The 72,089-nt window shown below is 37.8% G+C and overlaps 1 long non-coding RNA gene across 1 annotated transcript; it reads left to right on the forward strand.

Annotated features, from left to right (window-relative positions):
* Window positions 1–3,367: 3,367 nt before the first annotated feature.
* Window positions 3,368–30,897, forward strand: LOC116793636. The gene is made up of 3 exons (XR_004359545.1): window positions 3,368–3,522; window positions 13,320–13,374; window positions 30,791–30,897. It is a non-coding gene; the product is annotated as an uncharacterized LOC116793636 (long non-coding RNA).
* The last annotated feature ends 41,192 nt before the right edge of the window (window positions 30,898–72,089 follow it).

Below are 72,089 nucleotides of genomic sequence, written 5' to 3' on the forward strand. Positions count from 1 at the left end.
ACTCATACTAATTATATATTTAAATAAGCCTATCTGTAGCATGATGTAGCAAAGCAAAACTAATGACAAAGCATAAAATAATTCAAGTTAAGCAGGCACAGTCTGTCGGCTGAGCTTGCTCGCTCATCTCCAGTAATGGAAGCTCCCAGTGCCATGGATATTGTGGAACATCCTGCAAATATGTCCTGAAACACCTTTTATAATGTGTGTAAGAAGTCCTTCACTTATAATGGGGTGGATAACAATAATCCTACAGCACTGTGTGTATGTTTTACCACCAGGTTTCAGCCATAGCAACACTGACACAACATAATGTAATGGAAGACCTTGAATATATCTATGCACGAGTGGGGAGTGGGGGTGGGGGGTGTGTGTGGATGCAGGTGGTAAACAGAAAGCTTACTCTGGAAATTATGAGATTGCTAAAAAAGTGTCCCATTTCAATTTCAATATTTTAGAAGTTTGCTAACTCACATCGTCTATTGTAAGGCTTTGATCTTGTAAGTACTGGCACTGTGCACAGCAGGAGCATTTGATTTAGGGTAAGTGCATACGGTGACTGCCACAAAACTCGAGTGAAATTAAACAAGCAGCTGAGGGCTTTGTGTTATTAGAATTCTTGAGCTTCTTGTCTACCTCTCTTTCTCGGCAATATTAGGTAGGAAATGAATATGGAGTGTGAACAAGGAAAGGGCTAAATAATTATGTAAGCTCAGCCTTGCTGACAAAGGAGATGCCTACTTGTGTACTCTCTGTTTGCAGTGTAGCCACCCCACAGTCCTTTCCTAAACGATGCAGTGCATTTCTTACCTTATCTGCTTTTTTCATCACCTTTAACGTAACTGTACATCCCACTATCTATTCCTGCATGGGATATGAGTGATTTCTAGCTTGTAATTTTCAACTGCCTCCCTCCTCCCTTTCTGAACATTTGGCTTTCTTGGTTATACCACTTACTATGCCCCAGCATTTACAAAAGCAAAGCAATTAATTCAAAGACCCAAGCACATGCTATACACTAGTAAAGCTGCTATTATTTGCAATTACTTCATTTGCTGAAACTAGAAATTCAAATCTCTACAAAGCTCTACCGCAAATAGTATTCACAGACCTTTATGCTGAGCTTATACTGTCATTTTAAATGATATATCTGCATTCAGTGGACAAACTACCTCTTTTGTGAATTCAGCAGCAGTACTTTGTCATCCTAAAGAAAATTACTCAAAGGACTACAGTATGATAGTCATTTATCAGCTGTGCTACTGTATAGGATTGTGGACTGTCTTCTATCTTCTTACCACAGAAGTGTCTGCTTTGCTTTCTCATTATTTTATCCCTTTGCTTATAGGCATGGTAGGAAATTAGGATTTTTACTTATAGCTGGTGATGATTGTTATTTTTATTCATGAAAGGCAAGGACTGGGAAGTTATTAAACTTATTCTCTTGAGTGAAAAAGATAATCATCACTTCATCATTTTTCGTGACTAAGATTCTCCATTTGCTTCACAGAATTACTGTAAAGGAGGACTGTGTTTTGAGGCTTAAATTAGCATGACAATTAAGGAGATTCAGATCAATGGCTGCTGATATAGATATGATATGTTTAGTACTATTTTATTTTCATGGAAATGAGTTATTTTTCTGTATAGTGCTCACATATAAGATAAACATAATTCCTTACTGACATATGAATAGCTGTTCATTGCTATAGTGTTCTAAGGAAAATACTTTGTCTCTTTGCAGTGCCATATGGCTGGAGTTTTAGGATTCAAAAGTACAGCTCTTGAATAGCTTGTACTAAATGAGCTTTTTCAGCTGTTATTTGCAGTATTGAGAATAATCTTGTAGAATGAATGGAAGTACCACTGTGCCATAGTTATCATTAGCTAATGCTTTTCACATATTAACATTTACATAACAAAATTACATAAACATCCTTGGCTTAGTCACTCCATTAACTAACTTGATTCTAGTTGTCATTCTGTGTAGTTTGGCTTTCACTCAATCCCATTTACAAAAATGAAAATGGAGGGTAATTTGAATGCCAGTCTGGTTTAGCAGGTCACATGAAGTACCTGCTAAAGTATCACTGCCAGTGTTATTTAAATCATGAGTAACCTTGTACATCAGATCCTCCCAAAGGCATAGTGCATTTGACCATATGCTGCTTGAAATTTTAAACTAACTTCTTAATGATTTATATTCTCAAAATTGGTAACTGCCAACAAAACATGTACAATAAAAAGTATCCCCTCACAACCTTTACCTGTTCAGAAATCCTTCCCAGGTTATGCAATATCTTTTTTTTTGTTAAACTTTACAGTAAAATGCTTTTATTTTTGTTTTTCTCTCATTTATATTTCTTGTAGGTTATTAAATTTTTCAGTGTTAAAGTACTATTGCTTCTCTTCCTGTGTTCTGTTCACACATTTTTGACTCTCCAGTGCATCACCTGATATGAGCAAGTTTGTTTTCCTTTGCTTCTTTTGCTGTTTTAAGGCTTTCTTTTACTCTGGCACAACAAAAAAATTAGGAAAAAGTAATACTATGTTGGAAATGAAATCACCATTCAAATAGAAATTTGGAGAATAAGTCAAGTTGTGGCACTTTACTACAAACTACAGAGATCTACATGCAGGTATTTACACATTTAGGGTCCAGATAATCAAGGTCATTCAAATAAACCAGGGGGATTACTCCTGTGATTAAATCCTTATCAACATGGATGAAGGATCAAAATGAATAAGGCATAACTGGACCACAAATTTGTTATGGTTGAAGTATTTTATGGAATGCACTCACAACTGATGTTAAAATGAAAAAATGAGTGACCACAGAGACCATTCTCCTGAAAAAGGAAAGGCAGTGGGGTTTTCTGAAGCATCATACAAGTTTAGAGTAGGTTTCTGCTTTGGAGTCCTGGAAAAATAAAACAGCATAGAAGTAACAAGGAAGACAAGGTACTCCCAGACCACAGGATTTTATAAGGAATGGATTGGAAATCATACTTGGTGTGTTTACAAATTTAGGAAATCATGGCAAATTACTTCTTCTCAGGGATGATAAAGAAATATCCCTGATTTCTCTGCTGTCATGAAACTTCTGTCTTGGTAAGATTTTGACTTGACCCATTGCCATAGTATCTGTTGTTTGGATAATGTATTCCAGATGAATGCTCTGAGTTTCTAATGATACTTTGCTTGTGTCAAACTTTTGCAAATTAAGAGCTTGATTTCTTTTAGGGCAGAAAAAAAACACCCATAAATCTTTATGTAACAATGGTTGGCTCAGAGACCACATCCTTCCTTTGTCACACGAACTACTGGCTAGTCAAAGAATTCTGGTGTTCCAGTGGTCCATGACCATGGTTAAGTGGTATTTACACTTTAAGATGAAAATGATTGGGTAAAGGGTCCGAGAAAAACTTCATCTTAGTCTAAACAAGCAACGTGTCAATGCTCTCTGTTCTACTTAGAATCTTTGTTGACCAGATCTGTAAATATTACACATATTATCTGAGTGTAAGTATCAAACATACGGGGCTTAGTTTCTTCAAGAACTTTTAGAGGCTCATTCAGCAACTTTTCTAGTGTTTTTCCTTGTTTGTTTTGTTTTTTTCCTTCTATATAGAAAAGGCAAAAAATATTACTGGTTAGAATTCAATTTCTGAGAGCCTTGCTTATTTGACAAAGTATCGGCACCATTGAGAGCCACAGATTTACTTTTTTTCCCCTATACTGGTATGAAATTTAAGAATACTGAGTGCCTGCACTCTGTACATGCAGGCATTACTAGGTGGGGATGTTCCATCAGATTAGTTTGCTAATGTTTTATCCAGCAGCGTTTGGTAGAAAGCATATTGACAGCACTTTGCTAAGTTTGCTTATGTGCTTTGTACCTGAGGTTTTCAGATGACACCAGTGTACACTGTGGGATGTCACTTGTACCTGGAGGGAACTGTGGTCCAGCTTAACAAACTCTTATGATTCCTTCCAACACCTGGTAACTCTCTGAAGCAGTTTGTTGGCACGTGGAACCTGCTGAGAGCATGAACAGGATGGTGCACCTGCAGCTGGAGTGAAACAGTCAAACTGGTTTACCTTGGTAGCTTTATCTGTCTTTGCAGAGATGCATCTACAAATATAGGAGATTTTGTTCAAGTTCTTGGAGTATCTATAGAGCAGTATTTTGAAACTTGACTCACCTGAAAGAATGATAGTGGGGGACTAAGTATCAGAAAACCAGGATGAAGAAGGCTGCTTTTCTGTGCTTGCTCTTAGGCCCAGAGGTGCTTTCCCAGTACACTAAAAACATTGTTGAGGGGTGGGAATTTTTTTTTAATTCTTGCAAGACACAGTTGATCAAGCTGAAAGATTAGTCATTATCTAGTCCTGAAAGAGCAGAATGTCACATTTTGTAGGAACTCCAATGTTGTCAGGAGGAAGGAAGATTTTGTTCCACTATTGTTGCACATTGTCACTCTCATAGAGTCAACTTATCCTCTTGCTGTTTGAAGTCTTTCAGTGGATGTTTGGACAAGAGACAAGGGCTGTTTAATTGTACCATAAGTGGTGCAGAATGAAGGCAGAATGTTTATTTAGAAGACTAAAGTGTAAATGGTAGTGCTTTGTGACAAGTCTGAGTGTTTCTCAACAAATGGAGTTCCTCTTTCTCAGGAAGAGTTATGTGCTACATGTGATAGCTTTCACTTTAAGACAATGTTGTGTGTGGAAACACATTGCAGAGTGGAAAAATTGCTATTATAATATAATACCTCTAATTACAAAATGCTTCAAATTTCACTGTGACACTGAAATTTAATTTGGAACTTTAAAGATCTACAAGCATAGTAGCAACAGTTTTAATTGTTACTGATTTCCATTGTTAGCAATGGAAACTTCAGTTTCTCTGGTTTTGAACTATCTGTTTTTATGATGCTGAGCTTATGCCATTTCATTTTCCTTTTAAAAACTCTTAGGAGAAGTAATCCAAATATATTTTTCAAAGCGTGTAAATTTCTGTGTTTGTTTGGTTTGCTCTTCCTCTCATGCAAATTATATAAATGTGATTCCAATGATGTTTTAAAATAAAGCTGTTAGTCTAGTGAGGAAAGGTCAGAGACAGCATGTTATGTTGCTTGTTGATTTATAATACTGTGTGGTTTTCAAAAAGACAAAATGATAATTTCAGGCAAACAAGATACCAATGACTAACTCTGCCTGCTCTAAGGCTGATGCAGTTTATGCTTTTCTGCCTGGTTCATTTTGTCTTCATCACGAAATAGTATAAACAGTTCTAGCCAGGGGTATAAACTGTGTAGAGTTTAACTGTTGTGCACAGCAGAGTTTTAGGTTCCAAGCCTTAAACAGTAAAGCAGATTTCAATTCCTAAGGGTCGTACCATATTTTTAGTTAGGACTAAAATATAACAGTTGCCCGAGGAAGAAGTTTTAGTCAGAAAAATATTTGGGGTAGGCAAAAGCCTTATTTAAAATTTTACTAGAAAATGAGAATTCTGTGCCAGTTGTCAGAAAACATAACATGCTGAGCCACAGGAAATCTGTCTAAGCAGTGTTACTAGGTGGGCCTCTGAAAGTATTTACTAGAGCTTCTGATACCTACCAGTCAGAGTGTATGACTGGAAATTCTTCTGGCACACAATGCAGCAGGGTGAATTTTTTGCTGCTACTCGTCTGGGACTCTAAGAGGAAAGGTGAATAAAATGTTCTCTAACCTGTTCTAGTGAAGCTCTAGCAAAGAATAAATATTTTCTGAGTTTAACTGCACAGCTGTTGTGATCCATACACTTGTCCACCAATGTGGGCAGCTGAGAAGTTCACTTTGTTTATTCTTAGACAGCTGTGAGACTCCTTCCAGTCCTTCAACAACCATTGCAAATTCTAATCTAAATGAACAACCAGCGTTGAAGTTGATGAATGTGGGCTAATGGATGGGGAAAGCTCTGCATTTACAAGACCTTTGCTGGCTCTGTCACTGTTCCCTTGTCTAAGCCATACTTGCTTCTACCAGCAAGAAAGTCTAAAAAAGTGATATCTGTTCAGAGAGACACTGCAACTGTTCAGGTAAATGTTGGAGCAGGTGATTTCTTGAGGTTTCTTCCAGCCTGGGCTGTTGAGAGGCAGGTGAAGAGCAAGGTTTGTGTGTAGATATTGAGAGACAGGGAGCTACTCTTGCTTGGTGTCCAATGGAGGGAGACCTGTTGCACTGGCTAGTGTGCTTATGCTGCTGAATCAGAAGGGTGCCATGCAGTTAATTGATTCTGTGCTTAAGGTGATGTTACTGCTTTCCAGATAAAAGGAAGTTTTATACTATATGCAGTCTAATTATATTTTAAATAAGGAGTTCTCAGGTTTTAGTTTTTCTGTGACCATTGTGAGGGATGGACATAGAATATTTTATAATGGATGAATAACTGCCTGCTTCAAGAAGCAGGGAAAATAGAAGCCAAATGTAAGCATGAGTAACAGCATTTATACACATTGTGATTCAAGGGATAGAGTCACGGAACAACTTCAAAGATTCCTGCTACTCGACAGGACATTTGGAACAGACTGAGATGAGAAAAAAGCATTCCCTCTGCATTACAAAACTCTGGCATTCTCTTTCAAACTGCTAATTAGGAAAAATAGGTAGCACCCAGAGATGAAAGCACTGTATGTGTCAGTCTTAAAAATAAAGACATGATTATGGAGTTCTTGGTACCCAGCATCTGGATGTTGGTCCTCCATAATCCTGTTTGTGTATCCGAGACAGAATTTAGAAGAGTAAAAGACTAACTTCTCTAAATCATAGTGATGAGTGCACTTTTGTTTTTCCCAGATCTGAATTGCTTTCTATTTAAAAAATTGATTTCCCCAAGCATTTTTGTGGGGTGTTCTACCTTAGTACTTATGAAAGTAGACTTTTTTTTACAATCAAATGATTTGCAGGTCCAAGTATCATAATATGTTTGATTGCAAGTGTTCTTTAAGTATACTTACTAAAATTTAAACACATCAACTCTTGCTAAACCGAAACAGAGAAAGGCATGTGTTTAGTAGGTACAAAGATTTCCACAGTCCTAAAATGAAGCTTGACCAAAAATTAAGTGCAGAACAATGACACTTATTTTGATTTTATTATATTTTGAAAATAGATGACTTGCAAAAATACCCTGCAAGGGTAGTGATACTTAAAATTTGAGCACCCTGTCCTGATTTCCAAGATATTTCTCTGTGGCTTGTGAAGGATAGCTGAACCATACCAGATTGCTGTTGGACTGTTTGATTTAGGAAAGAATAACATGGCTACATGTGTGGAAAAAGTGCCTTCTGATGACCTGTAATAGCCACAAGAATTTGTTGGCATGTGGAAATGTAATTAGGAACATGTGGATCCCAAGAGTGCAGGAGAGTTTGTGGCACAGGGGCTAAGCTCAGAAGCTTAATGTGCTGAAGTTGTGAGTAGAACGACCAGTGACAATGGTGTTAATTGCAGGTGTTGGTAGCATATAAAAGTATGCCTGCCACATTGCTGCTTTTTATGGTTGTTGCAGGAAAAATGTACTGGGATGAAAGTATGCAATGAAAGTTGTGACCAGAGTGAATTTAGACTTTGATAACTTCTAGTATCTAAGTATCTAGTATCTAAGTTCATAAATTCTGTTTGAGCTGTACATATCTTTGCATGTGGCTGCAAACTCCAGTTTGATAGTAAGGCTGAGATTCTGTCCTTGTGTTTTCATCTTGGACTGAAATATTTAATGCGGTACTGAGGCCTTTTGGAAAAGTTTAAGGGAAAACAAATCACAAAGCAGTTTACTGAGATCCAGTTGAGCTCTGCGTGTGCAATCCAGAGGTAACGGGATCTAAGGCAGATGTTACTGCTTGACCAGGTGACAGGAGTTCTCCCAAAGATATGTGGAGTCAGCTTGATAATATAAGGGTCAGATCAAGCAACTACAAAAGGACTGCTTTTCTGCTGGGAGATTCTAGAATACCAGTCTAGCAAAGTGAATGTAGTGTGGGATGAGATCACACAATAGAGAAAGCAGGAGACCACTTTTTTTCCCCACACAATTTGTACTCGGTGGGGGCTCACACCTGAGCAGCAGCAGCTTTGTCAGAAACACTGACATACAGCTGGTGAATTACTGAATATTTTTATTGCACTGCATTTGCTCTCCTTTTCCAGGACCCCTGCCCTGTCCACTCATCACAGTGTGTATCAATCAGCCACTTTATATCATATTAATACATGATGATTTGTATCAGCAAAAGTTGTTTCTGCATCTGTGGGGTGAGTGAATAGTGCAATATGATGTATTCTAAAGTGTTTCCTTGTAATTTAATCACTATGCATGAAAGGAATAAGGAAGTCACCTTTTAATAAAAATTTCTGTTACAAAATTTATTGGGCCCATCAAAGCTACTAACCAAGGCAGATTTTTATGGAGATGATCTCTTTTAATTCCCTGCTCAGCAAAGTCTCAAGTGAACTACCCATATAGGAAATGAGCTGCTTAGAAGATGTTTTGCTCCATACATTTTGTTACAGGCAGATGAATGGAAGCCTGCATCAAAGAGCTTCATTTTTTTTCATGGTTCAGTGTTCAGGTGGAATATGAGTGCAACCAAAGCAAATGCTGACAGCCTTACATTCATCTCAGGAACCTTTTCTCCCCTCCCTTGAGAGAAAGTGAGCTAAGAAAAAGGAATCTATAGAGTTGCATCTAAAATTCCCTAATTATATCACATGATATTTCTGCGGGGAATTAAAAAGTAAGGCTAAAATGAGGCAGATTTTTTTTGTTCTCTTTTTGTTGCTTGTATGTGACTGTTTGAAGGTGACTGCGAGACAATACGAACACAGAATTTTGTAGAGAAGAATTATCTCATTTTTAAGCTATAATAACACTTTCAGTGGTCAATATTTCAAAGTTTGAATTATGTTATAATACTGGAGCCATATTTGTTTTATTTTTTAATTGGACACATCAATTAGATATCTGCACTGACATCTCTTGGCAGCTTAAGTTAGGTGAAGACTCAGTTAAACACTGACTTCATGCCTGCTCAGCTTTGTACATGGATATTGCTGTATGTGATTCTGCTGATTGAAAGTTGCATGATTTAAGTTCATCTAAGACTTGCTCTAGTAATAAATTAATTTTCTAGTGCATCTACATTTGTGAATAGTGAGATGGTGAGCCCCTTAAAAAACTCCCCAAACCCAGATTTCACTCTGACAAGTGAGGTTGTGACTGGGTAGCTGTAGGAAATGCAGGTGCTAATTGGAGAGATTTTGCAGGTGACTGAGCAGTGTAAGTGGCATATGCTTTTGTGATATTTCAGAAAAAGAAAATATATAAAGATGGTCCTCTTCATTAGTTGTTTCTCTTAAACCACATTTTCCTGCAGATACATCACTAAGTATTCTGCCATATATTGTTGACCTAAAATTCTTACCAATATTCACATAAACTTAGAATGCTAATAAACTATTTTTTCAAAGCAGCCTGCTTAGAGAAAATTGTGATCACTCTTGCAGCACTATCTCATACAGTTGCTGTTGCTGTGATGTGGTTCTTTTGAGGTACTAATTTGTGATCTGACATCAAAACTATGATAGCACAAACTGCAATTTATGAGGAAGTAGAGCTGCAAATGTACCTGTTAATGTGGTATGTCATTTAATGGAGGTATGTAGTAGGAATGGGCTCATCTGTATAGACCAGACACCTGGCTGGGTTTTCACCACAGACATATGTTATTGTGTCTTTCACTAGAAGACAGATTTTGGTGAAGAACTCCATCGAGTACCAGACCTCTTCTTCCTTGTCTGGTCTTTCCTGGGTCTACCCTGGTCTGATTCCAAGCCATGGGCCTTTTATTACTCTGAGAAACAATACTTTTTATGAGATAGAAACACGGTGAATTAAATATGGGTATAAGAGAGATTGCAAGGCAAGGAGAACAGAAGCAGACAATGTCACCACTCATGCAAGTGGATCTTTTTAGGGGTGGACAAGTACAACCAGCATGGAAAGTCTGAATGGTGGAAGGCAGTAAGAGAAGAGGACATAACCTACTGGCAAGAGTAGGTTATGGTTTTGTGTAACAGATTAAGAACATTAGTAGCAAAGAAATGATTAAATGTAATGCCTTTGGTTCTTTCTGGAATGCACCTGTTCGTTCCTTTGTTTATAACCCTGGCCTTGTGTAGTTAATCCTACAGTCTGTCATCAGTCTAAAACTCTTGAACAGTTCTGCCTAGAGAAGGGTGATGTAATTGGGTTGATGTCAATTTATACAAATAATACAAACCTGCAGCTGAGTGGATGTTACTGTGTGATGTTTCCCAATGAAAGTTGTAACTGCATGTAACATTCCCTTGGATCTCAAAGGACTAGAAGACTAAATCACAGCTTTATCCTTACAAGTAAAACCCATCCCTATTTTCTTTTAGTTGTGAAATCAAGAATTTGTGGTGGTGGAGTGGGACGTTTCTATATAAGGAGAGTAAGTTCTTGGTTGAGACACTGTTTCTATTTTACAGCATGGATCAATGCATTACTATACCTCTTTAGAATGCTAGTTGCTCAATCAGAAAGGTCCATCAGTCCAAGACATTTTATATGGGAATTACATTTATAATTTCTTGTATTGATTAAAAAAAGAATCTCCCTTACTTGAGTCCTCAAATAAAGAATTTTAATTTAAATGAGTTGTTGCCAGCCTAGGATCTGGCCTTTATCCTCATTCCTTAACATTAGCCTGAAGGTTTAATTCAAGTTGTATTTAGTGGAATACTTTTGTAGTCCTTCATTTACATGTATGCCAACAAGCTTAAATGCACTGCAACCTTGGAAGACTTTCAAAGGAAGTAATAATTCCTCTGAAATAGGTCTTTTGAAAGCTTTATCTTGTTCTTTCTCTTTTTGTTAATCTTGGAGCCCCTTAGCATGTCAAAGCAATTTTTCTAATGTCACATCTTCTAGACATTAGCATGAAAGAGCTTTAAAAGATGATTTGAGAAAGAATAAATGTTGAATGAGCATTTATTATAGAGCCGTTTATGCTACATTTGCATTTTGACTATATTTTTGACGTGAAATGTTTGAAAAGCAGGCTAATTCGAAAGTCAATAGTCTCTAAACAATGTATACTACAAGTCTGTTTACCCTGAACTGTTTCCTTTGTGCATTAATTTACAAAAATAAGATTTCATTAGGCTTAAGCTGATTTGTTTATAGGGATGAGATTAAACTAGTCTCATTAGTCTTAACATTGAAATGGTATTCCCTTTAGAAATTTGGTAGTGATCAAAAGTTCTGTTCAAGTTATAATGAAGGGAATAGGAAAAAAAACCTCATCAGTCAATTGATATTGATCTTTTTTTGAGTTTTGATTCCTTCCAATTCAATGGTTACAGAAAATAAGTACTGAGAATACCCAGGTCTGGAAGAAGAATAATAATGTTTATTTATTGGAGTACGACAAAGGAATTTGAACAATTTTTAAAATTTATTTTCAAAACATGACAGTCTAGAATTTTCTGTATTTGCAGTAGTTAACACAGTGAAGTTCTGCATAATTTGGATTTTTTTTTTTATCTTTGTGTGTGGAGAGTGGCCAAATAGCATTTGGAATATTGATACCAGTAGTTGTATGCTACCAGGGTAAGACATCATGTGTCATCCACCTGGGTATGTTATTCAAGACATTCTGGAGAAAGTGCATAAAAGAAATTTGGGTTTCAGGCACTGCAGTACTCTGTATAAGTAATTTTTAAAAGTCCACGCTATTATGGGGTTTCTGTACTTTGCAAACAGTTTGCTAATTACCAAAATTTAAAGGAAAGTAAAAAAAAGAGGCTCTCCCTTCCATTTTTACATTTCCAGTGAAATCTCAACTTACAGAGAAGGACTGAAGTATTAACAAAGAGGAAAAGAATACACAAGATTGGCATCTGTAATGGTCAGGAAAAAGATAAAAGCTAAAAACGGGAAGGTGTGAGCAGGCAGCAGGGAGTAAAAGAAAGCTGGACGAGCTTTACCTTCAGACAGCTGTCCTACATGGTAGGCAGGGCTCCTTTTATAGCCCCCCAGACCTGTCATGCGATAACAACTTGGAGAGCTATTGATCTTTTAACTCCAGAAGATATGTCTAAGGAGATCCAATAGTCATATTAGTTGTCACAAATACTGTCTCCTAAAACTTGTTGTGTATTCACACATATTACTGATTTGGAAGGCTGTGTATTCACACATGTTACTGATTTGGAAGGTTGGGTTTTTTTAATGCAGAAGGTTTTATCATAATTATGTAATTATTATTATTATTATTATTTCCTGGATGACATTTGTGTTCTAATTTTTGACATGCTTCTGTCACTGAGTCCTTAGTACAGGAAAGATTCAGATTCTATATTGGTACCATAGGGAAGGATTGGAGTGAGAATTTAACCATTACATAAATCCCATAAGCAACAGTCTTGATTTAAGTAACGCAGAAGCGAACCTAGTTTTCCTCATCTTTGCTATAATTCAACTCTTTTTGCCATCCAGAGAGGAATTACAATTTCCCCAGCATAGAAGCCTTAAAATACTGCTAATAACCCATCATTCTGATGTCAAGAAAGCCATAATCATTCTAAGTATGGTTAATGTGCAATTACACAGAGTTGCCCTCCTTAAACAATCCTTTTTAAGTTCTCACAACTTACAGAGGGCAAATCTTGTGGCGCCAAATTGTAGAGATCAAAGAGCCCCGGTAGTAGCAAGGATTCTAAAATGCCAATGCTATCAGAAAAAGGGGAATCCAAAAAAAATTAGCAACTTCTCCATGGGTGTTCTTGGAAGTATATTTGTCACTCATCTTGAGGCTCTGTTGAAATATATATTCCCAGAGCAACAATTCACTGAAGAAGATTCAGTAGACAACTAAATAAAATGTGGTTTTCTGTAAGTATATACATCTTCAGATACAGAAAAGATATCTGGACTATTTGATTAGGTGTTTATATGTATTTACATTTATATGTACATATACACACACAAGTGTGATATATCACAGATGTGTGTGTATGTGTTGTATGTTTAAACATACATATAGAGCTGCCAGCACTGTCTGAGGATCTTACAACTATTAGTCTAATACCTGAAGTGAGAATCTAATTGAGAGGGGATGTCAGGGAATGTTTAAATCTGAAACATAACAGACCTTAAATGGACTCCCCTTGACTCTTCAGATGATATTTGTTGTAAAGGAGTACATAAAGAACAAGTGAAAAATTTACACTCTTATTGTTATTCTCAGACACACAGAGGCATACATAGAGGGAAAGAAACTATTTGTGAACTTTGTGAATAAGGTAAGTGTTCTCATAAAAGTGGGATTTTTTTAAAAGGGAATTGCTGAAAATGGCCTAAGAATAAAACTTTTGAACACTGTCTCCTTTTTTTCCTTGGTATGAACAAAAGCTCTAAACGCTGTAGCCTTTAACCTTTCCAGGTCTTTCTGTTCATTTTCTGAAGAGATTTACATGAGAGATGTTCTTTTTTGTTTGAGCTGTTTGATATAGGTGATGATCATGTAACTGCAAGGGCCTATCTTTCTCAGGATCTTAGACCCCAGCACTGAGCTAAAAGCTTGCTCTCAGCAGTGGATAGCAGATGAAAATACCTCTGTCCTCCTTCAAATATTATTCCCCTGGAAGTTTTAGCATTTCAGGGCTAATGCTTTACTACTTGGGTGCTTCCAAACCCTAGCCTTGAGACAAAACTGTAAGAGGTTGTACAGTACCCTAGACAATCCTAAGAGGACATCTATGAGTATGAAGTAGTTGCCTGGGTGCTGAACTTCATCAGTCATGATATCTGTAGTAGTCTGTGTCCCTTCTCTCTTTCTATATATGTGACTTTAGCCCATGCATTTAGAGATGAGAACAGAAGCATCCTTTAGCTGAGAGACTTCTAGGGAAAGAAAAATTCTGAAGTGAACAGTCCTATTGTCTGAGTGAATTCTTGCCCTGTGCATGCCTTTTGGAAACTCACTCATTACTAAAGCATAGCAATTCAGGGAGAAAAATGCTTGTAGTTGGGCTTTAATGTGAAGTCCCTATAATTTCCATATATTAGAGATTTTATATTTTCTTTTATGTGAATAAATAACAGCATACTAGGCAAATGTTGGCATTTCTGAAGTTGGCTTACAAAAAAAACCCTAAAGAAAAAGCCCAAACAAACCAAACTATTCCATTTACTAAATCTAGGACTTAATTTATTGACCATAATGGATTTGGTTTTTTCAGATTCCAGCTAAATTAGTTTTCTGCCTTGCTGCGTACTTATCTTGCAGCTCGACCATTTCTTTCTTTGTCGCTCAAGACTTGCTTTCTAAAATTTATTCCATGTTATTTCCTCTTCAACAGGAAGAATTATTGAACTATCAGAAAGAGTAGTTCAGCAATTTCATCATATTTCACAGTGTGTTGCATAATGACTGCCTTATATTGTATTCTCTTCTTTCCTCCCCATCTCTCACTTGATATATCTGTTTTGTTTGTGCTGCTATCTGGGATAGTATCAGCACTGACCACTGATCCAACAACACCTGCTACTATATTTTCTCAAGCTTGCTTTGAATACTGTGATAAGAACAAGTAATTTCTGAACCTGCTGGTGACAGGTGAGTAAAAAAAGGCCTGTTCCCCCCCCCCCCCCCCGGTTATGATAATCTGCTCTAATAAAAAACCTCTTCTAAATAAATCTTGTTTCAGTAGAAATGTAGGGATTAGAAAGCACAGAGAATCTAATTTTCAGGAAGACAGAAACTGGAGACTGCAACAGCCACCTCTTCTGACAATTGCCTGGTGCTCTCTCCTGGGCAAACCCTGGCCATACAACCAGGGTCAAAGCTCAGTGTTCAGCAGAGCCTTGAATTGCATTCACATATTTAGATACGAGCCACAGTATGCCATTTTATAAGCTAATTTCTGCACATTTGGGTCACTTCCACACTTTTTAATTTATTACTTTTTACTTTTCTATTCTGAATAAGCCCTAGTGTTGGAAGTTGGTTTAATTCAGTTCATCTACACAATAGCTTTATTCTTTAGTAGTGTGCTCTCTCAGTCTCTCTTGACCTTCTCCCCATTATTGTTTTCCTCATGTAATCCTGCTTTACTGATTTTAATTTCATAAGTTCATTTGCTTTCCTTTGAAAGATACCTTTTATTACATATGTTTTTTTCAATAGTCAAATTTACATTTGCGTTCCATAAATAACTTTCTCTCTTTTGTGCAACTGCTTAATCTTGTGGTGGTGGTGTTGTATTTTTTGTGATATATTTGTGCAAAGCTTAATACACAAAATATGAATAAATAGCAATAAACACTGACATTCTTTCTCACTAGCATTAAAAGAAATAGAATAAAACAAATTCTGCTCCTCTGAGGTAGATACTTTAGTGTTCTGAATGCATCCTTGGAAAAATGTAACAGTCATGTGAAAGTATTAATTCTACATTTTATATGTTGTATTTTTTGAGTTGTCACTCTTACAGCTTCTTTGCTGAAAAGAAATTCAGCTTTTGGATAATAAAACAACTCTGTGTAGGACATATATTATTATATTACAGTGCCCCCTTCTATTTTAATGTAGTAGATTCAGAACAGTGCAAGTAGTCTAGAAGTTACCTCTGCTAGTTAGCTCTTCTGCAGGCAGAAGTTGGTAGTTGAAGCTGTAGTTTGTAGCTTAAACTTCTGACTAGTTGTGTTTTTGAAAAGTGAGGGAATGTTAAGTATAATGTAGCAAAGGCTGGCCCTTGGTAACTGTGCTCTTACCTAAAACACATTAAAAAAAAAATGACCAAGAGATGCTTTTTCCACTTCTCTGAAAATAGAAAAGAAGGAACGAAAGAGAGAAGTGCCCAAGAGATTTTGAACACATGATTACCTTTTGAGGTACAGGTTAGGAGCTAAAAAAAAAAAAAAAAAAAAAAGGCAGAAGCCAGACTTCAGAATCTGTGAATCCCCTTGAAAGTTAAACATCTCCCTGATTTCTCAGACTGGTTTCTCATTGCTTCTGGCTCCCTGTAGGAGTCCAGTAACCATAGAACCAGGGCTGATCTACTCCTGTTTCAACAACGTCCTGTTTCTATGTTCTTTAACATATTAACTATTCTGATGGAAACAGTATCTGAGCTTGAGTTGTTGATCAGCAATTGAACAGAATATAAACTTGGTTTTTTTTACTAAAATGTTCATTCACAATGCAGTTTTAGAGTGACATCAAATGGGATGTGCTACACAAAATTATATTCTAGTAACTCTCCCTACTGACTGCAATCTTTTATTAACATCTCATCTTTTTTCATATCCCTGGGTCCTGGTTAGTCAACTGTTACTTTGATACTTTTGCTTGTATAAACAAAACTTTTGTGTGGAGTGGCAGCTAGTGTGCTTCCATGGAGGAATATACACAATGCTGACGTATGTATCTCCCACATAGTCCCATAAATAGGCATTAAGCCCTATTTATGCCTATTCATCCCTGTTCATTGACACAGAATATAAGAATGTGCTGGTTCTGCTATTTTTTGTGTGTTATAACTACAGTGAACAACTCCAAGTTTCAACATAGTGTGATGAAACTTGTATGTGAAATGGAGCTCCATGGATGCTGTTTTGTTGAGCATGTGACACTGGCCTTTGGAATGCTGAGGCTGGATGCAGATGGGTTTCTCTGCAGCAGGGCCGGTTTACCCTGGCTTCATATCTGGCTGCTGTTTTCCTTTGGGTTCAGTTTGGTATTCTGTGATTGAGCAAAACTCCAACTGACTTCAATTAAGAGGTTGGCTGGGGTAGGCACTAGTGTAGTAAGTCTTTTTAAGGTGTTAATGTCACAAGTTTCGTATGCGTGTGGAGGTAAAACCAGTTTTCATATAGGACACTGCAACAAATTGACAAACTATTCCCAGGCTACTGGGGTCAAAGGTCCCCTGTAGCTCCCTACCACCCAAGATGAGTATTGTCTGGGTCCTGGAGGAGCAGGATTCTGCAAGTACCAATGACTGGGACTTGTCTGTCCCATTAATAATCAGAAAAAAATGCAAATACAAAGGGGAACTCGTAGTGATCCTGCTATTAAAGCATTAAATGTTTTGTAGCATAAGAGCACCAAGTCAGACTTCTCTAAAGCATTTGAAATTAGGACCCTTTAAAAAAAATACATCAGTTGGAAGGAAAAAAAAAGCTTCAAAGCTGCTTTTTCTCCCCCTTGGAAACCTGCTGGTGTTAGGATAAAATGAATAGAGAAAAGAGAAAGGTTTGCCTTCTAATAAAGCATCTGTTGCCCACTTTGAACATTTCTTACTTCTTTGTGAGTGTGCCTCTTCAGTTATGGGGACTACTGACAATGAAGAACAGAGGTATAGAAAAAGACAATACCTGTTATATAGCCAATATTTCTGATTTCATGTCACTTTGAACAGAATCTTCATTTGACCACATGCTGTGTCCAAAAGGAATTTCTTTGTTGGCTGATCCAAAGATGCTGTAAGATGCTCAAAAAAGTAAACTGCAGGAATCTGTTCAATAAGAAAGATAAAAACAAACCTTACAATTCATTCAGTGCACTGCTATCACTTTTAACTTCAGCCTGTTTTGGCATGCTGCATAAAAACTGAATTCAAATGACTTGCGCTTTTTTTCTCTCCTTTCTAAAATATTATTAATTCTGTACATGGATTATAGAATTCCTTCATCTTGGAAATAAAAGGTAATAAAATAAACAACTTCATACAGACTCAAAATGTGAGAAGGAATAAGAGGTGCACGTGCATCCCTGGATTGTTTAGAAACCTGTGGATGGTTATTATTGCCACTGAATTTCAGGTGCTGTAACCACACTTTGTGAGGGCTCCCCTCCACAAAAGATTTGCAGCCTTTTACAGCAGGAGGGTCTCACATCTGGCTGAGGAACTCACCTGAGTGATTCAGCAAAATTTTGTCCAGACCTTAGACACTTTATTTTTCTTTCTTCTGTGAAAGCCTAAAATTCAAGGCCAAAATGAGAGGAGATTGTATTCTAAGGGCTTCCTTCATCTCTTCCCAGTCAGCTCTTGTCCTGCTTGCAGTGGATAAAGTCAGCTCGTGACTGGCCATTGAAGCGCTAAGCAAAGGCAAAATAATGAAATATGATGTTAAAGTTTGACCTAATTCAATTGAGTTTAATGAAAAAAGAGGCTGCTTTCATTTTAAATGGATATGGGAAAGAATGAAATTTTGAATAGGCAAACATTTTGATCTTTGAATGATTTAGTGTAGATAAAATTGCAGAGATGACTTCCTTTGCAGTGCTTTATTTTGGTACTCTTAAGCTCCCTAAAATTTCCTCTCAGATTCTTTCCTATTTTAGCCTCAAGTCTATTTTAGAATTTAAAGAAGAGCATTTGTAGGTTGTGGTTGTAGGGTTTTTTGTGCTTAAAAATACATATGTTTTTTCTTATGGATCACACCACTCATGAATGGAAGGAGGGCACCTGTGGGCTGGGGTATAACTCATTTAAGAGTAGTGAGGCCCTCTACTCAACAAGGATGTTCTTAATTACTCAGATTTAGTTAATGACACAGATTTCCTACATGCCTGAATTATAAAGATGCTCTGAGATGCTCACATAGTACAATAGTGAGAGCCTTTAGCACAGGGATGTAATGATTGCAGTTGAATTTTATTGTGACTATAGTCTAGTACAATTACTCGTGAACTATTATATTGGACTGTTAAATATACAGGCTAATTTTAATTTCTCAGTTGCAATGTCTACAACGTAAGAAATGCAGCATGTTTTTGGAAGGAGTTAAGGTACATTATAAGAAATTACATCTATCAGACACTTTATGGTATTTGTGTGAAATCTTGTGATGATAAAGAGAAAATATAACATGCATAGGTCTTTCAAATATTACAAACGATTGATATTATATAGACATAGATATAACTGAGGTCGATTTCAACAGCATTGTGGTTCATATCAGGGTACAAAAATTGGCATATGAAATCAAATATGCCATCAATCAAATTTAGTGTCAGAGACATTACAGGATTTTGCAAGAAATAATCTTGTGACATGATCCTACTCTTTGAACTCAATAGGAAAGCTCATTGAAGTTAATGGAGCAGGGCTGAGTCCTTGCAGAATAACCTGTTCCTACTGAGAAAGTGTCTCTGTAACCCTTTCTTAAACAGTGGTTGGACATAAACAGGCTGGTGAGGACTTGGATACTTTTTAGTAATAACTTTACCTACTTATTTTATAAGGATGTTCTTGTAAATATCTAATTTCTTTTTCAATATCATTCATATCTCTGACTCAAATTTTTCATTTTGCAGTGAGTTCCACAGATTTAATAATTTTTCTGTTGAGTGTTTCTTTCATTGTTTTTATATTTATACCTTTCCTTTTTAATTTGCTTTACCTTCCTATATATTTTAAAAGAGAGCAAAAAAGAAAATCTGATCTCTTATCCATATCCTTCATTACTGCCAAGTTTCTAGAATATTTTCTCTCCGTTCTCTAATATTCTTAAATTCATTTGTTTGTTTTCACTGAAAAGTGAAAATATTAATTACCTGAGCCCTGATGTCCTGAAGGAGCAATGCATCCACTACATGTAGGTGTTTGAGAAAAGTCTGGAATATTGTGGCCCTTTGAAAAAAGGCGACACAAACCTTGGAAACATGGGTTTGTGCATGACATACAGGGTGAATAAACTCTGCCCTTGGATAAGTTTCTCTGGGTCGGTTCTTTAGTCTGGTACAGCTGAAACAATCGGGTTCTGCTGTGAGGCTGACCAGGCTTGCTCTGGGAAGGGTGGCAAGATTTGTGCTGACAGATCATATTTCTAACCAGATTTGAGCAACAGTCGTTTCCTTTCACTGTCTTCCATTTCAAATGAAGCCACAGCAGATACTCCCATTTAATCATTAGCAACTTACCTCTAAGCTGGGCACCCTCTGTCTCATTTGAATTCCTCGGTCCGCAGCCACTGCTGGCTTTCCCAAGGGTTTTACTCTTTGAATTATGCATTCCTTCTGTCAAGTCATCAATAAGTACTCAGAGCAGATGTATTTCTGTAATTGATTAATTATCTCTTCATGGCAAATAGTAGAGTTTGTGATCGAGTGAGCAGGTTCATAGATTCTCTTGATCAAAGCATCAGAATCTGATTATACTTCCTATAAAGAACATCCTTTGAAGTGGATCAGCACTCAAGTAATTCAATTACCTTCTTTCTGGAAAATTCATCTTGAAAGGAGGTCATTTGCTCAGGTACAAAGAGGTGAAAGATACTGTTTCCATTATGACCCATATGGTGACTTTATGTCAGCCTCAGAAAAAAAGGAGTATGTAAAGATTATTTACTCTACTGTAGAGGTAAAGGTGTGACTTTTTTAATTCTGTAGATTAAATAGATATATTTTCTTTAAAATGGATCCCATATATGTTCATTTGTGTCTGACCTTTCCTACAGTTTCAGAAAAAATGAACAGTTATCAAGTTTAAACTTAAAGGTTTGCTTGTCAGTCTATTTAATAGCTCTTATTCTCCTCATAAGTCTAGATTAAAGCCCCTTTTTCAAACCAGGCATCACTCTTTTTTCTCTCCTTTTACATAGGGCTGAAAGTTTCTAAGGGATAACCATTAATCCAGGAATTATTTTTCCACACTCTTTCTTTCCCAGAAGTGTGTCAACGTTGCTAATTTCATTATTAAAATAGATCAATTGTTTTTATTAGGTAACAAAAGAACTTTAATACAAAGAGATGAAAACTACTGTTGAATATTTCTTTAAAGCTGAGAACTTAAAGAAAAATAATGGAAAAAAGTAAAAGGCGTTTTTAATTTGAGCACTTTTAAACATGAGAATTATGTTATTGATTTCCTTCTTTAAAATCTTAGTTTTATTTATACTGTAGATAGGAAGTTTGCAACAGTTTTACATTGCTTCAGACAAGGCCTATATAAATCCTGTTAGTACTAAAATTTTTCCCCTGTTGTCAGTTAAGGAGATAGGATGGGGCATAATTGCTCTGTAACATGATAATTTTTATCCTGACACCATCAGGAAGACTTCAAATGAATGGAAGAGATTTTTTTCCTCATATGTGGAGATAGTATCAAAATGTGCTAAACTAAAATTTGTTCTTTTTTTTCTTCTACTCAACAACACCTTTGCTATAATTTTTCCTTTCTTCTCAATAAGTAGATCAGATACTAGAAGGACCTTTTTTCCCTGTAAAGAGGATCTGCTGGCTGTAAGAGCTGACAAACATTGTGTGGTTAAAAGCTAACATGAAAGCTGAATGAATGAAAAGAAGCAGGTTAAGAAAATGGAAAAGTCAGCCTTTTAAAACAACTATAAAAGTAACCATCTCATTCTGTGGCATGTGGAATATTTGAATGGAGATTAAAAAAAATTAGGGAATCTTGTATTCTTTTCTGCCTTCATTCTCTTTTGGGTGTGAAGGTATCATAACATTTTTAAAAGTTCTCTTGTACATTCTTTGTTATCACTGGACATAAGGGAACGTGTGACAATGATACTTCCTAGAGGGGTGATACACATGGTAGATCTTTATAGTTAGCTTGAATTCTGTGACATTTTACTTTAGATCTTGTACTGGTGGATATTCAGTGTCCCTCAGTAAATCTGTTCATAGTAGAGGACAATTAATTAGTAGTTTGCATTTTACCAACACAACTGAATGAAATGCTTTTCTCTAGAAGTAGTTAGATAATGTGAGGACTGCAGAATGAGACTTCATTTGTTTTGGCTGTATGTAATGCATGCTAAATGCAGGTCAAACTCTGTTAGGACTGTTAGGGCTGTTGAGTCAATAACTCATCCTCCATTACAAACATCTCCTATGAAGTAATAATGTGTTGCTTTGGCACAGTTGACTTAATTATGACTATTCTATTCAGCTGAATGTCATGAAAGTATTTTTCTCAAAATGCCCGTACTGTGAAAGTTCCAGATTCTTTGCTAAAGCAAAAGTCCATGAACTTGATTATTTTAAGTTCATGGCTATATGTGAATTGGATCAATATAAATTACTTTGAAGCAGAAAACTGTAATCAAAATGAAAAAAAAACATAAAAAATTACTTAACTGCTTCTTTTTTACTGGTGCTGAAGGATTAAAGTCCACTTAGCATAATGAAGATAGAATTATGTGTGTGACCATGGAGTTATTCCATTGAAAGCCACGGAACACTGATAAAATGTAGACGTGAATGCTGGAGCAGTAGCCAAGCAATGAGGATGTTAAGTGGATGAGAATGTTGGAATGGAAATGGAAATCATTAAATGTAGGTGTCAGGGTTTTGACATGTGACTATGACTTTAGGCAATTTTGCAACTGATACTGGAAAGAGGAAAAAAAGAAACATCCTATTGAAAGAAAAAGTTTTCAAACTTTGCAGACCAGAAATACAAGCTGTTCAAACAGATCAGCGAAAACACTACTACATTTCCACATGTTATACTATTTTAATAGCTGCAGTTTGTAGTGGCTTATCAATGGAGTGGCAATGGAACATCTGGAGTGAGCTTTTGGGGGTGCCTGGAGCCCAGCTGGAGTAACACTGCTCCCCATTGTCAACGGGGCATGAGCCTGGGTGCTCAGGAGCCCTGTCTGATGGGTGAGTGAAATGGAGGCTTAATTCTTTCTTCTCCTATTCTCTCTCTCTCTCTGTATGTGCCTCTCTGTATCTTACACAAACTTTGAGTCATTAGTGGACTGCCTGCTGTAGAGATCTCCGGGCTTTACACAATCTGGCAGTCTGTCACTGGAAAGGAGATCTAAATCAAATCACAGCAGAGGAGAAGAAAAATTTCTCTTGTGAGAGCTGTCACCTTGCTTTTAAAGATGGCAAGGATTTGAAGGGGAAAAAAAAAAGTATTCAGAAAGAATGTATTTCCATAATCCAGCAAACTTTTTCTGGTTTGAAATATTTTATAATTGCACAGGGAGTTTTCATTTGTCTCCTCGGTCTTTGTGACCTCATTTGCATCTTTGGTCCCTCACATCCCAGTGTTCACACTAATCTTTATCCATCTCATCCATGGGAGACTGATAGCTCCTGTGAACAGCTCCTGAAATTAAATAATGTTATGTTGATATAAATTATAAATGTTAGAAATATGCATCTGTTTCCAGTTAAATACTGAGTCCTGAGTTTTCTGGAATATATGGAGCTGTGGTAAATATCTGTTCTATATTCCCTTTAAAAATAATTAATAAAAAAGAATTTTTAATTCTCTTGAACTTGACACTGCAGATTTAAATTATATCTCTACTGTAGTGAAATATGTTTGGTTCTCAGTAAGCAATTTTGCCAATATCATGTCTACACTTGTTCGTTGTGAATGTATGATTTTTCTTGTGACTTCTTTTCATCACACTGGAGTGACTGTAATTTCTTTTTCCTTTGTCTCTCTCCCTGTGAAGGGAGAAAAAAAGGACAAAGGCTGCAGTACCAGGCTGTACTACCAGCAGCACCACTGGCACCAAACAGAGTGAGCACCTAACTCAGTTTCTTGCACTTTTAGCAAATCAGATTAGTATTAACTTCTGTATTTTTCTTGATCTGAAAATGCTTTATCAGCTTGATTTGGACTTTGTCTTTCATGGTGCTGTGTTTATGTCACTGTCAAGTGACATCTGAAATAAGTTCACAATTTCTTCTTCCTCTTGTGAATCTTTTCTAGGTAATACATGCTTGACTTCTGCAAACTTCAGTGGCTTTCTCAAATTGCAAGCTACAGGACATTTCCAATCTGAGGTGCTTAATTTCAAAATTAAGTTGTCTGATAATTAATGAAGCATCTCTTGTGTTCTTTTGAAAAAGTCAGGCTCTGAAAGGTGGAGGAAATGAAAACTCTGGCATGACAGCAGTTCCACCCAAGCCTTATGATTAACGTGCTGGGATGGATTCTCAGCTGTGCTGAGTTTGGCCTTCCTGAAGCTGAGCGGAGCCAGAGGGAGTGGTGGCACGGAGCCACCTTTGCAGTCCTTTGATCCTGGGCCAGCCAGGGGCAGGACTGGCTGTCTGTGCACTTGAAAGCAACCTAAGAGGTGTTTTACACTGTGCAGCTATAATGGTGAGGTAGGGGCTGTGAACCCCACAGCTGCCCCAGCCCCCCTTCAGTGCTACCCTGGGCATCGCTCCATTCTTCTCCCCACCCTGACTTATGACACTATCACTTGTCACCAGGAATCACCTGCACCTTTACAGGTGCTGCTTTTAGAAGTAAAATAATAGTCAAAGTCCAAGAGAAAAATATTACCTGTTACATTTACACATAGAAGAAAATCCCTCTTTAACCAATATGTCCATTTCATTTTGAAACAAACTCATTTTTAATTATTTGTCACGATTTCAATATCTAAATCCATTCTATTGTGTTACTATTAATCTTGAATAAATATTTTATTTTTAGGAATTCTATTTACCACTAAATGTTTTTCATTAAAGATATTCAAGGATATCAACTGTGCATTTTTGAAAACATTTGCATATTGGAAAAACATACATTTCCTGGAATAAGGTGAAAGACTTCTATTCTGGAGGGAAAATGTTTCACTTGTTTCTTAAATCTATAAAGTGCTACTTCCCCATCAGGGCTTTATTTTGTGGTAGTAAAGTAGTAATCTTAATTCTGAGAAAATATTCTTTCCTCATTAATCATGTTCATAGATTACATACTCGTGAACTGTTTGAGATTAGTGTGTTTATCACAGAAATATCCTGTAGACTTTTCTGTTGGTGTGATCTGATTTTGAGGATTTGAAATTTTTAAACTATTCCATTAAAATTTTTCTTTTCAAATATGAGAGCTATTTAAAATAGAAGGCTTGCTATTTGCTGCTACTGGCATGTTCTTTGAACTAGGTTGTCTAGATTTTTTTCCCTTTGGATGAGACCTTTATGGAAGAAGGGACAGATGATCTTGTGTATCTGCCCAGTGTGTGGTTTCTGAAACATCTGGTGCTGGCTCTGTTGGAGACAGAGGAGTAGGGGACAAGGAAGAGGGGGAGGAAGCATTCTTTTGGAAAAACTGCTTTTTCTCTTGTTTATTTTAAAATCTTATCCTGAACATCTTCAGATTGCTCTAGTTTTGAAAGTTCTGGCTTTGTCTCCAGTTGATATTAGTGAGTTATTCTGTCCTCATATATGTTCAGTGTATAAACAATAAAAAAAATGAGAGCCCTATGGTACACTGTTCCTGAAATACTGTTGTTCAGTGATCAAGCTAGCAAAGTCTGCATCCTAGTACAAATCCATGCTTAACTTCTGCATTTACAAATTGTGACTGCATTACTTTACTTGCAGCTTTAATGTTCCATTATCCTGTTTGTCCTCTGTGTGTGTGAATGTACTATCTCACGTGCTGCCTGGGAGGGGGTGCATTGTGCTACTCCCACCCCAGGCTGTATTCCTTCTCTTGTCTGAAAGCACTAGGAAGCAGTGAGCGTAGTTCAGATCTTTGAAATCTCTGTATCTTATTTCATCTGGAAAAAGCAATGTGTTTCCTGAATCCTTTTAAATCTCTAGGTCTTAAAGGAAGAAGTTAATAAAAAAAAAAAAGAAAAAGGCAATTAAAAAAAAAAAGCTAAAAAACCCCCAAAAGTCTGAAAACATATGAAAAGTTGCATGATACAGAGGTGTTAGGACTCTGTTGCTAACAAAGATCCATTCAGGTAATGCTTTATTATTAACTGCTGGAAAAATATTTATAAATCAAATTCTCATCTGTTTCTCCCTAAATGGTGTGGTTTTAGGGGACAGTTTTGCAACCAGATTTGGACATTTGGAAAGGAAAGGCAGCACAGCTATAGAGAAGTTGGATAGAAGTGAATAGAAGTTGGGCTGGGTAGGAAGTTGACTGGGACAGGGAACTACATAGAAGGCTGAGGCCCAGGGAGCAGCATTTTGGAGGGAGAAGATGGACTTCAAAGGGAGAGCACAGGCTGGGGACAGGCAAGAGAGACTTTTAAGTGGACTTTGACTTCTCTAACTAATGACACAGAAGCTCTGTGCTCACCAGTCCTGACCCAACTTTAGCTTGAGCCTTTTCCTGTTCTCCCCCTTAGAGAAAATAGCTTTTGTTCATTGTTAAGAAGAAAACGTCAGAGTGTGTTCACAAGGGAGCAGCATCCATTGCATGATTGGAAGCCCTTTCATGCTTTTCCTTCTCTATTTCCATCACTGTTTTAGGAATATCTTCTCCTTTGTGACTCTTTACAATTGATGGCCGTGGACCAAAATTGTTCCTCTGATTTTTTTTTATTTTTTTTTTTTTGTGAGCTTCCAGTGGGAAACCATAAAGGGTCTAATTCTGAGATCACGATTTGAGGATACTTGGTACTTAAAAGAATCAAGACCTTAGAAAAATTACTTCTCATAATAGTGGTAAAGCTGACCTAGAATATTTCCAAAGGAAAGTCTTTTCTGTGAAATATTAAGTTAACAAGATGTGTTAAACTCATGTGTCACACTTTGAAAGCTTGAGAGTTTAGAAGTGGGAAGCTCTCTAAATTCACAAGAAAGATGAAAAAGGCGAGAAACAGAGGAACAAGAGGGGAAGGACAATGTAAGGCACTTTTTCTTAGCCCTCTGTGACCAAGACAGGTTCAGAAAGTTACAGCCTGTCAGACTCATAGAAACAGTTGGCAGTTATTTTACTCAAGTGAGTAAGATTTCAAAAATGGGAAAGACAAGGGCTGCACATTAAAGGTTTCTGAAGCGTTCCAAGAGCTCCTCTTTTACCAATTACATTCTTGTACATAAACCAAAATGCCTTATAGACTCTTGAAAGTTTTCTTTAACACATCTTTCTAGAAATCTCTAACTCCAAAGTGGAAATCTATAAGTATCTTTACAATATAAAATTGATCTATGAGCAAGTGGCTGTGTACTATTGACAATTTTCTAGTTGGAAATTTTCATGTGTTATAAAAAAGTAATTAATTGATCTTGGAGCAAATTCCAAAACCATGTGAATCCTGGACAGCGGCACTAATGTTGCTTGTGTTCTACTATTCTATTTGTTGATTATTATATATGTAATCTTTTGGGTGAGTCCCTTAAATAATAGGAACAATAGGTATCCTACAGTGGGAAATAAATGAAGACTTTTCACGTACAGAGTGGCACTACTCTTTGCTGCTCCAGCATGGTACTTTTTGGACACAGCAGGTTAGCAGAGAGCAGTGCAGACCAGGAGAGCAGCAGCAAAGCTGTGCAGTTCCAGGCCACAAGCTCCTCAGCAGTGTCCTTGCTCTGAGCATCCTCCTTAACACAGGAAGATGCTCCTCCCATGACCCAACATGCAGCTGTCTGTCCATTATAGACACCAGGCTCACACTGAGATGAGAGGATCAGCCACACAGTATTGTCATCCCTAAGTACTGAAAATTAATGATATTTTAAATAAATAAAATTAGAACTTTATTTTCTGGTTTGTGGGCTTGTAGGGTATGTTTGAGTGACTTTTCTCAGAAACCGCAAAGGCTGGAAACTTTCCTTCTTTTGTGATTCTCATGTTATTAACTGGCTCCAGATGTTGTAACTGTACAAACATAAGTAGTGGGAGAGTTGTAACTATATCATTCATGTATCAGCATTGGGAAGAGAAATCTGAAGAGGCTGATAGTAATTTCTTCTCCAAGAGGAAACATTCAAGGCAATTAGGTGTAGCTGAGCAGTAAATAGTTGAGAAGTAAAATGTTGCCATGGTGGATAATAAAAGATAGTTTGAGGTTTCTCTGGGACCACTAAATACAGAAGGGTCATAAGATTAAAAGAGAGCAAAAAGAAAGTAGGCACCTCACTTATTTTTCTGCTTCAGTACCGTGCAGAGAGGTGCTTTAAGGGATGCAGGTGTGCTCACAAAATGCATCTTTGAGAGACCAAAGTTTACTGTAAAAAGGAGAAAATTGTTTCTAGAATAATTTGCACATACATAAAATAGATTCAATCTTTGTATACTCCTTACACTAAATCTGAGGTGTTATATCTGTGCAAAACTCCATACTGGTGGTCTAGCATTGACTAATAAAGGCTCTACTAATTCCTGAGAATAGACATACTTGTAGTGAAATGCTTAAAACACAGAGGCTAAAAAAGATGTCATTAGAGTGATGGATTCTGCAGTAAATGTTCCCTTTGAGAAAATGTGTCATAGTATATATTCTCCTCTATAAATTGTACTAGTTTGTGGTTTAGAAAAACTGAAGGGAAATTGGATATTGGAATTGGGTTTGCTTCCTTGACTGTGATAAATCCTGGCTAAAAAGCAAAATTTAAGACAGTGTGTGAAAAATATGGAGAAACCAACATATCAGGTCATGGTAGATGTGCTGTATTTATGCATTTAATACTTCCTTTTGGAGTATCTTATCAATACAGCTGGGTTTTATCTGATTACCAGTCTGATGCTCAAGAACATGCACAGACTAACACACATTGAACTCTTGTAAATGCATTTGGAAAAAATAGCAGGGTATCAATTATTCCATGCAAACTGCTGAAGTAAACTGTACTTCAAATGCAAATCCCTCCCAATGCTGAGGATGGCATTTGCCCTCACTAGCATGCAGGTGTAGCTATACTTGGAGACTGATATGAGAACCAACAGCCTTACAGTGAATTAAAGCATTGTTAGCAGATTGGACTGGGGCTTAGATTCTTTTTTTTAATTTGTAAGGAAAGCAAAACTTCATTTATTGCCAGTCAGTCTAGAACTCACCCCAAGCCTGGCTCAGATTCCCAAGTGCTGTCGCCTCCTCTGTGTGCAAGGTGTGCAGACGGGGTGAGGTGGCTCTGCAGGGGCTGCAAGGGGAGCACAGGGCAAACCCTGCCTGGAACAGCAGCACCGGGACCTGCACTCCCACCGTCACCCCTGCCCCTGCTTGGCACACTGGCTGCCACCTGCACTGCCCATGAATTCTGCACTGCTCACGTGCCGTGAAAAACCACTCCCAGGTCAGATCGCGCTTACACCACCTCACTCACACGGAATCTGGGGCACATTATACACAGGCCTCTGAGATGAAAGGCCAGCCCTGAACAAGCCATTCTCCCATGGAATCCTCTCAGTCAGTCAGTCTCTAATGAGAAACACTAAGGAACGTGTTTCCAGCTCTTCTCTGGGTTTGGCCAGCTTCTAAAACCTGGCTAATTGTCTGCATGTGTATTGTTCAGTTGAAACTCTGTCAGAAAACAGCCTATCTGGTTGGATTTAAAAGTTAACTCTCCTCCTGTCAACCATGTTACTCTAGTTTAAACTGGAGGGTAAATGCCATCGATAATTTAGGTGCATATTCTACTACAATGCACAAAGGAAAACTAAGCCGTTTCTTTCAGTTCAAGACCCCACTGGGTTAATGAAATGTTCTTAAAATAAACAGCTCACCTGTGCATTTGCTAGCTGAGTAATCAACATAAGGATATTGCTTTGAGAATATAGCCTGCAAATAAGGGGCAAAGTTGACAATTAATACTAATATTTCTGTAGGTAAAACTATATCTGCCTAATCGTAAACTTTTAAAGAAAAATTAAAATGCTCTTTATTGCATTTGAAAGAGGTGAGGTGTGTTTTGTTAACAGCAATTTTTAAACTTTTCCCATAACATGTGTTATGCTGTATTACAAGTCAGTTTTCCTTTAGGAACAGGAAGGAAGTTCTTAGAATGAATACAAGTTCACCTTATTCATTGTCACAAATTAAAATGATGACTTGTTCTACCTACAGTAGCTTGTAGATTGCTATCATATTTCTAGAGATAGGTTTTAACTTAAAAATAATTTCTGGAGGCTTTTTGCTTTTGATCAATTATGTTGCGTTGTCCAAAATGAATAAGTGTAATAGAAATTTATTTAACTGCAATTCAAGTTGGCTGCTAGCCAGTCTGGTTTTATTTGTTGGATAGCTTAAGTGACAAAAGCAAAAAAAGCTTTTGTGCTTTTTTGTTGCCCTTCTTTTTCACACACACTAAGACTCTTTTTTGCCTACTGGGACTAAAGTTTTGGATAGGAATAAAACAGTCTATTCCTTGCTATTTACTTTAAAGAAGAAAGCTGCGTGGAGGCTCTGATATTTTTGGTAGGCACATGTGGAACAAACATGTGTAATTGTAGGACTGATCCAGCAGGAAGTTTAGCTGTATATCATGGTATGTCATTTAGGGGAATAATCTGAAGTATGAAACAAACTTAAGTGTGTGTGAAAGTGCCGTGGAGCAGAGGAAGTTTTATGTATGAAAATGCCCTGCTAACATAACCTGTGTGCAATTATGTAGACTATTGCATGCATCTCTGTGACATGCAAATTTTGCTTTTAATGTCCATTCTGTTATATCCATGAAAACAAAGAGACAAAAAGTATATTAGTCATTTGCCAGATGTCTTAGGATGCTGAAGTGGCTGATATAGTCCAAGTAGATGGAACATCAGGACTAGTTTGCGATGTGATGTATTGAGTGTCTAGTGGCCTTCAGTTATTCTCATTTTCCTTAAGAGCTGGAAATTCTTGAGATAAATTAAATACCCAAAAGGTGTTTGGCCTACATGCAGCATTTATTTTTTTTTTTTTACCTTTTTTATCTTTTGAAAATGAATTCATCAGTCTCACAAGGTAAAACTACTTGTTGAAGATGCTGCAAGAATGTGCCTTGCACTTGTGTAACCAGTTCTGTTTGTTTACTTTTTTCAGACAGTGCATCAGTACCTCAGGCGGCTTCTTTGTCTCTCAGAGTACCTCAAATCTCATTGCACCTTAAAGCACCCTTCCAGTGTGGTGACACACAGCATCAGGGGCCACCAGGAAACAGAAGCATTACAAAGCAGCAGCAACCATCTGTTGTGTTTCTGACATTAGTGAACTGCAACAAGAAAAGGTAAGAGGAAACTAAACTGTGGGACAGAGAGCTTAAGCAGCAAGTTCCTGGGTTTGTTTCTGTGCTGTGGAAATAGTTGGAAAGTGTGGCAGAGGTACCCTATGTCTGCTATGATGTATTAAATAAATATAAAGGTGACATTAATGCTGTGAAGTAATGTCAGTAAATTAATTCTTAATGTCACATCAGTCACACTATTACATTAACTCCAGTGGAGGTTGGTTAATGAGACACTATTGCTGTAGAGATGGGTACGTGAAACGATGTTTGCCTTCTGCAGAGTGCTACCTTAGCAGCTTTTTTAAGGAGTGATGTGTTTGCTGGTGTCATGTCATGTGAGGTGCTGGTTACATAGAAGTTCTCTGTTGTCCCTCCTTTCTCCTGAAATGTTCCATAACAGTGCAATACTGTGATGTCCATAAATACTGGAAAATTGTGATTAACGAGACTGGGGAAGGCTTGCTACAGTTTTATAAAGGAGGCAGCTGAAGCACAACCTGAAGTAGTTTAGTGGCATTGCTAGGAAGAGGAATGATGAGTCTTGACTGCGTTCATTTCAACAAATTGAAATACTGTACAACCCTTTCCCTTATACAATTTGACAACAACATAGATATTGCTGTAAAGACTTGTCTAATCTATATAGATTTGCAAAAACAATTTGAAACTCCAATTAGCGAGTCAAGGAAATAAATAGAGTTTCTTACAATGATTGAAGAAGACATAATACAGTCAAAAATGGTCCTCACATTTGAGGACTACCTATTAAGTTCTTAATGCTATCTAATGTAGAAGAGGGCAAAGAAGCAGTTCTTCTATACATTTATTGGATGTAATGTATATCAATTTGCTAGTTTTGTAATTCACGTTATAAATAGCAAGCAAAAAATCTGGAAAAGAAATACTTAGAAAAATTTAACAAACTAATGCTTATTTGCTTAAGCCTTGAGAGCCTGATTCTGCAAAGCCAAGCCTTCCTCAAGGGTAGCAAGGAATCTCACCTTTGTGGCTGCTAGGAAAGCTGAAAGTACTCAGCAATGCTTCTCTTGATTGGAATTTAAGTCACCAAAATCATCTGATAGATTACAAGATCCAATGAATTGGAAGGAAAGAGCAGATCTTAGACAAAGTGTGGACTGTTTGGAGAAATTCTGTTATAGCTTTCAAGTTGATGATATATTCAGTTTCGTTATTTTTCCCTTCTGGCCATAGTGTGATGAATTGTTTAAATTAGGAGAGTTGTTTTATTCCCCGAATAATAATTTAAAGAAGTATTCTGACTTGTCAGGAAAAAAAATGGTGAAATAGCCAACAATTTAGGTGTTGTTTCTAGTGTCTGCATGTTCTCACCAGGTGAGTAAAATATTCAGAAAAGTGAATTATGATTGATATGATACGTGTGAATTCAGTCATACCTGTAGAGGATTAACGGAAATTTTGAAATTAAGTCTTCCCTGAGATACTCGGTATATCTACAAGTATCCTAATTGTTTGTTCCTTCCATTACCCTTATGTGTGGGCCCTAGGGGCATGAAATAGTTATATGATAAATATTTGAGCACTTATGCATTGTTATAAGAACAAAGAGATGTGTCAGTTTTGGTGGAAAATGTTCCTTTCTGAGGTAAAAGCAGGTTTTTCTGTGGAAAAGGGTGTCATCAGATAACAGCTTAACCAAACTAAATTAATCCTCTAAAGAAATACAGGAAATATTTGCAGCTAAGTGTCCATTTACAAAATGTTCTGATCTCTTTCCTTTGAAAATAAAGTTTAAAGAAAAAGTTCCCTATTTTTGGGATGAGTAGTATCTGTTAGTGGGGATGAGTGGGAATAACCATGAATACAAATTTGTTTGCATTGTTCAGCGTAAAGCCATCTGCTTTTTGCTGTAATGTGAGAGATGTACAACTAGAGCCAACAGAGACACCACCATCACTACCCTAACAAAGGTCTGTGATTTCCAAAGGGTATGGATTTCTTTCTCATACTTCAAAGAAACCAACCTACCTTCTCAGTCCAACTTTAGGGTTGAGACTTCTGAGCTTTTCTTTTAGGGCCATGTTATGAACTGCTGAAACATAGGGGTTTATCACAGAACCCCCAATGCAAGCTGAGCTCTGGCTGTAGTACAATTTAAATTATTTATGCACAGTGCTGTGTTCAGACCATGTGCACATTTGTCCTTGTCAGTCAACAAGTGTTCTATTAATCAAACAGGAACCCTGGTGCGTTCATTACAAAAGTAAGAGCGTTGAATTTGGGATGGTATTTTTAGTGCTTTTGACAGACAGGGATTATTAAGCTGTCACTCCCTCTTTTCTGCCAACTCCCCTGTCTTCCTCCCCTTCTTCTTCAATGCATTGTCATTTTATTATTAAGAGCACACTAATAGTTAAACGACAGGAACCCTAAACCCCTGACTAGTTCACTGACATGACAGGTTATTTTTTCCCTCTATTCCCTGTCCAAGAACCCCTGCTGATCTTCCCAGCATGCAGTGCTGTGTGACCCTTAACATCTGGCAGTGATTAATTGTCTTAGTGTCATAGCGATCGCCTTCCTCCCTCTGATCCTCACTTACTTTGTTCTCTCTTTTAAAGCCAGTGTGCTGGAACCTTTTCTTCCCACTTTTGAATCTATCCAGTATCCAGGATACTGTGTGTGTCTACTGCGATACAACTTGAAAGAAACCGAAACAGTCAGTTATTTGGCCCTGAAAGTCTGGTCATGGATTCAGAGGGCTTTCTGTTCACTTAAGGGGTGTGCTTGAAAAACAGCACTAACTAGAATGACACAGATCTTGTTGAACTTGATCCGGATCTCAGGTCCCTTCTGAGCAAACAATGCAATTATGGGCGATGCCATTTTCAGTGGACACATGCGGTATTGTGTCGAAGGCTGTTGGCTGCAGCTTACATGTTACATAGATTAAGGGCCTGACACCTCCTGACAGTAGCTGCTCCTTTGTGCTCAGCTCACCCTGCTGTACCACACTGCTACAGAGGTCTGAGCCCTGTCTGGGCTGGGGCTCTCCTCAACTCCCACTGAGTTAGGCAGGTTCCTGCGGCTGCACCGAGGTCTCGTGTGTTGGCTCCAGCGTGGGATTGCCTGGGCTGAGAGATAACACAGAGATGGAGTGTGCAAATGAATTTTGTTGGCTGAGCAATATCGAGTGCTCATACCTGCTTTAGATGCTTGTATAATAAGAATACTGGTGGAAGAGAAGATAACTCTTCCACTAAGATGTTCTCCTCTCAAAACACAGTAGACTTCCCACATGATTTTCAAGAATAGTTTTAATCTCTGTCTCAGTTTCTCATGTTGGAAAATAAAGACAGTGAATTCTTTGAGCTACAGGAGACTTCGAGTTTTCAGAGACCTTTATTCTTCCTGTATGAATATTAACTATTGCTAGGTGATTATTCATATCTGTCTATTTAAGACCAGCTGCCAGGCATTGGGGGGAGCTCTGGAAGAGGGAGGAAGGAGGCATTTTATACTGAAGTTCCTTGGGTTTTTTTGTTTGTTTGTTTGTTTTCTTTTTTATATTGCTTACATTCAGGATGCCTGTGATGTATTCAGAGTTTGGCAACTTGCATGGGTAAATTACCAACTGCTCTAAACTTCTACTTCCTTGCATGCAAATGCAGGATGAGCTCATAGTTGTCTTTGCAAAAAACTTACCCTCTTACAATTTGAAGATGAAAGGTAAAAATAAACAATTGTTTTAAATCCTGGTTGAATAGCACAATACATACACTGAACTTAAACTACTGTTACATTTACATTTTAAGGCAAAATATCTGAAAGGCAGTTTCTCCTTCACTTACCTATTGAATGTTGAGTTCAGAGTCTCTCTGTCTCCCATGACACACACTCCTCACAAATAGATTTCTCCAGAGCAGTATTATGTTCTAGCTCTCCATGTATTTCAAACAACTATAAGGCCATTTATTTTCTATTTCAAACCAAAATAGTAAAATGGAGTGCATGGCCTTTTCTAGTTGCTAAGCAACCCTTTGTAACATGCATCCTGCATTTTGCTGTGCCATTTGGCAATTCACACAAGATCTTGTTTGTTCATTTCCAGTCTAGTAAAATTGGTTGCTATATTTCAAGTGCCAGTATAGATCAAAGTATTTCCTAGAAGGATAAACATGTTAACTGGCACAGAGCGAATGATTAACATCAAGCACAAGCCTTTTAGTATAAAGGACTTGGCATGTCATCCACTGGCAAAGCTACTCAAATGAATGCCATCTATACCTAACAGATGTGCCACTGAGGAGTTATCCTCTTCTTCCCAAAGTACTGCTTGCTGTGCTGGTGTGACTGAATAAGGATGATAGCCACTGCTGAGCTTTGTAAGCAACTGAGCCAAATGCTTTTGTCAGCTATGGCAGTGTATCTGGAGATCTCTGCTGACTTTGCTTGAGCTTCTTCAGTTTTGCATCCATATAACTAATAGTAGAATTATATTAAACTGTAGTTTCTCTTCCCCTGCCCTTTGTGAACACTTACACACAAAAGAGAGTCTAATGTCTGGCTGTTTAATTTTACTTGTCTCCTATACACTCTAAGTGCATGACTAATGAAAGTTATCTTTAAGTAAGGAATACTCATTCCTCATAAACAAGGCAGGGCATACCTGGGTTTTGCATTTCTGATTAAAAACTATAGATGATCTGGATCCCTGTGCTAGTATTCAGTTTGGAGGGGAGGGTTGAAAGAGGGCTGGTCAAGGAATGTTTTTAAAAATAGGTATGGAAAACAATTTTAAAAGCTGCATACGCACGTCTGTGTCTATTTTGTCATTGCTAGCTGCTCGTGCATTTGTGTGACATCTGTAATTTGCAATCTGTGTCAGGATCTCAGTGGTACACTGGGACAAAATATACAAGTATACAATGGACCAAATGTCACATACTGAGTAACATTGCCATTAAAATACTCTAAGTTAGGAATGGTGTGGTGCAGGGCTAAGTTTGACATGAGTGGCAACAATTTTGACGCAGTTCTAAACAATTTTCACTCAATATTCTAAATCCTATGGCAAAGCTGATGGGAATTTTAAGAAAAAGCTGTATTGCCATTGCAGAATGCTAAAGGATAGTTCCAAGAAGAGAACATTTCCCATTACAGCCACTGAAAATTAGCAGATTATCTAAATAATTCTTATAAAGCCCTATTGGCTTAGTCAGTTGTGTGTCATTGGGAGTATATTTTATAAAGTATATTTATAAAGCATATTTTACCTGCCAGCACTACTGGTGGCATTTTAGTTGCTAGAAGTGATTTGTTAATTGGAGAAGCGAGGACAGTGCTCCCTTGTTCGTGCAGTTATATTAATACCTGGACCTGATAGTATGGCCAAGGTCAGCCAGGGGATAAATTTGTTCAAACCTTTTTTCATTGATCATATACCTTATCTCAGACATGTAAAGAAGAGGATAAAGAGAGGGGTAAGGCAAATTTTCCTTGTGAGATCAGAGAGCAAAGGTGAGGCAGATTCTTTACACTACCAGAAGTGTGTACAGCTGGGGAGAATCAGCTCTCTCATTTCATGGCAGATAACCAGCTTCATATTTTCTGTGGCAGCCATTAATACACTGCAGCCTTAGCTCTAGGCCTGTAGGTAAAGCTGTTTGCTGTGACTGCTTTTCTGTTTGTCCCCTGAGAGCTGAGGATTCTCCAGTAAGTCCGTGGTGAGCAGAGAGATGTCCTGTTCTGTCTGTGATACAGCAGTCAGAGCAGACTTGGGCTCATTATCTTGCAGCTGTATTGGTAGATGCTTCTAACTGATCTGGAAATACATGAAAGCAGCTCTTTCTCACATACACGCAGCAGGAATGCACATAAGCCAAAAGATGGTATTTCAAAATTGACATGTACTATCTCTAAATCATATTCCCTGTTGTTCATTTTTCTTAATGTTGGAATCATTATACTGATTTCTACTGAACTGACTACACCCTTTAGCCAAGCTGTGATGCTGAAGTAGTATGAAATAAGAACAGCTCCTCAATAATACTCTAAATGTCTCTTCTTAAATAAGTTTTAATTTCTAAACTGCTTAAATGTTGATTTGGGAGCCTGTCATATGCTTCCCAGAGTGCATATGATTCTTGTAGACTAAGACTATAATAATTGTAGTTAAAAATAAAATTAAATTCCATGGTAAAAAAATATTCTAGCAATATTTAAAGTGTTTGCAATGATGCTAACAAACCTAATTTGTGTACCCTTGACCCAGATGTATGCAACTTTCTAACACCAATTATCAGCTAAATGCCCATAACGTAGTGTCAGATTTTCAATTCAGCATTCCTTTTTTAAAGTAGCCACTTCTGCAGTGTAAACACTGCAAGGGTTAGAAAGAACAGGGGGTAGGGAGGCAAACTGCTCCTTTAGATGTTGTGCTGCCTTGGACCTCAAGTTTAGGTGCTCTGCACTGCCTTTCTGTATGTACCACTCTCTTCTCTGAGTAGCAAATTTATGCTTCTAATGTTTGCCAGTGTGACCCGTGCCTGGGCTGTAGGCCTAAACCAGCCTTGCAGAGATGATGTGTTGACAAGATGACATCTTTTTAGTATCAAATGCTGGTTTCCCATGGCAGAGACACCAGTGAGGACGCACCAAGCTGTACAACACTCTCAGCACTGCTTATGCCAGGGGATGTGACTGGCAGGGAGAGCAGGGTCCTTGCAGAACAGGTCCCCCCATGGTGTGCAGAGACCCCCTGGCCACGAGCAGCCCCAAGCAGCTGAAACAGCCCAGCACTTCCTCTGCAGTGCCGTGCATGCCCCCACAAAAGGCTCTCTGAGGCTGCCCCTGGTAACACCTGAGCAAAGCAAATCAGGGAGATTTTCCTACAGAGAGACAAAGGCTAAAAACAAACCCAGCTGGAGATTCGTGTATCTGAGCCTCACTCAGGCACTCAGAAAGTGTCTGCCCTTTGGCCAGAGCCGTGCTGACTGTGGTCATGCCGTGCCTGTCCTGCCCCTGCCCTGCGTGGGTGTCCCCTTGGCAGGCAGGAGGTGACATGTTTGGAGCAGCTGCTGCTGCTGTCTGTGGGTGTGACTGCAAAGGCACTTGGACATAGTTGTCTTGGAGGGCAGGGCTTGGGACAGCATCAGCTGCAAGGCTGCAGGCAGTAATGCTAAGCTCTGCTTGTCATTTTAACTGAGTATTATGTAAATCAAATAGAGTAGTTGTTAAATTAAAGCGTGAGAAGGTAATGCCTTCAGGTAATGCCCTCTGCAGCCAAGCCACTGGATTTTAAAGAAGTATAGAATTTGTCATTTTCTTATTTCTTTCCGTGGGAGATGGAAGTAGAGGCTCAGAAAAAAACCTACCCTAATTATTGATTTTCCCAAGAAGCCACACTGACAGCTCCTCACACAAAGAATTTAGCAGGTGAGCCAGAGCTAGTGGCTGCAGAAATGAACAGCTTATCACAGATCCTTTCTCAAGGAAAACTAGACTCATTTTTACATCCCATGGGAAATAGGTAACTTTTGCAAGAGGGCTTGCAATAAAGAAGAATATTTTTGTAATGCAAAACCTAAAAACCCTTCTGCCTTCAGAGATCTCCATGGGAAGTATATTGAATATCTGGATATTCAATCAAATATGAATTCTGATATTTTGTAGTAAAATCTCATTCAGAAAGAAACATACAAATTTAAAAAGATCTAATTTTATTGATTTAGTGTCTATATTAGCTTTGAATGTTACTAAAGAAAATCTCAATCCAAAAAATTAAACCTCTTTCTTAAGGTTAATCTATCCATTACAGTCTTTTAACTACTGCAGTTGCTGAAGTTTTTGAGGCATAGCAAAAGGATGAAAATTCTAGATTAGGGCTACCTCTTAGTGATATTTTCAACTAAAACACAGGTCCAGGTTTGTAAAAATTTTTTAAAAAATGAAAATATCTTCTCACTTAAAAAAAAAAAATATTGTTCTCTTTAAAAAAGAATTTCTACCAAAATGTTCCAACTACTGTTCAAGCATGGAGAAAACCCTTCAGGTGTGGATCACTGCTGGTGCTGTGATGCAAGGTGACATTGATGTTCTGAACAGCTGATTAGGAGTGTTGCTGGGCACATTATGACTGTCTTAACTCAGGAGAATTTTCAAGATTTACTATTTTTCCTAGAGCTAGGATAAAAAGCTAATCTAAATATTATTCAAATGTAAAATCTTCTAGAAATTTAGACAGAGTCTATTGAGACATTCCAGTTTCATTTGAAAACCTTCAATGTTATAAACTCAGTTTAATCTACCTTTTCAAAAATCTGAATGAAAAAGAGAATTGCTCATTTGAAGATATGTTCTTTTCATTTTAATACCTCTCTTCTGTTTTCCCACCCTGTTAGAGCAGATTTTATTTTTGGGGGCTTTTGAATTTTTAATGTATTGGCATTTTCATCTGAAAGTGCACTGTAAAAATATTTCTGGGCATCCCTCTTTAAAAGTTATTTGTATTTAAAACATAATTATCAGTAGTTTGGGTGCACTTGGAATTACATATCAAACTCATGTAGAAATCAAAATACAATTAATATAAACACTCTTTCATCTGTTCCATTTTATAATAGAAAGTATATAAAATGTTTTTTATAAATATAGCAGACAGCAAAGATAAAATCACTGTGGAGGAAAAATAATTGAGACAAAGGAGGAGATAGTTATCTTTCCTACAGATTTTTACTGTTGGCTGCTTTTTGTTGTCTGTTATGAGTTTACATTAATGTCTGAAAAATAGTACATGACCAGGTCATGCACAGGTTAGTCAGTCACTGACTAAAATAATTATCCTTCTTGAAAGTTTGATGCTTACCGAAGACTGAATTTAGTCTTCTTCTTTGCTGCATTGCAAATTGTCAGATTTTTATTTCCTTTACACCAAAATAAGTAGAATATAACTATGTTTGCTTCAGAGGAGCTACTTCAGATACATTGCTAAACTTTTAACATCTTCATTTGTGTATCTCTTGGCATAAACTGACAAGGGAACAGTCGGTGCCGTGGTAGTTACTGTGAGGTAGAGTTGCATTGAACTTTGTTTAGTCATTTGGGTTTGATAAACCCCTCTGGTACTTACCCAGGTGTGGGGGTTCTCTGGAGTGCTGGAAGCATTGCAGCAGGTCTGCTTCAAGCACAGATCACTCACAGGAAATGCCATTGCCCACCACAGGGCTTTCACACCTGGAGCTCTTGGAAGCTGGGCCAGGAGAGCATCCACAGACTAAATCTAAATTGTAGTCTTGACAAATGACCTTATGGAACAGCATATCCCTTAACTTCTTTTATATATCTGGGACATCTTAGATCACTATGATGTATTGTCTAGGAAGCTGTGCTGCACCAGTGTGATGGGGGGTCTTTCAGCCTGTACCCTGCATATAAACTTGTGTGGAGACTGGCTTGGGAAGGATATGCAATCTTGGTAGCCTGAGTGAGAAAAGCTGTGATGTGCCCCCCCTTGGTATCCTTAGGAATGACAATGATTCATGTACAAACACACAGTTTATATTCCCTCCATAACCTTACCAGCAAGGGAAGGAAAACTTCTATGCCTTGGCAAGAGTCCCCAGTGTACTCAGAACTTTGGCTGCATTTATGTGTTTATGAATTCTAACAACTCCATCACAAATGTTGTCACCAGATACCTGGGCTCTAGCCACGATAACTACATTTCCAAATGTTTAAGCATGGTTTGCTCTTAGGAACGTGCTCTCAGCTGTATTAAGGTTACTATAAACAGAAAGATATCATGTGAATTACTTTTTTATTTTGTTTACTCCCTAGCTTTTCTAGTCAAAGATGAAATATGCATGGCATTACTTCCAGGCTTGTGTTCTCTGTGTCTTAGTGCTATAGAGATGGCATTATCTTTTCTTCCTAAGACCTAATATCCTGAGATACAGAGCAGAGAGACACAGTAGAGGGCCCACCACCACTGGAGTTAGTACAGAATGTGCATGTGGCATTTGAAAAACGTTGTTTGGCCTCCTGGAGAGAACCAGTGTAATTTTTCATCTGGAAAGTATTCAAAGAGTATTTTCTGGGAAGGAAAGTTGTAGCTGTGTAATACAATTATGCAGGCAAATGTTGTAGAAACACTATCCAAACAAAGTTGGGTTATGGTATGAGGGGGGACAGCAAGATGAGAAAAAGTAGTGATTCACTGTTTTGTTGCAAAGGGAACAAAATGTCTCTTCATATTATTTTGTATCAATAACAATGTCCTAAAAGACAGGAAGAATAACAGCTCCATAGAGAAAAGAAGAAACTACACTTTTGTGTACCATTGGAAAGATCACAAAGACCCCACCAGTCTGACTGATAAATCAGCTAAAGCTCTTCTTTTGATTTCCACAGACATTGGCTCTAAAGAAATCTGCATAAGGAGTTCTTAGAGGGTCAAAGGAATAAACAGTATCTTCTCCAGATAGAAGGAAAGCAGCAGAGTAGTAGGAACAGAATACTCCAAAATGGAAACAGGGGAAGGAAACTGCTTCTCTATATCATATGGAAGTTTCCAGTACATTGTTGGTAATCAGGATTTTTGTGATGAGGTCAATTGTTGGTGTAAGGAATTCTCTTAGAAGTGTATATAAGTAAACAAAACCAATTTTAACTTCCAGAAGATCAGCTTTTTGGCAGCCATACAGCTTTCAGAAGAAAGGAGGGAGGAAAAAAGAAGTGCAATTAAGAATGAGAAGATGTCAGGATATTTTAAGTGCAGGATTTGTTCTAACAGCAGGTCCTGGTTAGAAATTTTCGGACATGTTCCTGACCTAAAGCATGTGCAGCACAGTAGCATTTCCAGAAATGAGGTGCGTGGGGCACTTTTATCACTACATCACACAACACAGGACAAAATTTGTTTTTAAAACCCCAAAGTCTTCGAGTGCATAAAGGGCACTATTTCTATATGGTTATTTTTATTACCTTATTATCATCATCATCATCATCATCATCATCGTGGCTAGGCTTCACTAATGAAGATTTGGGATTACTTTATTATAAGCTTTTCAAAAAAAACCCCAACCCAACCCCCAAAAAAACCCCCACAAACAAAACACCAACAGGTCTTTCTTCTTCAGTTTTGGAGGGAAAAAAAGTTGCTTCCAGGGTGAGATTCAGCATGCCAAGTCTCTGGCCAGAGCAAATTTTTAAAGCTCTATCATAAACCTCTGAAAATAGGAGTTTATAATAGAAATGCAGACATAGAGTTAATTATATCGTCATGAATGGCGCCACTATAATTAGCTAACTTCTATATGATGCCAAGTTTTAAAGTATTTTACTTTTATGGTGCTGGATGTCAAAAGCTATTTATGTTAGTTTGGTTCATTTTTTCTTTTATTGTCTTACTGACCTGGCTCTCCAGGTTAGGAAAATGGCTTGCAGATTTTTCTTCAGCCCTGAAGAACCTTTGCAGCCTCGATGGTTAGCAGATTCCTAGAATCTGGGATGTCAAAGGGAGTGGATTCCCTCCAAGGGCAGGCAGGAGGATATCAGCAGAAGCAGATTTCTGTGAATAACCTTGGACTTGTGGTTCTGTTTGAAGGGCTTATTCTGAGGTGACAGACAATCTCAGCTGGACAGAAATCTGCTAATATTTGGGCATTATATATACTTTTAAGGTGACAGTTTGAAAGAAAGATAAAATACAGGGAAGAAAAGCAACATAATCTGTTTTATAAATACAGTATTACCGGCAGGTTCAAAACCAGAGAAAGGTGGTAACAACAAACCCAAGAAGATTATGGGATGAGAAAAGCTCTTTCCTTAAGTTTTTGTTTTCAAGTAACTGTAACCCTTTTGCAACTCATTGCATTTTAAGTGCTTTATGGTTCACCCAGGGATCACACTTTCACCTATCACTGAAATGCAGTTTCCTCTCAAGCTGTATACAAAAATTATGATCATTTACATTGAAAAGTAAAAATGAATGTATTGTTCTGTTAAGGAACCAGGAGAATCTGTGAATTAACCATACATTTATTATTTGAGTTGGTAATGATAGCTTAATAGACTTAATCGTAGAAAATAATCATTACCATTTGAATGTCCAGGCAAAGGTAAATATTCAGAACTCTTTTAAAAGAGAATTTATAATTTTCTTTTATCAAAGAATATGCATATAATAGTATTCTTAAGTTACTAATTGTCCTTAGCATTTAACACAACCATATCCATATGTGCATATATAAAAATTATGATTAATATTTTTATGCTTGATATAAGTTTTCTGAATTATAACTGCTGATGTGAAACTTTAATTCAAATACACTGCACCCTGAAAACTGTTGCTCTTTAGGGATGGTCTAAATTGTGCTGCCCTGGAGAGATATTTTTCTCTAAGGATGATATTTAAGCTGAAGTGTTAAGACAACGTTACTTCTGGGTTTTTTTGTATGAGACTATGTGACTTATGTTCCAGGAGTGTTTGGGCAAATGGATGTTAAAAGTCTTTACAGTATGATAGTCCTGAATCATTTTGTCCTGTTTTCTGCTGATCAGCATTTCTTCAGATTTGCCATCTGAGTTGATCTCTTCCAATAAAACTTCTGATGGTAATTTTTAAAGCATTTTGCTATTCGGTAATCAACAGCACAGTAGGAACTAACATGGGTTGTGCTGTACTTTTGGGGCAATCTTTTCCTTCTCTTGATCATGTGCCTGTCATCTTTCCATGATAACCCTTCTTTTTGTGATCATTTTTGGTTATGTGCTATTTACTGACTACAGGGAGTTCCACACATGCTATTGCTCCATGCAGAGCTGATAATGCAAACTAATGACATGAGCTCAGTTACCACATACTCCCTTATTCCATGTGGGCTTATTAAAGGATCCTCAGCAGATCCTTCCAGCTCCGACGCATATGAGCAATCCTGCTGATTGCAGCAGAACTGCCCAAGTGTGTAAGGAATGAGGGACTGGCCACTGAGGGAGGAATAGTAATTTCTCCTCAGACAGGGCATGTCAAATCAGTGGCCACCAGCCAGTGTGATGGAATTAATGAGGGGAAACAGTAGCCAGCAGTGACAAGTTGGGATAAACTCACAGAGTTGCAGTGCCACATCCAATTACTGTATTTCATTGTTGTTCCCTGGAGACGGGGACCCTCTGACAACCTCCATGAAAGCTGAACTGGAAATTCTGGGAATAGAAAAAGCTGGTATGAGTAAAGCTTATGCTGATCTCCTTTAAAAAAGAACAAATCCTAACACAGAAAAAGCTTTACCTTTCTTTTCTGTTCTTGACTTTGCTACAAAGTCCGCACTTTGCTGCCTCGCAGGAAATGTTAAAATAAATTACTTTCAAATGAAAAGAGAAATAAAACTTAGGAAAACATTTTTTGTCTATGCTTAATTTTGTTGTTCTGTTGGAAGGGACACACTAATTTTTGATGCAAAACATATTTTGATCTAAATTTCTTTTGATCAAACCAAATTGGACTATCAAGATTCCTAGCACTGCTTTAAAAAATAAAACCTAAGGCATCTTTTTCCATGCCTAATAAGGGCGTTTACTAGTAAAGGAACTGGAGAATTAGTCCAAAGAGTGTAAAACCCATATTGATGCCAATGATATTTTACTCCATAGGATACTTTGCTCAACCATAAATTTCAATACGTATGAGAAAAATAATAGCCTCGAGGAACGATTCATGTGGAATTATTTAATTCTGCTCAGTAGAGTGCTGCTTTTAGCTGGGAAAAATCTTCTCATAGGCTGGTAGGCAGCAGACTATCCAGTACAAAGCCAAATGACATCACCAGCTTCTCTGTGTAACAAAAGGCCAATGGCATCCCCCCTTGCTGAGTGAAAATTAGCAGCAGGTCTTTGCACTGTGCACATACTTTAAGAGGAGGGAATTGTGTCATTGTTATTTGCTATTTCCGCAAGCTGACACTTATCTTGTAAGCACATCAACTGTTTGCTTTAGCTCCACAAGTCATTTCCTATACATTATATCAGTTAGTCCTGCTGTTCTGCATTGTGTGCAAAAGAGGTTAAATTCCACATGTAGAGAAATCAAAGATGAAGGAGAACTATATAAATAATTGTTTTAGAATGGGAACCACTATTTGTTTCTTTAAAAAGTGACTGTCAGTAAACCGTTTCAGACTTTTTTGTCTACATTTGAAGCCAGATCAGCTCTTAAACATCAAGCTCTTAAACTCCTTGAAAATAAAGTAAATCAGATCAACTCAAATTCTACAATTAGAGTTGTAACTTTTCTTGATGTACCAAAAAAAGCACACAGAACTATCAGCAGAAAACCTAGAGCTGGCTATAGTTGCAAACAGAGGAAGATATGAGGATTGGTTTTCTTTTCATATATTTGGTATATGTAAAGAAATAAATTTTTGTAATCATTGTGTCTTCACAGATATTACCCACTTTTACTAGCAAAGGTTTATCTCCTGTATTGTTGCTGGGGAATTGTTGTATAATTGTTGTATTATTGCTAGGGAATTGGAAGTCATCTAGTAGTTTTTTCCAGCTCTAATGTCATCGAAGCTTTGGGTTTGGTTCTGCCTTTCTACAGTAATGTTTGCTTACTCTTTGTTTGTATTGAACTAGAACAGTGCTGTCATGTATAGTGCTGCATTGTTTATCTGACAATATACCAAATAGAACTGTATATTTTATTCAGCTTTGTTTGAAACATACCATTGGTAAAAGAGCTAGAATATAGGCTTCTTTCTATCTCCTGGCTCTATTACAAGATCCTGAGAAATGAATTTCCTTAGTCCATGATTGAACACGAACTTATCAGTCAAGATTTTCGTAGTCTGTAGATTTTTGCCACAGAAAGAGTTCAAACACTCAACTGATAGAGTTCACATTTTATTCTTGTTCTCACTAACTTTTTCCTGTGTAACTGTATTAACATCACTGTTCTTCATATTTTCTCTATTTTTAAATATCCCAGGACAATATTATAAAGTCTTTGTGGAGAGAAATGTAAAAAGTTATGGCTTCAATTCTTCAGACACTTAAGCAAGTGCTTAATTTAAAGCATGCGGGTAATCCAAATTTACTTCAGTCGCTGGCTTTTGGACCAGAGCCAACGCATTTGGAATGCATCCTGCATATTTATTCTGCTGTATATATGATTCAATCACATGTGTGCAAAGTTGTTTGTGATTAAATTTGTCAATTAAAGGAGCTGAATTGGAATTAAACCTGAGAAAAAAATCTACAGTGAGTGACACCCCTGCAGTAAAGTTAACATCTGAAGACAGAGAAATCTTTCCTTTTCAAAAACCTCTAGCACCAAATATCTATGTAAATTTGGGGCTTTTTTTTTTTCCTTTCTTGAAAAGTAGTAAAAAAATTTAAAATTGGTTTGATTTTTAAAATAAGAAAAAGTTATCAGATCTGTTGCCTTTCACAGTTTCCAGATCTTTCTTTTGATGCTTAAGTGTACCAACAATATCTGGAGAAGATGCAGGCAATTTTTTCGTCAGATTTCTCCATAATTTTGTTTAGTTCTCTAAATATTGTCCAGAATAGACTCCCTGGAAAAAGACTTTCACTTTAAGAGTTAATCTGAAAACTATTTCTTCTTTTGGGATTTGATTTTGATTGTGTGCAGCATTAAAATAAAGTGCTGATGTCTTACAACCTGTCCTTTGTGCCTGTCCTCCCTGGTGGATATTTTCTGAAAAATATAAGGGATGGTCAGGTAGTTAAATGCTTCCTAGATCCTATACATTTATTCAGATTCTGTGTATGCATTTGCAGATATATTTTTTTTCATATATATTATATATATACAACAGGGAGAGAGGAAGAGAATTCTTATTCCCTTGGTAATAACTGGCTGGTAGTAAAGAGCAAATAAAATACTCTAAAGAGAAAGAGGTTTGTTTCTAAATGATCTATCTGGAGTCCTATATTATGCATTTTATTCTTAAAGAAGCTGTAATCTCCATCAGTGGTTATTCTGCTGTGTCATTTTCTGTTATATAGAACAAATATAAGAACAAATGCAAGAATATATGATTCCTTTGCAGAAGAGTTGAGTGGGCCTAACTGATAAAGTCCATCTTTTGCCATCAACAGGAAGGAATTATGCATTTTTATTGGTATTCATTTTATGCATTTCAGAAGCGTTTTTGAGGGTGAAGGGCTTCCAGGATGGCTGGAAGACCCTACAAAATGTTTGATGTGCTACTCTAGGAAGCAGAAATTTCCTTTCATTTCTTCAAATGGAAACTTAGACTCTTTGTTCCCTAGTTCTCTGATTCCTGGACTACTCTCTTCAAAAGAAATTTCAGCTTTTTGTGTTATTTTTAAAACAGGAAGAAACATTTTCCCTTTGTTTTTAACTTTATCACTGAAGGCAAAACTTGAAAGAACTTTTTAACATAAGTATAAAAACATGAGCATCTGTTTTCCTGGTGAAGAGTGAAACGTCTCAAAGGAAGCCCCATTCCAGCCTGACTTGATTCCATCCACACCTAAGCATGTGCTGTAGCCATCAGTGGCATTGGGAGAGTTGATATTGCTCAGACATGCTAATGAGTCGAAACCTTCCTTGTGGAAACTTCCTCATGGAAGTGCTGTACAAAACTATTTATAAAGTGCTCGTAAAGGAGGTACTTAAATAAAAATCTTTGGTATTTGTGCAAGGTCACAGATTATTGAGTATCTTCTAATTTACAAGGGCCAGATGCAAGTCACCCAAAGAGGTGTTTCCTATGGTGCTCTGATCTTACTTTCGTTTGCATGGGGTCTGGCCCAAATTTGAAAATTAAGCTGAATTTTATGGCTCCTCTGAGGATTTAATTCCTGAAAGTGAGACCATGAGGCCTCACTTGAAAAGGTTTCAAAAAAAAAAAAGGGGTCACTATGCTGAACACCATTGAAAATAAGGATAGAGTGCCTTATCTGTGACACTACTGGAGGCCACAGACCTTTCTTGAGACTCCAATCACTTCCCATCTCTTCACCAAATTCCTGAAAAGACAGATTATTATTCTAGAATGATAGCAAGTGACACAAATATCAGAATTGCTCTCAGGACCTTAGCATCTGTTAGGGGTTGAGGCACATGTGTGAGAGTTTCAAAAGGGACAAAAAAAATAAAACCCAAAAGCATTAGCATGCCCAGAATTATGCTTCCCAACAGTAATGTCACTATTTGGGATGACGTTAATATGGTGCCCTACATTTTTACCAGCTTGCTTTCCTCCTCCTGTTCACCTTCAGAAGATCTCTAACAGACATAGTAAAAATTACCCCGAGTTGTTAGTTCTGCTTTCATCTTTAGAGCCATATGGTTTCTGGTTTCTTGAATCTATGTGTGGTTTTTTTGTTTTGTTTTGTTTTTTTTTTTTTTTTTACTCGACAGTCAATAGAGAGTGTGAAATTACCAACAGTAGAATCAAAGCTCCTGAACAGCTTACAGCTATATTTTTTTTTCTTTTCAATCATACAGTTTTCCTTTTTCTATTCAATGTGAGCATTTATGCAAACATTTTAAGGGCCATGGATGATCTCTTCTTTATTTGCGCACTAATCACTGAATAAGAAAGTTTCCTCAGATCCTGCTCAGTAAGTCAAAATCTGAAATCTCAGCACTAAGTACAACTTTTCACTTGATGATTATGAATACTTTACCTTGTCAGCTCAGATTTGAGTGCTTCATTCTGAAGACTGCAAGTCAAGGCTCCTGTATTTAAGTGTTTTACAGAAGGGACTGCTGGTTTTCACAATGCAGTGACAGACAATCATTACATCCACATTTCAGCTGAACAATCCTCTCGTGTGTATCTGTGCAGTCAGTGCAGAAGTATAGAGTGGAAGGATATAAGACATCAAGTTTTTTGTTAACCCAGGATCTATTTTTTGTTCTTGTTGTTAGACCCAAAGGTAATGATGGCTTCCAATTAGCATGGACCACTGGAATGTTAATGACTGGAACAGAGAGGGAGGTGGGGCATGGAACTATCAAGTGGGATGCTATAAACCTTGAATGAAGATTTGGGTTTGTGAAAATTCACCTAACCAAGCTCTTTTTTTGCCTCTCTCACATTCCACTTATGTATTATGGCAACCTTTGTTTCCCTAGGCTAACTTGCTATCTGGAAGTAAACACTGAATTACCCCCAGCGTAAACTTTATACTCATCCACTTGAAAACTGCAGCGCTCCTGACATCAGGGGTGCCATAAAGCATACCCACTTGAAAGGATAGTACATGGCTAATTTATTGACAGGCATTCCTGATCTAGCTGCTGAAGAATGATGATTCTCTAGGCCTACAGTTCTGTGGGGGAGTTTCACATGCCTTTTGAACTGATTTGAAACGTGCCTTTGGCTAAGAAATCACTGGTTCCTCTGAAGTAAACAAGGTGATCATACTGGTCACCAGTTATTGCTGTGTCACACGAGGGAATTTTTCTTCTAAAAGGTGCCAGCAGTGGTGCAGGTAGAGAAACCTTCTAAATTCATGGTGACAAACGTGGGAACTTACAGAAACCTGGATGCTGACAGGCTGCAGCTGAATGCATTAAAAGGATGGCATAGGCAAAGAAGGTGGTTTATGAGAAGCGTTTCATACACGGAAATGTAAGATGCAACCTTTGATCTTTTGGGAGACATTGTTTTACTAGAGATAAGGAACTGAATTTCAAAGAATTCAAGTGCTTACAAACCCAAGGTGAAACAGAACTATCTTGCCCACTTGCACTGAGTGAGAGCCTGACTGTGGTGGGAATGAATTTTCATTAGCCTGGGACTGGTATGACTGTGTTAGTTGTGGGACTGTAAAACTGTAATGAATTTTCATGCAAATTCCCTTAAAACACTGTCCTTAAAACCTTTAAGAAATTACCTTCATGCATGACTTGAGTTATATTTTGGAGGAGAAAATATAGTACAGGGGGATTTTTTGTAATAGATTTTGAGAAGATATTTCTCCCCTAAGAGTTTCCTTAGGGGCAAGAGTCTAACCCTACAGGCCTTGGTGGAGGCATTGATGAAGATACACTAAAATCCCATCCCATCTGTCCAGAGTACCTACCTGTCTCACATGCTTTTATAATTAGGCATTGTACCATAATAATGTGATTTCTTTTAGGTAAAGAATTTAGTGTTTTATAGGTTAGAATAAGTGCAGTGCTCATCTCTGGAAGCAGAGCTGTGTGATGGCTGGCTGACTGCCCCATTATGGATCTGTTCAAACAGGGCTTTCTGTTGCTTTCCTCAGAAAAGTAAGGTGGAAATCTGAGCCAGTCAATCCAATTAGCAGAAAAGTGCAGATATATTCTATGGAATTAAACAAACTTAGATTAAAGGCGTTGTATACAAAGATGCAAGGGGAACCCAAATATTTTAAATTAATTGTGTACTTACAAAAGTAAAATTTATTTACTTCTTTTTAACTTAACTAAAATAGCCATATAGAAGTTCAATACCTGGTTTTGTGTTTTGAAGGCTTTGTATCTCCTGGTGGTTGTTGGTACTGGGCTGATGAGCTGATGAGGGAAACAGAGAAGGAAATACCTGAAAAAATGTAGCAAAATGTAGATATGAGGTAACAGCTTGCTATTGACGTTGCTGACTGACTACAATCTTACATCCTTTCTATAAAAAATACTGTTTACTGGAGAGGAGCTTCCTAGAGCAGTGCCCCAGCCTCCAGGTAGAACCATGTTACAGCACAGAAGTAGTAATACCAAGATGTTGTCACAAAATTTCTAAGGGTATTCTGGACCTTGCACCTCAAAACAATTTCAGTGTGTGTGAATTGCAGGTTTGACTAAGAGGAAATTAGGGGACGGTGTAGGAAACAATTATTCAAAGCTAGTAGGGAAAATGCAGTGATGTTTGGATGATGTTTAAAAATATTTTTCAGGTTAACTAGTTTAATTCAGCTGTGCAAAGAGGGAAGTACTTAAATCCATGGGGCCATAGCCAGTTTTGGCTCACAGGCTTGCTGTAGCTACTCCACTGAAGTCAGAGTAAAGGATGGGCAAAGCACATTTTGGAGTTAGCTGCTAACAGCTGGCCAGATCTGTGATCTGTTACCTCTTGATCTTTTCTTAATCCTCCAAGCATACGCTTAGAAGCAACAGCTTTCTATGCCAAAGTGTAACTGCTGATATTTTCCAAGCCCTGTTTTCCAGCTCTAATAGTTCTGGTACAGTTAAGCTATATATTTGACAACATATGACTTTATCATCTGGGAAGGAGCATTACGTTTGGAATCCAGGGGGAACAAAGTAGAATTCAATACTTTCAATGGGAAAGCTAAGAGTTTGTTTTGTAGGACAAAAAGACCAAGTTACTACAAATTAAAAGGAGAGATTTTTGTAACAAATTCCTTGAAGATAATTTTATAATCTAGTGTTAGAATCTGACAAATTTACAAGCAACAATTATGCAGCAGCACTGCCTCATCAGAGATGCAGTCTATACTTACAAATCTCTTTAATTGTTACGGTTAATTTCTGTTTCCTGGAGCACTTTATTTATACTGTTTACTTTTTGGGATCTGTCATCGATTAAACAAATCTTAGGGGATTTTCTGAAAATTTACTAGAATACAACCTCTCCATGCACCCTTGTTCTGTTTGTCTAAAACTGGACCAAATTTGGAACTAAAGTATGTGTGTGGGAAGGACATATGGCTAGGTAGAAGACAGCATATGTCTTTAGTATGCACTTACCATGCAGTTAGTTTAGGCAGCATCTGTTGTTTGTTTAAACGACTTTTTTTTTCTTTCTTTTTGTAGAGGGAGGGTGCAGTCTCTTTAAAGGAAACCTGCAAAGAGAGGGAGGGGAAGGGTTTATGTCTGTTTTCTTCTTTTTTTCCTTTATGTTTAAGGAAGAATTGCTTTGGCTTGCCTTTTGTCTTAGAAATATCAGGACTTTGAAGCACTATCTTTCATGGTTTTGTTGCAGGCATTTTTGGATCACTGAAGTTCTGGGAGTTTTTCTGAGCTTTAAATGGAAGGGGGGGGAGGTGTGGATTCCTAACAAAGAGCATTTCTCCAGCTTCTCCTAGTGAAATGCATTTATATTTCTGTTACCATTAGAGTAGTTAGGACCCTGCAAGGCTGTTTGGTGCATACACCTTATTTAACATATGCATTTAGCACACATTGTGGTGATCTGTTGTTGCAGTTCAGGCTGCATGTATTTACTTGGTGGGAGCATTTGTTACTCCTCTTGCCCCGGGAGCCCCTGTTGAGCAGCTACTTCTGTACCAGGAGCTGAAGAAGCAGGACAGGCACAAGGAGAGAGGTCCATCCTGGCCCCAGTTTTATTCCAAGTGCTGGACTGACATGGCTTCTCTGAGCTCTCTGGAGCTGCACCTTCACTGAGGAGGCACCTACCTGAATTCACAAGCCTTAACTGTCTCAAATTTGCCACCAAGACTTCCCACACTGAAACCCTGACATACTCAGCAAGCTTAGAGCAGTTCCATGACCTCCCTCCCCTGAATCGTGTTTTAATAGTCATGAGCCTGTAACCAAAATCAGCTATTAAAGAATTTACATAATACCTCACACATGAAGTAGACCAGAACTTGGCAACTGCTGTGGTGTTTTGCTAAGCAAGTACAAATATAGAGGCAGACTCAATTTTGGCAGGAAAGAATTCCCAACTCAGTTAATAGTCCTTTTACATGTGCAATCTCTCACATGTCTCAAATCAACTGGTTTGCCACTTGTATTCTAATTTCTAAGAAAAAGCAAAGTAATCAGACCTGGATTTCTATGGTGCTTACTGTTTTAAGAATTCCCATACTAGAAAGAAAAAGAGGAGACAGAAGGAGAGGGGAGTGTCTTTTGTCACATAAGCATTGTAATTGCTCAAGTGAACACTTTCAGTATTTTAATTTGAATTTTTTTAGACCTTCTTGGCATTGTGAGAAACTATGTGTTCAGTTAGGATCTTGTTTTTTAGGAACTCAAAACCTCACAGGCTGGATGAAACCCCACAGATGTGAGTAGAACTGACTCAGTGAAGCACATCCAGATTCTACAGCCTGGAGGGAGAGAAGCACACAAGTCAGTTAGAAAAGGAAGATCCATTTACAAAATGTTTCACTACTGTCCCCATTGGCTGTTCATCCGTTATTATTTTAATGCTAAAGCCTCAGCCAACAAGAAGAGTGCATATGTTTCATAACTAAAAATGAGACAAGTAGTCATGTCTTATTTTTAGTGGGAAAAAGTGCCCCTGATTCTGGTAACTTATAACTTCATGGGGGCAGATAGGTTACTCTAGGAAACAGGAAGCAGAGAACAGAAACAATTTGAGTAGACAGAGATGTTTGTTGCTCTTTCCAAACATTTCCTAATGGTTGTGGAGAACTGTCACACCGCTGCACCAAAAATGTCCTCCTTCTTTACAAGTTGCCTTTGCTGCAGAAGTCACATGAGGGAGCTCTAAGGTGAGTGCAAAACCAGTTGGAAAATGGTACTTGAAGAGTAATCACCAAGAGTTCATCTCAAAATGGCCCTTGGGATTCTGCAAATGCCTGTTGTGGATCCAGTATGGCTCAATAATGCTATCAATGAGTATAGAGGAAAAAATAATTACGTGTTTTGGATATACAGTGGAGAGAGGCTGCAAGGAGGTGGGAACAGAGTGTAAGAATTCAAAATGAGCTTGCAGGTTGAAAAAAATGTCCACGTTTTCCTCTCTCAGACGAACTGCCCTTCGAGCAGCCTCATGCAAAATGCTGTACTAATAATGGTTGAGGACAATCAACTAGATAATACTTGTTGTAACTATTTCTGAGGGCTGTAGTAGTTCACAAACTGAAAGAGAGTCAGGAATATGTTTAGTTTGTGTAAGATTATATTTCATATGAAATTACTTGTTCTTTCTGCCCTTGTCCTCATGCATATAGCCTTGTCTAGGTATAGGTGTGAACAAGTTGGAAAGAATCTAGAGGAAAGCAAGGAGAATAAGCAGAGGTGCTGCAAACATGACTTAGGGGTAATGATTGAATGGAATAGGATTCTCTATTTAGAGAAGACTGATAGGAGACATAATGTGCAAGTGTGCAACTGTGAAAAGAAGAATAGAACAATCTATCCTCTGCATCTGTGAGGCACAGGAAGGGAAATAATGAACTTAGCTTGTGTCAGATAACTTCTGGCTTAATGTTGGTTTTTTTTTTTTAACGTCTCAAATAGTTAAGATTAAAAAAAATGCTAATGCATAGGGAGGTGCTGAAGCTTCATTTTGGACATCTTTAAATAAACATCTGCCAGAAATAACAAGAGTATAATTGAGGGTGCTCTGGGAGTAAGGTTTAGTGCTCTGAACTAAATACCTTTTTGAAGTTCTTTCTGGCCTTATTTACTGTGATTCTCTACTTCTGAGTGCTTCAGGCTCAGTACAGAGCTTGCTCATTCCCCTTTCTCTCCTGGATCTTTCTGCATGTCTGTGAGAGCCCAAGGTACCCATCTGGGGCTCTGGGTGCCTCAATTCTCCTGTACCAATAGGCACAGTGAATTTGTTTTGGTAAACTCTATGTACCTCTTAGACCTACATAAGTCGAATTCAGTTTTCAGCATTTTTTCTCCCAGTGAAGAAATCTAAATTCCACTACTGGGCTGACTGTGCAGTAACTACCCTGCCAAACCTGCCTGAGTGCTGATTTGTGTATTTAGCTATAAGAGTGGGATAGCCTTTGAAGATGGGTGTCTTTGAATACTGGTTTGGCTGCATTAAAGGAAAAATGAAGACATGGAAATATATTAAGCAGTGTTAAATGGTTACTAGGGGTCTGGTTGAGATGCTGTAAGGAACAAATGCAAAATTTATTTTTGGGCAATATTTAACTTTTGTATCTGACCATTCTTAACTACTGATCTATATAATATACCTTGTATTTTAAGATTTTTTTTTCCTTGACAGGAAGAATGCAGAAGTAACTTTAATTTAAGTAATTTTGTTTATATGCACCCCAAACATATTTGTATACACAGAGAGCTCCAATGACAATGTAATTAGAGTAACATGAGAGCCTTAAGATCAGGAGTTCAAATTTGTATTTGTAAATATTCCACTAACTTCTAAAACATTCTTCAAAGATGTTTATTATCTTCACTTTCTGATTGATGAGGCTGTCATACTTCCAAATACAAAGAGAGAATTTCCCCTATATACAAGACCTTTATTACTTGAATGTTTAAATGATCATAACTGTTAAGATAATTGAAGCAAGACACTTAAACATGTGGATGGGAGAAGGAAAAAGGTAAAGAACCTGCACACATCTTTCCATCGCATCAAGATATGACTAGATTATTTTTGTTATTTTTACTAAACACTTATAACTCCTCCTATAAAAAGCAAAACAAGACAGCTGAGCAGTATGCCAAACTGTTTTTATTTTACAGTAAAGGTTTGGGGACTTGGGAGATGATGCAGAGTTCCTTGAAAAAAAGCTTTGATTGTTTTATAAAGTGTATTACATCAATCCATCCATGCTGTCCAAAGAAAATTTTGTCCTGTGATCGAGTTACTTATTGGCATGCAATGCTGGAAGTGATGCACATGCAGCAGGTTCATCTATTGATTTACATATTACCAATAGGTAATGGCACAGTGTAGTCTCTGGATATTATTTGTTCTGTTCCTTTGAGGAAAAAGTCTTTTGGACTAGCCGCTATTTCTGGAAATAATCCTTTTAGAGAATCCTGGCAGACATCTATTGATCCAAGACAACTGTGGAAAACCAAGGGATTTCTGGTGAAAGCAGAAGTAATATTTCTTAAATTATATTATTTTAAAAACTGTTCTTACAGTCTTTCTTTAACTAAGGCACTTTCAGCCCTAGCTGAGATTTCTGTAATGATGTCTGTGAGGAAGCATTCCTATTTTTTCTCATCATTCTTCAGTAGTTGATTCTGAATATTTTATGATTAACTGATTACTGAGAACACTCCACCTTTATATCAAACCACTGTTTAAGATTACCCACTCTAGGATAGCAGGTTAGGATTAGGGTTCTGGAACGGAAAGCCTCTTTAGAGCTGGAAATCCACTGAAGTCTCTTTAACCAGAGAGCTCAACCACCCTGATCCATTCTGCTCTGTTGGCAGTTGGGGCTGGGATGGGGAACAGGGGCCATCAGAGCTGGATTTCCCATGGAGGCATGCCCAGCCTGGAGACCTGGGATGAGGGCTGCCTTAAAGATGGACCTGTAGCTCAACACATGTTCGTGCTTAGAGGGATTGAGTAAATACCTTCAAGGTGAAGTTTCTAGTTAGAATGAATAAATACCTTATACCAGTGTATTTTTAAGACACTCTATTTGCAATTACTGTAGAAAGTCAATGTTGTCTTGCTATTGAGGTGCCTTGTAGCAGAAAATTCATAACGTTCTTCAGTGAATTGTGGGCCACACCCAGTATAATTCTTGATAATTGCTGTCATTGGAAACATCTCAGTTGATCAAACTCAGTTTTAGTAGTAAGAAAGGAGTGCATTAAATCTTAGATAGCTTTTTTTTTTTTTTTTAGTTAAGCAGCAGTTTTCTTGTGTGACTTTAAGTAAAGAAATTTATTTTTGTAAGATGTTGGAGAACAGATAAACTGAAATTATTTTTCTTTGGGAGATAGTCATTCCATCTACTAATTTGTTCTCCAATACAGCCATATTGTTAATTGGTTAATCCACTCAGTAGGGAAAGAAAGAATAAAAAGTAGTCTTCTCCTGCTTCATGGAGACTTTCTAAAGCTAATATATTCCAAAAGAAAAAGAAGGCAAAAGGTATGTGTTTCATAACACCATTGGTATCACATACATGAAGGATTAATTCTTCACACAGCCAAAGAACCGAAAGAAACATCCTTGGAATAAATGTGTGAGTGGTAGCTCTGCTGAGATGACTAGGATGGGGTGGGAGAGAGATTATTTTACTAACAGCTAGGATTAGGTTTGTGGTTTCTAGAAAAGATGAATTTCTTATGGGGCTGCCTCCCTGCTGTGGGGGAAATGAAGTAAAATCTGGGCGTGAAAACGGTTGCAGTGGCTGCAGAGGCAGAGGACTCTTCCCGAGACGTGCACACGTGGGAGGCTGGGCACCAGTCCAGCCCTGAGGAGGTGGGGGATCACCACTTCCACTTCTCCCTCCACATACTGGAATTGTTTGGGATCTCTGAGGAGAGAGAAAGGCTCTGCTGCAATGAGGTCCCAAGGGAGACAGGATGGAGCTGAATCTTAAGAACTGGGTCTTCCCTTGCTCTTTGGAGCTGTTTTATTTTTGTGTTGTAGGCACCACTCCAAAACCTACAAGGAAAGGAAAGTTTTTTCCTCATCTTTTGAAGATTTTTTTTTTGCCCTTTCTAGCTGCGGAAGCAGTTCTAGAAACTACTCTGGTAGTTTGGTAGCTGGGTCCATGCTCTGATTATTTTTCCTATTCTGAGCTATAATTATCTCTTTATTCTGAGACAGTTGTCCTTAAATATAAATGCTTTTCTAGCAACATTACATAAAGTTGAATTAATGTTAGCAACCCATCTTTAAAAGACATGGTCAGAGCCATGACTTCAACAGGAACTGGGGATGTGTTGCTGTAGCTTCTGTGGTGTGAGTTTAGCACCAAGACTGGTTGAATGTGAAACAGCACAAGCCACAGTTATTGCGGTGCATAATCTAATGTGAAAAAATCCAAACAACTGGGACTCACCCAGCACACAGAAAGGCTTAATGGACTAGAGGGAACAGTGGACTTGAAACAGTGCTGGTTTGACTGAAATCTGATTCTATGCTGGGGGTGGGGTAGTAGCTGGTATGCTATCACCATCAAATTGCTGTTTATTGCTTCATGGAATTCTCTGCAATTCCTGCTTCTCCCCATGTTTTATTAATCAAAGTGAGGAATTGGGCTGTAAGTCACAGGATGCACTTTCTGTATCACTTGCTTGAGTATGGAGAAGGGATCACTGTGTTTTCCAAAGGGCTGACAGAGTTTCTGTCTATTCCTTGTTCCCTTCCCCAGCCTCCATTCATTTTATTGTGGGAAAAACCACCTGTGGGTGGAGGGACTAGAAAGAGATTTAGTGTTTCAAATGTCTTTGACTCAGAGATGTGAGCACTATCAACTGCACTTCCTGTCTGTCTTGTTTAATAAATGTGTCCTTCCTTGCAAAGGAGACTTTGATGAAAGGACATTCTGTCTTCTGCTGAATCACTTGCCATGACCAAAGGAACTTTCTTAAATTCGTTCTGCCTGAAATGGTGGCTTTTAAGAAATTGTTACCTCATTTCTTACTAGAAATGCTTCTTGAAGCAGTCTATCTTTTTGTCTCCTAAATGCAAATATCCTACCTTTTTCTTACCGCTTTGCATTTATATGACACTTTTCATCTGAGGTTTTTAAATTGCAATGTGTTATAATTTTGTTGGAAGTATGAAAATTTTACCTAAGATACATGTCCTGAAAAGAAGTTGTAGTCAGGTGAATGTCAGTCTCTTTTCCCAAGTAACAAATAACAGGCCAAGAGGAAATGGCCTCAAGCTGCACCAGGGGTGGTTTAGATAGGATATTAGCAAAAGTTTCTTTACTTAAAGGGTTGTCAAGTGCTGGAACAGGCTGCTCAAGGAAGTGGTGGAGTCACCATCCCTGGAGATATTTAAAATAACTGTGGCACTTGGGGACATGGTTGAGTGGTGGACTTGGCAATGATGGGTTAATTGTTGGACTCAATAATCTTAGAGACCCTTTCCAACCTAAACAATTCTATGATTCTATGTTTTTAATTAGACTAAACAAATAGGAACAAAATCATAGCCCTGAGTCTGCAGGCAGATCCCACTGATCCAACCTATCTCTCTCATGAATTCTTTGTGAAACAGGGCCTAACTTCAGATGCCTTTCTTCTGGAAATGAAGGAGCTCAACTGCACCACATGATTAGTTTTTCAAGCAAATAACTTTTTGGCTATCAATGGAGGGAGCCCAGGAGGAATGACCTGCAGGTGTGGAGGAAAATTTAACTTCCCAACCATGCAGTACTAACTCTTTGTTCTGCTGATGCAGGATTAGAGCTCAATGGGAAAGAAAAAGATCAATGACATTCAAGGCTTTGTCTTTACCAGGGTAGGATTTTTATGTTCTCAGCACCCATAACTGGGACCAGATTTTTCAGTATTACTCCAATCCCACTAGATCCTTAAGTGTATATTTGACATTAAAAACAGCTCAACACCAAATGTAGTGAATACCTGAAAATCCATCCACTTATTTGCATACCTAAGTTCTCTTTCCAGAAATACAGCTTTATATTTTTTTATGCAATCTTAATACCCCAAAATAACACAGAAGATACGTAGTGTGGGTGATATTTCTGTGAATCTAATATACTGGCAATTAACAGTGTCTGCTCACTGCTCTGGAAATTCCATTAGCAAAAATCCCAAAATAAACCCAACCAAGGTAAGCAAACTGGTTAGGAGAGAATTAGAAGTTACTCAAAATATTTCACAAGCTGCTTAAAGCACAAAAATCTTTAGAACATTCTTTTTTTGTTAACTAATATTTCTGATTTCTGGGATTTGATAGATCTGAATATGTGTTATTAAACGTGAATATTTTATCCCCTAGTTTTCTATCCCCTAGCAGAGTAACTTGCTAAACAAAGACTGGGGTGTTTTTGCTTCAGCCAGAAGTAAAAACTGTCTATGGCTGTCTTAGGAAAGATATGTTAAAGTTCTTGCATTTGACAAGTATACATGTATATAATATTTGAAGGAGTTTAATTTAATGGACCATAACTCGTAATATGGTCAGCACTCTGAGTTCCCATCAATCTAATTCTTAAATTAAAAAAATAATTATCCAGGCAACTTTGAACCAGTTGACAATTGTACTGTCATTTCTGGTCCCCATGGTTTTGAATTTTTCTGGAGCCAAGTCAGCGTTGTAGAAATTTTCCCTCCAGCAGCCCCTCTCTGAGTGCTGAAGAGGTGGGACCCCCCAAAAGCATTGCTGACATGACACCTAGATCTCCTGGTGAGACTGCTTTGCCAATATTTCTTATTTCATCCGAGTGGGAGAGGCCATTAGTGCTGTAATTATACAGTTTAGCTTAGCTCATGTAGCTGAGAGCCCATGTTGGTGCACAGGCCCAGTGATCACAAATGCTTTGGAAACATGGCCCGTTTGGACGGTGCAACTAGATTGGCAGGTTTCCACTGATAACGTGATTCTTTGTGTGATGAAGGTCAGTTTATTTTGAATATTTAATTTTGTATTCCAGTGGAAAAGTCCATTGCTTAAGATTCCACTTTGAGTGCCTCAGAAGTTGTGGGGATTTTTGCTTTTTTGTTTTGTCTTGTTTTGAAGTTATAATGAGGACTTTGCACTGGAAGCCTGCAGCAATCCCGTTATGCTGTGATTAATGTCACTGTATAATTCTGACAAGCTGAAGCCCTCCCAGGGTGCTCATTCATCATGGATCTCTCTATAGCTCTTATTTATTTATTGAACAACATGTAAGCACAGTTCCCTTTTTTGTTTAATGTATCAGCATATCAGTGTATGTGGACTTCAAGGTTTCAGTTTTGTTGACAATAATGAGATCATCCAGACAATTATTGTTTGATTTTCACTTCACTAGTGAGGAAGATTAAAGAAAAGTTAAGGAGCTTTGTCTGTTTCCTGTTACCCATTTACTGAAGGGGAAGAAAAACTAACTGTTTAAAATGTATAAATTATGAGACTCATGCTCAAACAGTACATGAGGAGGTTGCATACCATTAGTTCATTGGAGTCGTGAATGGGTCAAGCTGGCTCTCTGCTTAACTAAACCTTGATTTGGATCCCCACTTAAACAGCATATATGAGGTTAAGGGCCAATGCAGATCCTATGTGTGTACCATATATGAATGTTTGTCCAGCTCATACACCATCAAGTTCTTCCTAGTGCAGAAATTCCTTGCTTTCAGAGGAAGGATCTATACCTAGCCATCAGCATTTTGTCCAGGTGTCCCAGTTCCTGCAAGCTCTCTGTGCTGCCATCTTTCATTTGGAGAATAAAAATGGATGAGAAATTGAGCACCAACTTGTAACAAAATGACACACAACATTTCAAAGTCATGGACATGCAGTGTCATAGGCCAGGCTGGGAACAAGGACACTCTCACATTCTTTAGCAGGTTGGAAACTGCTCAGATACTGCTGTGATAGGTGATGTACAAGGGTCTGAAGATAAATTGATTCCCAGTACAGAAATAACACTGGACCTACAAGAGAAAGCATTGGTATGGACAGTTTAAGATCAGACAAAAATATGAAGAAGTTGGAGGGAATTCAGAAAAGAGCCACAAACATGGTTAAAGAGCACAGGTAAGATGATGACAAGAAAAGATGAAAAGGAGTAGATGTGCATGGCTATATGGTGATTAAGAAGGCGCTTAAGCAACTACAGCTAATTGAAGGGTATAAATGTAAAGGAAGGAGCATAACTGTCTGAGGTGTTATGAGGGCTTGTAACTGGGAGTAGTTGGATGAAATTAATCAAACAAAAATTTAAGCTGGGAGATTTCCAAACAGTGGACCATATGTTCCCTTCTGGCATAAAAACGTGTGAAGGGGAACAAAACACTCTGAAAGCCATGTGGCTTTTGAAGTGCAGCTGTTGTTCCACATTCTCTCCTCTGCTCTGTGAAACTAAGGGCCAGGGCCAGGTTTCTGAAGTGCACATACTATCAACACAAGTGTTAGAAAAACCAGGAAATCACTAGTTAAGCTTATCCACCCCTTGAAGTCCCAGTTACAAGTTGTACCTTTGCCTTTCAACCTTACCCATTTTTGCTTCCCACATGTCTCCTCCCTCCACTCAAACCTTGACTCCCACTGAGAGAGAGTGTTTAAAAATTTATGGTTTTGCTTTGTTGGGAAAGTTGATTGAGGCTTTGAAGTGTATGATTAATGTGTGGACAGTCTTTCAGTTCAGGATATGTTCAAGTTTGCAGTATGGAAGGTATTGAAGGATGGATAAGGAAAGGAGTTGTACGGTGTTTAATGGTGTAATAGTATGTAATACTAGTCCTGGTAAATAAGTTTAGTAACTCCTTCCCTTTAAGAGCTAATGTATGTGGCTGAAATCACCACACAGTACACAGAACGAAGTTCTTCTTGGCTTCTGGTTAGGAGGTAGGAGTGTTGTACAGCCTTGCTAGGCTAAGAACTAAAAGTTGTCTTTGTGAATAATGCAAATACAAGTTGTGGGTTTGGGTTTTGGTTGGGGTTTTTTTTCAGTGTGGTGTCAGTTTGTTGCTGGTTTTGTTGGGTTTGGTTATTCTGGTGGTGGTGGCAATGTTTGTTTTACAATTTTAGGAAGACCACAAGTAACTATTTTGACAAACTTAAGAATAACTTGCTTTTTGATGTGATTCTCAACCTTATACAGTTCCTAATGCCTTCCAAACTGTGCTCCCCCCCCTCATGCTTCCTAACTTCCCACCACTCCACAGTCCCCACAGCTGCACTCCAGATTGTCCGGTGAAGAATTACTATGTCATGTTTGGGGAGTAAATCCAATCATTCATATATGTAAGCAAAACTGAAATCTATTTGTTTAAATGCCTGTCTCAACATTAATTATAATGTCATTCTTGATTTCTTCTCAATAGAAGCCCATAAAGTAAAATATAACATAGTGTTTTGATTTTTCTGTTTGCATTTTTTAAGGGAAATGCTTTGTCCAAAACAGTTCTATTTCTAGATTTTAAAGAGGTATTGTTTTTGGGAAAGTAAATAGTCCAAAGGAATTTGAAAGTGTTCACAGTAATCCAATCGAAGTCCTTTAAGAAATATATGGAATTTACATTTCCCAATAAAACAATTATTTTAGTTGAAATCTGCTGCTGATACGAAGAAGTAATTTTTGCTGGCTTACAGTACCCATCAGTTTGTTCACAGCTGTTCAGGGTAGCCTTAATGCCTTTTTGTTAGACTGTGAAAGCTATAGACTAGGTATTATTGATGATAAATTCTGACAGTAGTAATTGCTCTGTTTTATAAACAAAGACCATCAGTAGCTTTGTGTTTTCCTTTATCGGTGTATGTGAATAACAGCTTATCAGTGACAATGTAGCAACAGGTCTGGGGGTTTTTTATGTTCATTTTAATATTCTCAAATACCAAACAAAAAAAGAAATAGACCTGCACCCAAACTGAATTAAAATTTCATCAAAAGCACAAAGGCAAAAGAACTCTGAATTAACTGAACCTTTGCCTCCTGCTGCATATCTAGCTGTTGTTAGAGTTGCTAACCTTGATTAGTGTTGACACCAAAGGCTATATGTTATTGTAGATCAACTTGCACAATTACTGCTGCCATCTCTAATCTAGCTTTTTAAGCAGAAAAAGGTATAAGAGTCTAGAAGCAGGAGCTAGATAAATGCAGGACTGAAGTGATGTGCCCATTTTTAACAAGAAGAGTAAATTAACCACTGTAAAAAATTTCCTAGAGACACAGTGGTTTTTCCTTCACTTGAAGTCTTTGTATTAAGACTAGGTATCTTTTTAAAAGAGGTTCTGTGGATCAAACAAAAACAATGGGTTTGATGCAGAAATTAGTGGTTCTTTTGCCTGCATTACCCAGGAGATCAAATGCAATAATCATAATAGCCTATTTTGGTTGCAATGTCTAGTGTTTCAGTGAGTGAATTATATATTCAGCAAAAATAGCTATAGACAAATCAATACTGAGATATTTGGCTTTCATTTACTTGCTATTTATATGAGAGATACTATCTCCATCGTTATGTGTGAAGAAAAGCAGTTAGATTTAAAAGAATAAGATTGACAATTTAACGATTGAGATGTAATGTTTCACCTACTTTATTTCAGTAAATAGGAAGGTTTCATGATTATGTTACTATGTGAAGTTTTCCTTAACAAAAAAATCTCCCAATTGTAATAAATTATATTACATTATCAAGATTTTCTAACTTCTAAGAACTGCCTTAAATTGTGTTCATACTCATAGTGAGATATTTCATTTCCCATTTCACCAGGACAGCTTAACAGGGTGGTTTTCTCAATCTACAGATGCAGAATTTGAAAAGAGTATATACACTGAGTGTAAGGGTTTTTAATTTGGTTAATTTATTTTTTTAAGCAGTAAATACAATGACTTAAGTCAATTTGCTTAACAAAGCAGGCTGGGACTTGGTGACTGGAACTCACCTTAATGGGTTTCTGAGATGACTTTTTAATTCATTGCAGTTCTTAAGCTATTGGAAGTAAAAAAAAAAAAAAAAAAAAAAAAAGAATAAATTATGTCTTTTAAAAACACTAACAACAAACTCATGTCTAATGACTTCATGGAATGATTTCAAAGTAACATTACCCCTGGTGGAAAAATGGGAGCTGCCTGCTTTCCAAATGGGCTGCACCTGTGCAGCTCTCATAGAGGTTAAAAACATATCAAAGAGTTTCATCTGTGCAGGGCCTTCTGGGACTCACTAAATGGATTCAGAAGTTGGAGGAGGATCAGCACTCCTGGCATCGTGTGCTGTGTTACTGTTGGTCTTTGTTTCCTGTTAATTGCGATACTGCCAGGGAAAGACTTTTTTTTTTCCAGTCTCATATAAATAAATTTTAAAAAAAAAAAGAGTCTGCCTGCAGGCATGGGATCTGATGCCTTTTCTAGCTGCAGAGATGCAGTCATCTGGTTTTAGTGCTCAACATCTAATAGCTGGCATATGGGCAGAGCACAGCATTCTGTGCTGCTCCCCCAGCTTCTCATAATCAGCCGTTGAGATCCATTACTTCAGCAGGTGCACTAATATCTGTGAGCATGCCTGCCTCACTCTGAGAAGCTGAAGATGTGTGGCTGTGGCCTCTCACATAAAAATTTCAGTAAAATTATTATTGCACAGAACAGGTTACATTCCCATTCTACAAAATGACCAGTGTCCTTGGGGAAACACACTGGGTGAGGATCTATTCTGCAATGCTGTAAAACTAATCAAAGAATGATAAAATTAATGATAAAACCCAAATTATTTAAGTATTACACATGTGTATACTTTTAAGGACATGTTTGTCTTCAGGACTGCAGTTTTATGCTGAATGAATGTGGCCTTTTCCTAGGTTTGTACTTCCTATCGTCATCCCATGTGCTCAAATTAACTTAATTGGCAGAAATCAGACATTAGTATTGGCCAGGTTTGTTCGGATTTCTCTTAAAAAATACATTCAGCAAAGGAAAGCTCAGGTACAGCTCCCATCATGTTCCACCTCTACCATTAATAGCAAAGTTTGGATAGGATGTGTCAGAAAAAAGCTGTTGGAACTAAAAGATGCTGACAGCAGCAGGAGGCTGGTAACATCCCATGACATAACTATTATGAAAGTGCACATATATTTAAAGATGCATTTAAATTTCAGAGTAGTTCCTTCCCCTACAAACAAGAAATTCCAGTAGTGCATTTAGCACCATTGTCCTCACCAGCTGCCATATTTCTAATTAGGAAATCAGAAGAAGCATTTATCTTTGTATATATGTTTTCCTGTCCCAAAACTATGTATCATATGGTATCCAGGGAGGCTGAGTTGGTAATGCCTGTAGAAACTTTAATATTTTTAATTGTATTTCTTTATTTTTAGACAGACCTACTCTTGTTTCATTCTTTGCAATTCTCTTCAAGAGGAAGAGCCTTTCAGTTGTCTAGTTACAGGAGAATACAAGTCTATTTTATGACAGTGTGGGCATGTAATGTTCCTAGCTAGAAGCATGGTCTTATTCGCTGGAAATGGAATAAACCTCCACAGGATGAGGCTTCATCTTGCAAGGTTAATGAGACTGGGGGGTGGAGAGAATGGAGAATGACCACCTAGACAAGGCTCTCTTTGAGTGGAGACATTTTCCTGCTGTGCTCCTTAAATCTGTAATATCTGAATTGCGATGGCTCTGATGCATGGCTCAGACAGACAAACAGCCAGGCCCCAAAGTACATAATCCTGAAAAGTCCAACTAAAATTAAGGGACATTAAACACTGCATTCATGACAAATGAATAATCTTGAGCTCAGGGTCAATACTTATTTCAGCTAGAAAGTTCACTATGGTTGCTATGTGCTTAAAGATTTTGAATCTCCAATGCATTGTAGATGTTATTGTCTCACCTGGCTTATAAAAACTTTTCACTACCCTCGATATCTTTACCCCTTGTTTATCTACTCCTGTGTCAACTTTCTTCTCAAAAAGAGTTAATATAAAGGATTTGTATATAATTTTAGTCTCTTGCTAAGATCACCATTTAAGTCTTTAGATGGGGGGAGATGTTTCAATTAAAAAGCAAATGCTTGTGCAGGTAGAAAGATTTTTTTCTAAAAGAGCAGTAATGCTTACTAAAATAGTCAGTCAAATCAACCAGAAATAAAGTAGAAAAACCTTTCTTATTTTGAGTCCAACTCAGATTTTGATGTTTGCCTAGAAAGAACTCTATACAACACATTTATCAGCACCTGGTCAACCAGATTTTGAAAGCTGTTTCTACCTCTGTCTCTCTTTCTGTATTGCCCTAAAATATATTTTGTAGTATTCTGCACACAGGTCTATGTGTTAGCCCTACGCTTTGTACTGATGCACACAATTGTCATGCTTACTGTTCTACCAGTAGTACAGGAAGGTGTATGATATAACTAATGACTTTGTGGGATTCACCCTGAAAGGTAAGACATTCCTTACAGAAGAGATGAAATTTTTAAGTCTCCAGGACAGTATATTTCAAAACAACTGGAGCTTTCATGGCCTAAAGTCTTGTCCTTTATGAAGGAGCTTGAGAAGTGGGTGTACTATGCCTTCTGTAAAAGGATTTTTTTGCAGTTTCTGAATCTGTTGCAGCTCAGACAAATCCCCAGTAAACTGCTGGCCATTGATCTAATCTGCAACATCAGGTACATTAAAAAAGTGCCACCCGTGATAGGTAGATAGGAAAGGGGACTGAGCTTGAAATCCCATTCCTGAACAGCTTACTTCATTTGTTAAATTTATTTTTATTATTGAAACATGTTCAAAAATTGACCTTCATAAGGCAAGCTTGTGCAGTGGTGAACACAATCTGCTGGACAAATTCACAGTTACATTAGCATTTAGAAAGGGATGTAGAGTAAACCTCTCCATTTCTCTTTTTCTTGGCTTTTGTCTTTGGTCCTGAGGATGTTATATTTCATGCTCCTCCACAGACTCAAACAGGATAAAAAAGAGATTGTTGTTTGGACAAATTCAGGGAAAAAAATAATATCTAAAATAGCTATATGAAATACTATGGTCCTTATTTTAATAGTGTTTCTTAACTAACATTGTCATATGACAATCATGTGCTATCTAGCTTGTGAAAAAAATGTATATTGTGATGCTTCCTCAAGGCACTCGTTTGGCACTAAGACCCTGCTCCTTTTTATCCATCGTTCTTGCCTTTTACAGTCAGCGTGCCACTAGACATGCTGAGATATGTAAAGAATATTTGCACTGCATTTGAACTCTGACTTGGGTGTTTAGAGACTAACTTAAGCTTTGTTCTTCTCACTTCTTACAGAGCTTAAACTACAGTATGTGATGTTTTAAATATGGTCCCTGAGCCAAGTTGTTTCCTCCCTAGAACATGCGTTAGGCATCAGCTCTCGCCCGTCATTCGCTGGGATTGATAATGTGCCAAGTCTTGAAGTCTTAACTCGGTTCTTACTCCGACAAGACTCCCATGGAAATCAATGGGAGTTTTGCCTGATTAAATACTTCTGGATTCCTCTCCAAAATGCTTGGCTTATTTATATCAGGAATGATTGGAAATATCCAACGTTTTAGCCCCCGTAAAGTAGGATTATCAAAATCTTAACTGATGGAGAACATTCTGAAGGCAAAATACCCAGGGGCCTGTTTTCTGACAGTAGAGCACTGCCTATGTTTGAAAACCAAACCCAGTACATGGTCCAAAAAGCAGTTAAATTTATCTAGATTCAAACTTATAAACTGCATAAGTTAAACTTATCCATTCACATACAGACAGTATGAGCTGACAGTCACTTCTTTCACTGTAAGGTGACTGATTGATGACTTGTGTCATTCAGAGTGGCTTCAAACAATAACCTATGAGACATTATATATAAAATTTTAATTCATTTTTTGAAAATTAAGAAAATAACTGTGTGATAGATTCATACAGAAAGATGTACTGTAGTTTAGTAAACATTTCATTGCAATCAGTTTCAATGTATACCACAAAACCACTTCAGGATTAACATAATTATCAGAAATAAACAAAAATTAGCTTTAATGATCAACTTTTAATGTATGATTATCATCCAACTCTTATTTTTTAAACATGCTTAGGTTTTCATGAAACTTGGCATGCTTTATGTCATACAATACGTATTGCTTTGAAAACAATATGTGTTTTGCATCTGGAAAAAGAAGCAATCTGGAGGGTATAGGAAAAAGTAACATCTATACCTTCTCCATCATTCTGCCATGGAGTGAATCTAGTTATTTTGAGACACATGCAACTTTCATTTCTTAGTGAAAGCAAAGGAAGTAAACCACAGTGTTCAGACAGAGCGAGAAGTAAGATCACGTGAACCAAAATAAAATGTAATTTTTTTAGTTATTCTATTAAATCTGTGCCACGCTGTGGAGCATGAGAATTCTGTTCTGTACCCCTCAGTCCTGGTGGTACGAGCATCCCAATCAGGCCCTGCAGTTCCATAGGATGGTGTGCCTCTGTTGTATCTTCACTTGGAGCTCAAGTGCATCTTTGTGAGGTGTCCTGGTCCCACTGCAGAGTGCACTCATCCTGCCGTGTAGACATGGCATATCTACAGTAGCTCTGACTATGAGAACCAAGATCAGGTCATGATTCTTTCCATTGTCTGGAGAGATGTGACTTTTGGAAAGAAAGCACATCATATTTCTCTCCAAAGTCTTTCTCCAGCTGTCCAGGAACTGCACAGTGAGATTGTGGGATTATGTCTACACTGTGACATGAAGTCAGTTGTTAAAGCCTTCTGAACCCTATGACTCTTGCTTTCTTTCCCAATGACTATTAGCCCAGCTGCACTTTTGACTTAGAGCATTCACACAGTCAGGAAGAGCTGGCTTGTGTTCTCTCTTGGCAGACAGTTTTGTAGCATGCATGGCTTGCATGTCTCTGGCCCATCCAGACTTATGAACAAGAGCTTGGGCTCACATTAAAATACCAGGCATGCTTCAGCACCTATAAGGCACTGTTTCTTGCTCCAATACCTGCCTTTTATTTTCCTCTCTTTTAATATCAGACAGAGCTTATGATCTTAGAACTGATTTACTGTTGCTGTGTAACCTGCACAGATGTTACTTTTTCTTGTGCCTCTCAAAAGTACAGAGTTTGAGCTGAGACAGATTCTTAACATGGGCATGAGATTTTTCACTATGAACTGGGGGCTGGCCAAGTCCTGAAAATGCATCTAAAAAGCAACGCAGCAAATCTGACTTTTTGGCCATGTGCTGTGACAGAGCATACGAAGAATAAAAGCAAGAAGCTGAGGGGGCAGGGACAGCATTCTTTAGGGTGGGAGCTGCTGAGTTCAAGATGCAACAGGGCTTAGGCTGGAGCCCAACTTGCTGTCTGCAGAATGTTGTTCCCTGTCCCTACAAGAGCAAGTTAGGAGGGAAACTGCCTTCAGTCACCTCACAGCTGCACTTGGAACTAGATTGCAGTGCAAGTTACGAATGCTTCTTGCTTTAGTTGCTGTATGGTCAATTAGCAAGGGGAAGAGGTATCTCAGAAGGACAGATGCAACAGTAATGATAACTAAATCTAGGGAGTTGTTCTCTGGTCAACTGTTCTCTAGACTATTAACTTTTTTGGACAAAGAGAGTAGTCCTGAGGTCTCTAAAAACATGGCTGTGATTGCACCGTGCGATACAAACAAAGTAACCTTCTTTGAAGTAGTGTGCCATATTTTAAAATTTTATTTCTTTTTTTTTTCCCAATTCCTTTGTCTTTTTACTTTCCTATCTGATACCTCTGTAAATCTTCCTGCTTTCACAGGGCCTATGGATGCTCAGCACAAGTTAGCATCACCCTCTGCTAAAACAGAAAAAGTTAAAAAGCTTTATGCTACTTTCATTCTCTGAATCTCTTGGAGTGAGTCTATTTTATCTTCTCTGCCTTTCAGTTTGTATGCTCTTTTGGCAGAAACTGTTGGCCTGATTCTGATCTTATCTGAAGTGTGTAAATCAGAACAAAGCCCAGTGCTTTTGAGTGAAATACGGGAGTAAACACCCTGGTATGGTGTATGGCATGTGCTGCCAAGAATTCCATTCGGATTCACAGCAAAAGGGAATTCTTAACTAGGTTCAATTTATACAAAGGGCAGTTTGCTACTACAAAGGGAGTCAAATAAAATAACTCAACACTGAAACAAAAGTGGAGGTAGGGATCACAGTAGCGAGTTTTAAAGGCGTTTATTGAAAAGTCTACAGAAGGAAAAACTGAAAAAGCAGCTAAGAGAGACAGTTCAGCACCAGCATGAAAAGTCTGTATAGACTCTTCTTTTCTGGAACATACTGAGCTGGTAAGACACCTGGTATTTCAACCAAAGTCTAAATATTCTTTCACTTGCTGTTATAACTATACTTAAACTCTTTGAAAGGAATGGACAGATGGTGGCATCAGACTGAAAGGGGGCAACCCTGGTAATCAAAGTCAGCACAAGTGAAAGCATAATTTTAAGGTGAGTGTTTTTCAATTTTAAGGTTCAGTGTTCTGGCCAGCACTGCTTTAGACATAAGTATAGAAGAAACCACAGAGGATTTTTAAAGTGACTAGTGGTGACACAACAGTATTTAATTTTTAGTTTGGGACTGACACAACTATGTTTCTCTTGATAATATCTTTGTAATTTGCCTTTGATCTTAAAAGTGGGCGAGAAGTTGTCTTTGAAGGGAGAGAAATAAACTTCTATTTCCAAATTTGTTTGCCTTACTGCAGCCAGTCCTTACGTACATGTATAGATTTACCAGTCAATCTATAATATACTAGGATAGCTATATTGCTGTAAATTCTGGGTGAACTGGCCTGTTTTGAATGTCTTCACACGAGAAATTACATTCCTAGAAGTCTGATGGAAAAACTTCATTGCGATAGTCCTGACGGTAAACTTTATTATGCAGAGAAATTCTCAGAGGGTGTTAACATTTGCTATCTCAACAGTTTCCCTGGACTGTAAAGTTTGAAAACATTCTTGAGATCCATTGTCACTGAAGTTGCATAAATCATCTAGTGAAGTCGTGCATCTTAGTCTCACTGGCTTCCAATAAAATACTGCTAAAACTGGGAGAGCTCAATTTTTTTCATTTCAAGTAAAGGAAGCCCTTTTTCTTCATTTATAGGTCAACTACAGCACTTACTACCACAGAATTTTGTGGAAACAAAACAGATTCCAGAAAGAGTCAAACCTATGTCTAATTAAGCACCACCACTGGTGGTGTTTAACTCAAGGTGTTCCTAAATTGTCACTTGTTGGAATCAGAAAGGGTGATGGAGTTAATCTGTGCATAACTTGTTCTTCCCTTAACAGCCTTTAGTGCTTAGAAACATGATACTGAATCATTAACTTGACGAAGTGTGGCAGACCCTACACTTTCAACACTCATGAGACTCTTCCTGAAGATGCACAGTAAAAGGCTGAGGAGAAGTGGCCACAGGTTGCACCAAGGGAAATTCTGAACAGGGATTTGGGATACAGGAATTTGGATTAGATGACCTCCAGAGTCCCTTCCAGTCTAGATTATTATATAATTGTGTGATTATCAAATAGGAAGGAACGCTGTAGTATGTCCAGATCACTGCTATTGCAGAAACTATCCCCTTTCTGTCTCTTCAGTATCTTTCACAAGTTGATCAGATTCCCTCTTCAAAATAGTTGTTAGGGTCAGTGGAAAAAAAGTATCTCGGGAGCTTTCAAGCTTCAGCTTCTGTGCAGTGCTCTGCTCCTCTTTGGGGTTTGATCCAGTCCTTGTAACTGAGATGGTGGTTACATCTCCTTGTCTTCCTCTTTGCACAGGACTAAGGACCAGATAGCATCAATCTAGACAGAGGCTGTGT

Source organism: Chiroxiphia lanceolata, chromosome 13 (assembly GCF_009829145.1).
Source record: "Chiroxiphia lanceolata isolate bChiLan1 chromosome 13, bChiLan1.pri, whole genome shotgun sequence".
Classification (NCBI taxonomy): domain Eukaryota; kingdom Metazoa; phylum Chordata; class Aves; order Passeriformes; family Pipridae; genus Chiroxiphia; species Chiroxiphia lanceolata.